This window comes from Eublepharis macularius, chromosome 12 (genome assembly GCF_028583425.1).
Source record: "Eublepharis macularius isolate TG4126 chromosome 12, MPM_Emac_v1.0, whole genome shotgun sequence".
Classification (NCBI taxonomy): domain Eukaryota; kingdom Metazoa; phylum Chordata; class Lepidosauria; order Squamata; family Eublepharidae; genus Eublepharis; species Eublepharis macularius.
The window spans coordinates 63,223,729-63,284,683 of record NC_072801.1 but is presented as its reverse complement, the minus strand read 5'-3'; the positions used below and the strand labels follow the sequence as shown (position 1 = coordinate 63,284,683).

At 44.4% G+C, this 60,955-nt stretch overlaps 4 protein-coding genes across 4 annotated transcripts in view; 1 reads left to right on the top strand and 3 right to left on the bottom strand.

The window, feature by feature from the left end:
- Positions 1-2,616: 2,616 nt before the first annotated feature.
- Positions 2,617-9,523, bottom strand: YPEL3 (yippee like 3). The gene is made up of 5 exons (XM_054993341.1): positions 9,348-9,523; positions 5,439-5,641; positions 4,326-4,369; positions 3,251-3,359; positions 2,617-3,143 (listed from the first exon to the last, which is right to left on the bottom strand). The coding sequence occupies exons 2-5, from the start codon at positions 5,553-5,555 to the stop codon at positions 3,054-3,056; spliced, it is 360 nt and encodes a 119-aa protein (XP_054849316.1). The 5' UTR covers positions 5,556-5,641; positions 9,348-9,523; the 3' UTR covers positions 2,617-3,053.
- Positions 9,524-17,892: 8,369 nt separating this feature from the next.
- Positions 17,893-25,938, bottom strand: GDPD3 (glycerophosphodiester phosphodiesterase domain containing 3). Its single transcript, XM_054995041.1, has 10 exons — positions 25,397-25,938; positions 25,007-25,049; positions 24,779-24,914; positions 24,536-24,581; positions 23,505-23,623; positions 22,403-22,492; positions 21,133-21,266; positions 20,523-20,582; positions 20,046-20,097; positions 17,893-18,162 (listed from the first exon to the last, which is right to left on the bottom strand). The coding sequence occupies exons 1-10, from the start codon at positions 25,539-25,541 to the stop codon at positions 18,028-18,030; spliced, it is 960 nt and encodes a 319-aa protein (XP_054851016.1). The 5' UTR covers positions 25,542-25,938; the 3' UTR covers positions 17,893-18,027.
- An 8,916-nt stretch (positions 25,939-34,854) lies between these two features.
- MAPK3 (mitogen-activated protein kinase 3) lies at positions 34,855-47,686 on the bottom strand. The gene is made up of 9 exons (XM_054992504.1): positions 47,381-47,686; positions 44,221-44,403; positions 43,242-43,431; positions 42,991-43,107; positions 42,262-42,376; positions 41,965-42,096; positions 37,537-37,646; positions 37,267-37,405; positions 34,855-36,512 (listed from the first exon to the last, which is right to left on the bottom strand). Exons 1-8 carry the CDS (start codon positions 47,542-47,544, stop codon positions 37,286-37,288), a joined length of 1,131 nt encoding a protein of 376 aa, XP_054848479.1. The 5' UTR covers positions 47,545-47,686; the 3' UTR covers positions 34,855-36,512; positions 37,267-37,285.
- Positions 47,687-53,696: 6,010 nt separating this feature from the next.
- Positions 53,697-60,955, top strand: part of CORO1A (coronin 1A) — a 12,354-nt gene continuing 5,095 nt past the window's right edge. The window contains exons 1-6 of the mRNA XM_054995042.1: positions 53,697-53,771; positions 54,907-55,109; positions 58,738-58,860; positions 59,495-59,624; positions 59,759-59,943; positions 60,520-60,639. Of these exons, the coding sequence (XP_054851017.1) occupies positions 54,912-55,109; positions 58,738-58,860; positions 59,495-59,624; positions 59,759-59,943; positions 60,520-60,639 (756 nt within the window). The 5' untranslated portion in view covers positions 53,697-53,771; positions 54,907-54,911. The remainder of the gene's footprint in view (positions 53,772-54,906; positions 55,110-58,737; positions 58,861-59,494; positions 59,625-59,758; positions 59,944-60,519; positions 60,640-60,955) is intronic.

Here is a 60,955-nt window from a genome sequence, read left to right as displayed (position 1 = left end):
TGCAAAACCTCCACCCAGTCCTCCCTCTCTTTGCTGCCTCCTGGCACAGATTCTCACCCCAAGAGTCATGGAGGGAGTGGTAAATGGCTCTTTCCCCTTAAATCTTGAGATGCAGAGTGTGGAAGGCATGTTTCTTTAGATCCAGAGGAGTTAGCCGTGTTAGTCTGTAGTTGCAAAATAGCAAAGAGTCCAGTAGCTCCTTTAAGACTAACCAACTTTATTGTAGCATAAGCTTTGGAGAACCACAGCTCTCTTTGTCAGATGCATGTGATGAAAGAGAGCTGTGGTTCTCAAAAGCTTATGCTACAATAAGGTTGGTTAGTCTTAAAGGTGCTACTGGATTCTTTACCACTTTTCTTTAGTTGTCTGTGTAGTGCAGGGTTGATCTTGTTACTGTCTGGTGTGGTAATGTCAGAAGCCCCCTTCCCCCTTTTCCCATAATGCTCCTCTTTTCCTTTTAGGCATATAGCCAGAGGACCTACCTGCATTTTTACCCACTGATGAAACATTACTTATGTTTGCCGTGGTACTTTTGGATTTCAAGATTACTGTGAAATCAAGTAGATAACACTTTCAAACCTCACTCTCCACTATGTCTCTTTTCCCCACATGTTCATCCTATATTAATCTAACATCTCCTGATGTTTGTCCTTGTAGACTGGATATCCGATACACCTCTTGCTCAGCAATGTCTGTTAGGATGACAAGCAGACCTCTGTGTGGGCACCCAATTTTTGCAAGAAGTGCAAACTGTTTCCAGCATCAAGCCATCAAAGGTACACTGACTCTGAATATGAAAATTCCTCTTTGTGGGAACCAAACAGTGCTTGGCACCTGATTGGCCTCTGTTGTTGAATAGAAGAGTGGACTGGGTGGGCTTAGGAACTGATCCAGCAAGAATAAGCAGTTCTTATTCTTAAGACTCTTAAATAATTGAATTGAGACAAAGAAACAGAACCTTTTGTTCACTGAATCTGAAAGTGTGTGGCTTCATAAATAATGTGGCAATTCTTTTTTTATTATGTGATTATGAAAATGCATTAAAGGTGGGGCTGATTATTCTAATCTACGTGCTAGTGATAGCTAGAAAGGAAGACAGCCTAGGCAACAGATGGGCTGATAATCCATAATTGTAACTCTCACAAGTAGACAGTAGGTGGAGCACTTGAGCAGTAGACTTTAACACAAAATAGCTGTAACAGCTGAAGAGGGAAGTCATGCCCCCTTGGAGGATGTGTGCGCTTGTATATCTGATGAGTCTGGTTTGGGGGCATTCTGGGGCTGGCACTGTCACCAGGACCTCTAATCAAGCACTTAAGAAGGAGGAAAGAGACCTTTGGCTGTATAAGCCAGCTGAGCCCTTGTCCTGACCCCTTACTATAATGCACTCTGCGCCTCTTTAATCCTCTGGGATTTGGAATTTCAGCATCCTTTGAGGGACTGGAGTAGTTTTGGGTGGCTTTTGTGGTGGGGACGAGCTCATTATGGCAAGAGAGGGAAATGTACATGTGCTGAAATCTCTGATAATAGGCTGTCTTGTAAGAAAATGGTTCAAAGAGATGCTTTGATAAGCGATAGGGACTGTAGACTATGCTACTGTGCACTGTTTCTTACTGCAAGTATGTTCCTACTAGTTTGCTTCAACATAGTTCAGTATGTTGTATCAAACTGCTTATGTTTGCTTCAACATTGTTTCAAATTTCTGCAATCTGTACCCTGTTGTGTTGTTTATGGAATGTCCTAGCTTTTGATTGTGTTGAATGATAATCTGCCTTGAGTCTCAGTGAGAAAAGCAGGTTATAAAAAATGTAATAAAATAAATAAACTGCACTGTGTGATCTGCTTTGCCCTGACCTGGGTTGCCCAAGCTTGATCTCATCAGATCTTGGAGACTAAGCAGGGTTGGCCTTGGTTAATAATTGGACAGGAGACCTCTGAGGAAGACCAGGGTTGCAGAGGCAGGTGATGGCACACCACCTCTATTAGTCTCTTGCCATGAAAACCCCACCAGGGGTCGCCATAAATCTGCTATGACTTGACAGCACTCTTCGCCACCACCCATCTGCCTTGAGTCACAGTGAGAAAAAATAAAGTAAATAAAAATAAAATAAATGAAAAGGTGAGCAGATAAATTCAATAAATTAGATTGGATAGAAGGTATTTTGCCTTGGGGGTTTAATTTTTCAATGGGGAAGAGACTCTTTGTGCTGGAACCTCTAAGAGGAACTGCCCCTGCCTAGTAGCCCTGGAACTTCTTGCTCTAGAGGCTGTTGAAAAGTTAGTTGGCTTAGTGTGAGGAAACCCAAATGCATCATCCGCTGTTCATGCTGTCTTCAACTGAGAATAGGATCTTAACAAATACGGAAATTTGCTGTCTGATTCAGGATTAGGGGGAAACGGTGTGAGGGGCTGGTTTTCAAACTCCCTTAGTCTCGGGATCATCTCTTACTGGTTCCTTGAGAAGAGATACAATAGACACCAAGATTTGGCCAGTGGAATAATCAGGAAGGAGACGTTGCTCTGGCTACGCAAGACTGGGATGGCCAGGAAATCCCTTATTGACAAATTCCTCTATTGGTGACAGCACCTCTTGCGGTAAGAAAAAATGCATCACTTCAGTGCTTTTATTTATATACATAATACACACGTTCACAAAATCACAAATACTGTACAACCCCTGCCTTCCCCATTCCACTATACAATCACTCTCATTGTTTTTGAATACACATTCTGTACAACAAACCCCCACACTCCTCCCCTCCCCCTCCCAAACCCTGCTTGCACACTGCCCCTGGCCTAGGTGTCTCCTTGTGCGCTGCCTCCTTTTGCCACACGAGGGCGTCATATCTGAGCCATGGGTGTGGCCTCCCAGCAGAAGCTCCGCCTCCTCCTTCACAGCTCAGATGCATCCGGGAGGTGATTTGGATGGCAGCCCATTGGTTGGGAAGGCAAAGGCAAGTTTTGTGGAAATTGTCGATTTTTAGGCTCCACCTTCTACATGTCATTAGCCAAAGGTGGCAAGACCCTGCTTTCTTTCCCCTGGCAATCTCTTTTCAATCCCAGCCGTTATCCTTGATCATGTGGTTGAGTTCAATGATGTATTTCCCCTCCTTATATTTCTGGCTGGTCTCAAAGGCTTGTTCCTGCAAAACACAAGAATGTAAATGGTGTTGAAGAACGTGTGAGCTTTCTTCAATGGGTACATTAGTCGTAGGGAGAGGCAGATGGGTGGCAGCAAGCGGAAACTCACATATTTCCATCCAAGCGTGGTTTTGCAGTTCTCACAGTAGATATCAGCCACAGCATGCAGACCTGTCAGCAGTACCCGTTCTTCTGCTGGGCCACATCCAACATTTACTCTGCACAGAGCCAAGAAAAGAAAGAGACAGCCAGTGAGCAGCGGTGAAAGTGTTGGATTAGGACTGTGGATATGGCTTCAAATCCCCGCTCAGCCACGACTGTCCCCTGGTCACAATGGACCTGTCATTCCTTCTCAGCCTAACCTATCTAATATGGTTGTTGCTGCTTTGCGCTCCTTGGAAGAAGGCGAAGAAAAAAGGATAGGAAAAGGAAAGGGGTTGAGAGGCACAGTGTCACAGTGCTGGCAATGTCTGTCACCCCTTACCCATAATCCCTTGTGTTTTCCTGATCTGAGTTTTTCCTTAAATCAGTGAAGGCCTCAGGCTTTGCCTGTGTGGCTTCACAGGTTCAACCTTGACATCTTTTTGCCACAGAATATGACAAACTGGGTTCAAGATGAGGTACCAGTCAGGGTTGATGACAGGGTCATTTAATTAAATGCTGAAGTTTTCCCGTCCTCATCATTGTACTCATTTCCTCTGCTGCTCCTAAGCCCTGTTGGCTTGCACATTTTGGGAGAATGGGGAGAACCTGGCACATCATAATCTCCCCTTTTAGGATTGGTTCTGCCTTATCACAGAGGTCATCAGAGTTGACAAATATGTCAGTGAAGGAAGCTGTAGTTCTCACTGTGCCTAGGCTGAAGGGGTTCTGGGCCTGCATGATTATTTATTTAGAGAAGTTTTTGTGCCGCCTCTCCAGGAAACCTGCCCAATAGAATGCTTCCTGTCAAAAACAGGAAGTCGGTTTCATGTAGAAAGTTAGAATGTAAAGGCAGAGGCTCGGTTTGGAATCCTCCTTGACATGCCACCCTTCTTGTAGAATGGACCATGCCCACCAGACTGAGAACTAGGCCATTGGTGCAACTTAAGCCTGCAACAAGGCTGGGATAGGGCGCCGATGCTTTCTCAGGCTGGTGTATAGCTGCCCTTTGACCAGAGTCTGTTTCTTCCTGTGATACTCACACAGAGTTGAATAAATAAGCCCGACCTTGGCTTCCTTGAAAAGACTGTAATGACAAGAAGACAGGGGGAACAGATGTAAACAAGTACCTTGGTTGACTCTTTGCTGCACTCCCCTTCTCTCACCACGGCCCTGAGCAGCAACATTCCCCTCAGAATCGATTTTCATCTGTCCCCGAGTCCATAACTCGGGGGCAGCTTCCCTCTCCCAGCTGCATTTCCTTGTTTTCTCTCTGGCTTGCTTTCAAGCACACCCCATCTCTGCACTCCAAATTCAGTTTAATCATTAATCAGCTAGCAGCTCAAAACCTGTTGACCTTGCAGTCTCTCAGCCACCAGGGTGTGTATGGCTGGGCAAGAATCGACAAGCCCCCGTGAGAGAACTCTCAGACCTGGAGAAAACAAATATCCCACCTCCTTGCTGCTTTCTAGACCCCTACCCCCACCCCATCACCTGCCTTTACAACTAACTCCCCTTCCTTTAATTATTAGGGAAATTTACAATAGTTTTTTTGGTTAAATTGTGGTTCCCTGGAAGTATGACCCAGCAATTGGGGATTGCGCCAGTCCTTCCCTTTTCTTGCTAAATTATTGCTCACCATCGCAGGAAGGGTGAAAGTTTCTAGGTCTATATTCTGGCCTGCCAGGGCGGTGGGCTTTGGGGATTTCCCAAGATCCTCTGGCCCATTCTACAGACCTGGGCAGTGTCGCATGGAGCTGTGGGTGAGCACTGAGGCACAGGAACGGTGCAGAGGATAAAATAATAATTCTGCAAGTTCAGACTACAAATTCTGCACAGACTCCCTAGAGTCCCACGTTCGTGATCTTCCTGCCTTTGTTCCTCTTCTGTGAACTATGACTAACTGTGACCTACCTAGCAGGATTGTGATGACAAGCAAGGATTGTTTAAAAAAATGTTTTGAAAATGTGAGAGAGGCTTAGGATGGGGGAAAACAGAATTCCTTGTAATGACAGCATTAAAAAAAAAACCCCTAACTTTACTGTATACTTTTTTTAAAAAACCAATTGTCAGACGAAACCACCACCTCTTCCCCGAGATGCTGTGAGCTTCTCCATAGTTGTCTGACTGGGATAGCCTGATTTTTTCCCCTTTACCTTGGAGATAAGGTCGTCGTGGTTGGCCAGGTGTGCCCGGCAATGCACACAGCTGTAGCGTCGGTGGCAGTTGTCCAGATAGGCTTGGAAAGTTTTGGGTTTGGACAGCCTCACCATTGTGGTGGGGTCACAAAATGGAGAGAGAAGCTGCAGGAGAGTTGTGATGAACCAAACAGTCCCCCGATGGGGAAGTCCAAAATGTCCTAAGAGAGAGGAGTGTTGAGATCAGAGATGGGATAGTTTGGTGGAGAGAAGGTTCTTGGGTTGAGGAATGGATTAGAGCCAGGAAGGTTAGGGGATGGGATGCCTGGATTCTGGCTCCTAGGCTCTTGCAGTTGGCTAAATACTGTCTAACCAGTCTGGTATCTAAAGCAAAACACTACCATGTGCTCTGCCTCCCAAGGCAGCTTCTAGGAGGCTCAGTCAGTAATAAGCCTTGAGATGTAGGTCAGCATAGATTATCTTGTGATGGAGAAGTATTGCCCAGAATAGAATACAAGCTCTCCCGTGCTGCCCCTTCTCTTTTCCAGTAAGGCTGGCACTGGGATGACCACTCGATCCTCTACCCCTCTTTCTTTGAGCAACCCAGGAATTTTTGCCTTCCAGATCTCCTCATGTCTCCCTCTCCTCATGAGATCCGTGAGTTCTGGCACTTTGACAAAAAAAGGAGTAAAACAAACTTTTCATTGTCTCAACATAGGACCAGCTTTCTTGTATGTATCTTTGACCCCTGTTTCAAGGTATCTGCCACCCACCTTGGTTAGTTGATGTCTCCCAAGAAGGCAGCTTTTAAAGAGTTCAAGAACTTTTGGGGGAGATATGGTTGTGGTGATGTTGAAATGCAATGCACATTTAGGGTGAGATGGTGGAAAGATAAATATAAGAAGAAGCAAACTAAAGAAGGAATGGCAAGGAGGAGGAGCGGATTTATTTTACTTCTTTTATTTACTTCATTTATATCTCACCTTTCTTCCAATAGGGACACAAAGCAGCTGACATCATTCTCCTCTCCTCCATTCATCCTCACAACAACCCTGTGAGGTAGGGTAGGCTGAGAGAATGTGAATGGCCTACGGTCACCTAAGCGAGCTTCCCTGACAGAGTGGAGATTCGAACCTGGGACTCCGGGACCCTAGTCTGATCACCTAACCACTACAGCAAACTGATAAAATAGTGCTTAAAAAGTGCAGCTGTGAAAAGATGGCAGGAGTGAAGGATGGCTGCAATATAAGCTATGCATGAGTTGAAGATGCAGGACTAGGGGGAGTAGCCAACAGGGAGGAAGACAATGCAATGACGTCACTGAAGAGATGGAAGACCTGCCTGCTGAAAAGAGGGAATAGTATAAGGGGAAAGGCAGATGGGTACAGAACGAAGGGCACAAAAACTGGAAATGCCAAATGAATGCAGAAGAGAGAGGCATACAGCAACCTGCAGAGGAGTCTAGGAGAGAGGAGGAAAAAATATAGCTAGTGCAGGGAAGAGGGAGCTGGTGAAAATGCAGCGGCTTAAATGAGTGCTGCACAGGAGGGAGGGGTGGGCGTGAGGGGAGACGGCAAACAAGGAGGCGAGAGGCTCTCTTTGCAAAGGGAGGCGGCTGGCTGGGGCGGAGGGGGAAGAGTCTGGAACACGACGAGGGGGAGGGAAAGAGAGGCGGCTCCTTGAAAGCGAAGCAAGACGAACCAACCCTGCGGGCAGGGGAATGCTGACTTGGGAAAATGGAGGCTGCCTCTGTGTCTTTGCAAACAAAAAGAGGATCCTGAGTTCTCTGGTTCTGGGGATCTTTGGGGAGGAAGAGATTGGGGGGGATCTCGGTGAGACAGTCTGCAGAAGACGCTGCATTCCCCAGATTCCCCACCTCCTTTCTAAAACGTTGTCTTCTGTCCTATTGCAGACAGTAGATCCGATCTCCCCTCCCCCAACAAACCTCTGTTTTTTAATGTTAGCGGTTGGGGGAGGGGTGCTCTCATTTCCTTTCATGTTTGTGTGGTTCCCCAATTTTTCCTAGCTGTAGGTAAGAATATATTAGCCTAGCAAAGGAAATAATGGGCGGGACAAAGGGAAACCCAGGTTTAAATGTGATGTAGAGAGCCGGCATTGTGTAGTGTTTAGGGCCCAGTAGACACAGGTTCAAGTTGCTGTTTGGCATACAACATACTGGGTGACCCTGGGCCAGCCTGGATCCTAATTACAGAATAATAGGACTGGCCATTTTCTTAGCAGATATAGAAGCTAGTTATAATTTATAAATATCCATTTAACCAATTAATAGAAACAGACATGACAACCATAGGGAAAAGTCTGTTCCAGCCTAACAATGATTGCCTAACAGGAATCAGTTTTAACTTACCTTCCAAAATAAGTTTTTTCATATATTAAGTTCATCAGACAATGAAGGTTTGTTTGAATAGTATGGTAAATACTGTCGCATGCCAACCTGGTACAGTGTGAGAAGGGATTTTCTTAAGATGGTTTAATATAGGAGATCTATAAATAGATATTCAATCTGTGAGAGAACAAGGCCCATTCTTGACTCTAGTTCCCTGGTTTCTAGGGGATTATGTCTGTTTATGATTAAATAATGACATTTTAGGTACCATAACATAACATGTAAACTTGGGTCTAAACTTTTATTGCTGATTTCTGCAGTAATCACCTTATCCAGTTGAAAGTTAGGGAAGTTTACAGGTGGGATATGATTTTGAGGCTACCCAGTACTTGAAAAAAATGGTGTCTGTTTATACTACAATAACCTCTATTCTAAGAAATATGGGTTAATAGACTAATGGGGAGGAGCCCATGAAAGAGAGTCCTATCAAGATTATAAGTGATAAGCCAAACTAGAGAACACACATTATTTATTATCAGAGTTATCGGTTATGTATTTAATAGTCTCTGATCCTAATAAGATTCCTATAATGCATATGCAGGAGGAGGGAATGGAGAAACAGAAGGCGACACATTTGTAAAAATGGGATCTGAATGACTATAAATTGAAATTTCTGTCTGGATGATCTGCTGCAAGGAAATGACTGAATTCTAACAAAGGCAGAGCAATATGCCAGATTTGTAATTTCCAGTTAATTTCTACATTGGACCTACTGAGGCAAAATGCTTTCCAGTGATTTACTCAGTTATAAAAATGCATCCATATAATTCGAATCCATATAATATGAAAAGAGTTGGGGTGAGATTTTTTTTTAAACCTAGCATTAAAAAAAATCAGAATTCTAGTTTGTTTGGTTTCAAGACTGTAAAATATTACTTCCCTATACATTAGCGATTGAAATTTAAGGATAGATCCCTCTGCAGTTGGTTTTAAGCTTGCAATCATGAGAACCTGCATTCTGGGAAATACGGTAGTGTATTTGCTGTTCCAGGCTATAAAGATATGGGTAAAGTCACCCACCCTTCATAAACAGTCCGGTAGCTATGACTCCATTTGATTTGGCTCATTGCCTCCAATCAATACGGAGCTGGCAATGTATTCTAGGGAACAATAACAATGCAGGCTGCTGAAGCCGAGGCGGGTGCCATATTACTTTGAATTACGGGATCTCTAGAAAGATACTCTGATAATGACATGTGAGCCATTGAAATACAGGAAAGGGCATATTTTCCTGGGAAGAACTGCCTTCTTGGATTCCGGTTTTAAAAATAATTTACGCAGCGGATCAAAGTACATGCCAGTTATTTTCAAAACAAGAGTGGGGAAAGCTGTCACCAGTGACGACTGTCTTCAGGATGGCTCAGTAAACTGCATTTTATCCTTTGTTGTTTACCAGATCTCTTCTTCTCCTAGGAGCAGATTAGATTATAGTTTCATACCACAGTGAGATGCCTGCGATCGGCCACTGCAGTCACCTGCCTGAATGGCTAACAAGGATAAGCCACCCACCATAACCTTACCTGGGAGGAAGGACCCCTTTCTTTTGATGAAGCCTCTTAGTTCTCCTGATGCACGCCTAGGTCGGGTTGAGAAGGCGCTGGGCCAGGTTTGTGAAAGGGGGAGGCACCCTGTGGAGAGACCTGCAGGCCCCCTAAAAAGCTCCAGCTGGAAGTCTAGACTTCCTCTTGTTTACAAACCAAAGCTGAGAAACAAAGGTGTCTCCTCCCCTTTTCCCCTCTCTCCCTCCTCCTTTCTGCGGGCTTCCCCCTTTGCTCCTTCCTCTTTCCAGCCAGCCAATGACAGGAGAGTATGCAAATAAACTGCAGAACTTGAAAAGGGGAGGGGAAGTGCATCAAGTGACACATAGGAGGGGTGGGTGGAGAAATCACATGCGAGGCTTTGTGTGCATCAACTTGCTGTGGGTATAAGCAAGGTTCAGCCTATTGAATGCTACTGAGCCTATGCAGAGTTCCTTTAACTGAAGCAAGAGGCAGAGCTTTCCTATCAGAAGGTGTTAACTTTCAGGCAGCTCTGAAGCCTGCCTGGTCCCTTTTCCTGATGTAGGACTAGAATATCAGTGAGGATTTCACTACCAAAACTCAAAAAGAGTCCAGTAGCACCTTTAAGACTAACCAATTTTATTGTAGCATAAGCTTTCGAGAATCAAGTTCTCTTCATCAGATGCATGGTACAGAAACTGTACCAGTTTCTGTACTATGCATCTACGAAGAGAACTTGATTCTCGAAAGCTTATGCTACAATAAAATTGGTTAGTCTTAAAGGTGCTACTGGACTCTTTTCTATTTTTGCTACCACAGACTATCACGGCTAACTCCTCTGCATCTAAAAAAATCTCAAGATCCCAAAACCAAAGAATTCAGACTTGGCTCCTACCACTGTACGTTTTGCAAATAGACACAAACTTCATATTGCCGCCAGGTAGCTGTTCCCAATATTCTCCAGCCAGTTTCATTCTCCAGAATGAAACTGCTGCATGAGAATCCATCAAGAAGTATGTCATTGTTGTGTGTGTCCCCCTTCTCTAAGTGGTGAGAAGTTCTGGGGACATGCACTTTTGAAGCACTAGAGAGACTTGCGGAAATTTTATTAGCAAATATTCAAGATTCGCCATCTCACATCAGATCCCCACAAAGAAATCCTGCACCTTCCAGGTGCTTCAGCCAACTTCAGCTTTGTGTCTATTTCTGCTGTCACTCTCAGCATCAAACTTCTGCTGAGCAGAAGTAAACCTTTTTTCCCCTTTGGGCTTGCCAGGTTTAGCAAAAACAGAGAAACACTTTTGTCAGCAATTTCTGTGATTATATATTTTCCTTCATTATATGTGAGTTATTCCCAATTGCATCTCACCCTTGTACTTCATGCATTGTATAGATTTTATAACTTCTTTTCCTTCGCTTATAAGTCTGCTTAGTGAGGAACCACTACATGCATCTGCTGATGTGGGCTCTTGTGTGCTACAATGAAAGCTTGTTACTCTTTCAGGCACCACATCAACTCCCCTGGAACAGAGTAAAAAAAAAACCTAGCAGTTTTATTGTGGCATAAGATTTCTTGGGCCAGAGAGTCCACTTCATCAGGTACATGCAGTGGTAACACTCAAATGTGTAGGCTTATGTGCCCTGAATACAAGGAGAAGAAGAAATGCATGTATGTTTTTTAAATAATGTGAGACCAATAGATCAGCAACACAAGACGTACCAGGTCTGTCCCAGTACCACGCCGAGCACGAATGCATATGGAATCCAGACAAATCAGTGCAAGACCCAGTAAGCATGTGTACGATCCTGTTCTTGCTGGTGATAAATGCGTTCAGCAAAATCAAAAGTGTAAATAAAAAGGGCTAGTTCCTTTCTGTGGTGTCTAGCTGTTCTTAAGACTTGCTGAGACTTACTCAGTTTTGTCCAATTTTCTAATGACTTCTTTGAGTTCAGCAGCTTTTCTTCCTATGGATGTCTTATTTTTGTTCATCTATTGCATTAAAAAGTGCAAGGACTCTTTAGCTAGCTCATTGTGGCATAAATCTTCATAGAAGAGGATGGTAGACATTATGTACATGAGCCTCACAGTACAGTGGTGGTTAGAGAGGAGTTAAGCTGGGTGTTAAATTAATGGGTTTGTTTTGCCTTCCCTTGCCTTATGTGACTTGGCTTACTTGCTAGAGCAATCTACCCTGCAGAGATAATTTCAGGAAGTGTGACTTCTGCTTTCTTAATTCCTTTTGATGTTTGGATTATGCTTGTTGTGGCACTAATCTTTTATAGATACTGTATTGGGGCACTGGGATTGAGTGATGACCACCTGGGTCTTCTCTAGCTCTGTGACTCTGGGCCAAGCTACAAGTGATGAATGACACTTGAACAGCAAGTGTATTTCTCCCTGTTCACTTGCCCTCCACTCAATCCACTTGCTGTTCAAGTGTCAATCGTCACTTGTAGCTTGGCCCTCTGTTATCCCAGGTCTTTCAGGCCACAGTTACAGTATCTCTTACTTCATGTGAAAGGGGCCTATCATTCTCTCCTCTTTCAGATTTCAATTTATTATATACTTTGGCAACATAGTATTGCTTCGCAGAGCAATAAATGTTCTTTAAAGACTTGAAGGTGAAGAGGAAGTTGCTCGAGAGCAAATATCACCCAGCGATTCAGAGCAGAGTTGTATAAGGTAACAAAATGGTTATCTACAGAGAAAGATGACTCCTGCCCTTATTTTTTTACTTATTTCATTTTATAGTATGCCTTTCTCACTGAGACTCAAGGCAGATTTTAAAAATTTAAGAACAATGCAATAAAAAGTATAGTGCCAACAATATACAGTGCAATCTGTTAGAATGTAATTCATTTGAATTGTGACTGAAGTAGAAAACCTTTATTTTAGTGTTGGGGTTCAAGACTGTAACAGGTAACTAAACATTGAGGATGCTTCTGAGCATGTGCAAAGTGTATTTGTTTTGCAACTGATTATTAACCGTAGCTGGGCTCTAGACATGTGAAACTCAGACTCAGCGCCTAATCACATGTTGTGTCCTTGAGTCCTTACCAATCCTGTTAACCAGACATGCTGTGAAAATTCTTGGTTTGGAACAATTCCCAGGTGTATACATTGGGAGGGGACTTCTCACACAGCAACCCCCGTGTATAAATTTCTCAATCTGAAACTGCCCTGTTGGGAAAACTTGTGTGTATGTTTCCACAGTAGATTGAATAGGAGGTCCTCTGGGACATTTTCAGGTCAGGTGAACTCTCAGGACATGTCATGTGGGTGCACCAGATGAGCAAGTTTTGAAGTTTTGCAGGATGGAGGCTTTGGTTTGGGGACTGCCTTCAGCACTGGAATTCCCATTTTAGAATCTGAACATTGAGGTGGTGGCCGAACTTTGAGTAGCGTCTTGACTTCCCTAAAAGAATTTGAGAATCCAATGGGGGGTGGGTGGGTGGGATATAAATGAAGTAAATAAATAATTAAAATAAGATAGTTATACGTTGTATTTGGGCAAAGATACTCAAAGTAGGACTGAGAATTTTCCCCTGTTCTTCCTATCCCTGGGTGTATAAACTGTTATTAAGATAAACCAAGAGAATTCATTTTGGTTGAGTGGTTTGGCATTATGAAATATTGTTAACATAGCAATTTAACTTGTCAATGGTTTGGATTTTTTTGGGCATGACTAATTTTATATTACACCAGTGATGAGTACTTTATTACCCATCTCTTTATGAAACTAAAGATGTCATCTCTTTATGAAACTAAAGAAGAGAGTGGGAAGTGAGAACACTGTGGGGTAATGTAATCACTGCAACACAACCTGTATTCCATTTTAAGATTCTGCAAGCTGCAGACCGGAGTATTTCCATCATATCCCAAAACATCTTTTTACTACCACCACCACCACCCCTTTCCCCCCTTTTTTGCTCTGAATACCCTGCCTGATGAAGAGGTCTGTGGGGTTTTGTGATATTTTGGTTCATAATACTGTCATTTTAAAAATGTTTCTATAGCCAAGAAGGCAACCTGCAGTCTTTGCCTCTTATCTCCCTATTAGTTATTGATCTCTTTAAAGTCACAGCCACCATTCTATCTTGTACAATTTCTGGTTGAAACAAATACATTTGAATAACTTTTGGCTTTTCATAGGGGCATTCGCCATGAAAGTTGGCACAGGGGGTATCAAACTCCTAAGTCTCTTGAGCCAAAATGAAGCTTTGTGATTGACATGATGGTAGGACACATTGTAGGAACAGTCTCCTGGTAGCTGGAGTCCATTGTGTTGGCCAAGGCTTAATTTCAGGGTGCAAAGTCCCTATTCTTTATTTGTAGGTGTGTCAACAGTGAGAATTGGGGGGCATTATGTTTAGAGTGCTTTGAAGGAAAATGAAGCTTTGGCCTCGACAGGGCCAGAAAATCATAGGGGAAGTCTTCGGGGGCAGGTATATATCAGTTGGGATGACTTATACCTTATGAGGAAAAGCAGAGAAATGCAAACATGAGGCTGATAAATACAAGTCAGGGAACTAGAAGTAAACTCAATCTTGTTTTATGTGTATCTAAGGAAGAGATCAGTGCAGAAAAACATAAATAGGAGATATATTTGGAAACCTGTCTTGTTACTTGCTATTCATGGATAATGCCAGGAATGTACCCAGGGAGGGTGGAGACCAGTGGCAACACACCCACCTGGGAAAACACGTTAGCCTTCTCACCTCCACTCAGCTGGCAACTGGTGTCATTTAAAGCACAGAGGAAAAGGCAAACTGGACCCAGGAAAGCAGGACCTAAGAGACAGAACCTCTTCTAAGGTTGCCAGACTCTGCTAGGCCTAGGCCGAATCCACACTCACTCACCATCCGCTTACCTGGCGCAGTCGTGGCAATCGGGTTCATTCCGCTACCATGCTGTGCATCATCACATTCACCCTTCCAGTGAGTCTTCATGGTGCAATCATTTCTCCACACGCCACTGAGTAAAGCGTTACAGTGGGCGGTTCCATCCTCTGCCGTCAAAATTGATGGCGCACATCACTTCCCCCCCCCCTTTTTTTTTAAAGGTCAATTTTCCGGCATACCAATATTCCAGCTTTTAAGAAATGGCAATGTACCCTCCCCCTCATCTTTGATTGGCTCACTTTTTGCTCGTCACAGACCACTTTCTAACAATTGGCTGTTTGGTATGGTGGGCAAATTTGAAATCAGATCGTCACATTAAAGGCATTGTCCGGAAATTCTGCTGCTCAGAGTGGTTTTCTGCTTTTAGTCGTTAACAACATGGATGCTCAGAGTGTGATCTTTGTAATGATGGCTCAGATTGTGGTTGGCATGCTTCGCAGCACAGCCACGCGACACCACGAGATGATGCATTCTGTCTTTCGCACATGGTAGAATCTCCCACCGACATCCTAAGCTTTCAGGAATATTTTTGTTTTCCGCACCTGCTGTTTACTGGAGACAATCATTGTGGGAAATACAGGATTGCTCAGCTTGGCTCCTCGCGCTCTTAAAAATGGCGGGACACAGTAGGGAAACGGTCCCTGTGTGACATGCACATGTTCCGGTGACCGTTTCTTTTCCCGTGCAAACCGCTGCTCACTACAGTTGGTTTACCGGTATACCGACCTTTCTGCACTGTGCCAAAAAAACAGCGGGGAGAAAACGGATTTCCGCCACTATCACGTGGTTTGGAAGGAACACGCAATTGTGATGCGGTGATGGCAGGGAACACGCGGAATGGGAAAGCGTGTGAGTATCTGCACGAACAGCGCACCGCTTGCGAAAAAGGCACGGAAACAAATAGGAAGTGTGGATTTGGCCCTAGGCTCTTGTTTCTTGCTTGGTCTCTCATTGCATTAAGAACAGGACAAAATCTCACTTTTCCTCCTCTCCCCCATGCCTCTTAAATTCTGCATGAGAACAAGATCACGTTCTTTTTGCGTGTTGAGGTTTTGCGTATGTGAGTGTGTTTCCTTGCTTTGTGTATTTTATTATTTTGATTTGTGCTGAAAGTCTTTGTCCCCATGCAGTTAAGGAATTTCTGTTCCAATCTGTGTTTTTATCATTGGATGAGCAATAAAGTAAGATAATAAAAGGTATGCTTGCATTTAATTTGATATTTGGGGAAATGCTCTACCTTTGTTACCCCTTTGGCAGAATGAAGATGCATAATTCCCCTGACTGGAGAGAACTTCTGCCAGATGACTTTTTTGGGTGATTTGTAGGAACTGTTGTTGGGCTGTAAACATGAGGACTAGCAACATGAAGTGCAAGCTAAGATTCTTTTTTTAAAAAAATTTTATTGGAATTAGAAATATTTTGTCATTTATAACAATCAAAATACTCTAATATTCCAGTTCTAACCCCCTCCCTTTCCCCCCCCCGTTAGTTGACTTCCAACAGTTTTCCAACCCTTTGTCTATTCTTCCCCTACTCATTTCAACTTATTTTGTCAATTAAACATATACTTTCACACTCTTCTAAGCTAATCTATTATAACACAGTGCTAAGTCAGTTTCCCTTCACTTATCAACTAACTAATATATTCCTGGCATATTATTCAATAGTAATAATACTGGTAATATTCTCAATATCCTGTACTCTAACTTATTCATTCTAATGTCATCAATATGGGACAAACAATTTATCCCTCCCTATACATAACTTGAGTACTCATAAGTGATGAATACATTTATAAGTCAACCAATTTAACTTATACTCTATATGTTACTCTTTACTTCCTCTTATATCTCTTATCTTTATAACATAAAGTCAATCAATTTGACTCATATTCTACACATTTCTAAATATAACTATAAACACAATATACATTCAACATAAGTCAATCAATTTGACCCCTGTTTTGCACATTTCTAAATATCGCTATAACCAAAAATACCTTCAGCATAAGTCAATCAATTTAACCTATATTCTATATGCTACTTCTCATTCCCTCCCTTCTTGTATTCATGAATTTTAATTCTGTTAATTCTCAATTACACCCCTATCTGCCAGCAACATAATTAATTAATTAATTAATTTCTATTCTTATATATCACATAATAACTATTACTCAATACTGTATAGAATAACCAAATAGAATAATTGCTTAGTAATTCTTCTTTAACTCTCCTCCCCCCGGTATAGTCACTTCTCTCTTCTTTTGTTTTTCTTCAATAATTTTCAAACTGCCACAGTTCTCCTCCCACCTCCCATTTTTTCACCAAATATTGTTTCAGCTTCTCCCAATCTGTGTTAAACTGTCCTGGATCAAGGTCTCTTAGTTTTCTTGTCAATTTATCCATCTCCGCCATGTACAGCAATTTGTAAATCCAGTCCTCGATAGTTGGCACTTCTTGTACTTTCCACTTTTGCGCATACAAAAGTCTAGCCGCTGCTGTCATGTAAAAAAGCAATGTCCTATGTTGTGCTGGAATATCTTCCATTCCCAAGTTCAGTAGCAGGAGTTCTGGGTTCTTATTAACTTGAAACTGTAAAATCTCACTTATTACTCTTATTATTTCCCCCCAGTACTGCCTGACTACCTCACAAGTCCACCACATATGATACAAAGATCCTTCATGCTTTTTACATTTCCAGCATTTATTAGACGTGTTCACATTCCCTAGCGCAATTTTCTTTGGTGTCAGGTACCAACGATAGATCATTTTATAGACATTCTCTTTAATGTTAGTGCATGTCGTAATCTTCAAAGTATTTTTCCACAAGTATTCCCACGCCTCCATTGTTATTTCTTTATTAAAATTTATAGCCCACTTCACCATTTGCACCTTAACTACCTCTTCTTCAGTATACCATTTTAACAACACTTTATAGACCTTTGAAATTTCCTTTTTGTCTTCTTGTAAAATTACTTCCTCTAAGTCCGAGTTCTCCATTCTTATCCCTCCCTTGGCACAATCCGATTTATAAAGGTCTCTGAGCTGTCTGTATTGAAACCAGTCATAGTTTGGAGACAACTCTTCTTGCGTCTTTATTCTTAATTTAGAAAATTCTATTTGTGTTATCTCCTTATACGTTAAACACTGTTGTTCATTATCAACAGTTCTCAGATCTATCACTTCATAAGGAACCACCCAGGAGGGAATTCCTTCTTGTAGGTAATCTCTGTACTTTTTCCATATTGTGAAGAGGCTTCTCCGAATGTAATGGTGTAAAAACATAGAGTCCGCTTTTACTTTATCATACCATAAATATGCATGCCATCCAAATATTTTTTTATATCCCTCTAAGGCCAGCAATTTGCGATTTTTAAGCATCATCCAGTCCTTCAGCCAAACCAAGCAGATTGCCTCATAGTAAAGTCTTAGGTTGGGCAGTTGCATTCCGCCTCTCTCTTTTGCATCCTGTAACACTTTCATTTTCACTCGAGGCTTTTTGCCTGCCCAAACAAAGTCCGATATCTTTCTCTGCCATTTCTCAAACTGCTTGGAATCCCGAATGTGCAAGCTAAGATTCTATTTTGTGTTTTACAGTATGACTTATCAAGCTGCTTCTAGACCCTCTGCTATTATGTTTCTCAGTCAATGAAAACGATATATGCTCTTAGTTACAATAAAGTTTATTTGTTTTCTGAGTTTTCCTTTTTTTCTGGGCCCAATACAAATTGTCTCTTCCCTACCCTATGCCACAGCCTGTATTAGTAAGGAACGTGTTTGATCTCCCCTCCCCCATGAAATTATTCATTGAGAAGGGGTGGGTGGCTGTCCAGATACTTCCGGAGATAGGAGGGATAATCGGTCATGACCCCAGAGATCCCATAGCTAAAGGCTTCATCAAAATCTTTCTCTTCATTCAGAACCCAAAGAAGAACCTGCATGAAAAACAGGATACATCTCAAAATGCAGTTCCCATGGTTCTTCCAAAGCTAGATTTCCCCCTTAGCATTCCAGCTTTTGTACAGTTGTCAATGAACCTTTCACCAGTGCTCAAACAGAAAGATACTGTTGCTGGGCAAAAGTCACAGTAATTGCTTTATGATCAGCATGTGCAAGATGCTTGCACTAATGCCTCAGGCACCTGAGAACTGAGAGCCGAGCTACAAGTGACGCCTTACACAGGTTGGACACTTGTCAGCCTACCTCAAGTTTTGATGGGAAATGTAGGCATCCTGGTTGCAGCTTGGCTCTCCATTACAGCTGCAAGACCAGGACGCCTACATTTCCCATCAAAACTTGAGGGAAGCTGATAAGTGTCCAACCTGTGTCAGGCATCACTTGTAGCTTGGCTCTCAAAGATTAGGATGAACACGCAAACGTATTTTGAGTGCTGCTGAGTCTACTGTGGATCCACACATGTCCCTTATTTGACAGATGTTGTAGGGTTGCCAGCCTCCAGGTGGTAGCTGGAGATCTAGAATTACAACTGATCTGCAGGCCACAGAGATCAGTTCCATTTAAGAAAATGGTTGCTTTGGAGGATTATGACATTATACCCAAAAGTGGTCCCTCCAATCCCGCCCTCTTCAGGCTCCACTCCCCAAATCTCCAGGAATTTCCCAACCTGGAGCTGGCACTTATCAGGGCTGCTTCCACATGGAGGTTTTACTCCAGTTGGGCATCCAAAATGGAGCATTTTTTGTAACGAATTTGTAGGGCATCGTCCCCTAATCACTCACCTTCCAGCTTTCCCCTGCTTTGCTCCCATCTTTCCCAAACCTAGTTGGATGTGATCTTTTGGGAAAGATCCCTGTCAAAGTGAGTGTACATGCTGTGTGGGTGAGAAGGAGTGCGTTTTTGCAGGCCCCGCCCACAACGGTGCCATTTTCTTCACCTACTCCTCTACAAGTGTCATTCTTCCTTCCTCTACTGAAGGGCTTTTAAAAAAAATTGTAATTGTTCCATTGTTAAAGAGTAATGCTGTAGTGATATAGGAATCAGCAATTCTTTTAAAATGTCTTCTGGTGGCATGGGAGAGAATAGTGTTCATAGAGGGCTGAATAAAGGGAAGTGTGGAGGGAAATGGGTGTTTGGATATATCACTGCTACTGCAATGAGGGTTCCACAGATGTGTGGAGGCAAACTAGATGGAGTCCAAGCACAAATTACCAGGAGAAACTGGCTGTGCTGATAGGCTGGCCTTTGTGGCAATCAGAAAGCTATTTCCTTCCTTCCTCCCTATCTGGCTGTGCCAAATGTCGACTGGCTGGCACTTGTGGCATTTGTTAATCCACTTTCCTCACCCTTGTCCAGAACAGTGCTTCAAGCTACAAAAACTAAACAAGGGAGTGGTTAAAAAAAATAAAATGCAGAATAAATTTGAGAGCTGAATAAATTTGACGGCTGCTGTAGCATAATCATTAAGTAGTTGGGCTGTGAAATCAGCACTCTGCTGGTTTGACTCCTGCTACTGCCCTGAACTCAGCAGGCGGCCTTGGGTAAGCCGCTCCTCTCAGCTCCAGCTCCCCAATTGTATTGTGGGGATAATGCTGGCTTTGTTCACTGCTCTGAGATGGGCATATAAGTGCAGTTGTTGTTAAATGTTAAAATTGGTAAACAGATCAAATGCTTGGAAGAAGGAAATATTTGTTTTTTTAAACAAAAATGGGCCTTGAGTCCCATTGAGGAAGGATGGGCATTAGACAACTATAACAAATATAACATTTCATTATAAAGCATTCTGCTCAGTCTTTGGCCAGCCCTGAAAGGTGGTTACCACAGAGCTCTGCAATCCTGACACCAACTTCTCCTGCCTTACCTGTATTCCTCGGTCTTCAAGATGCTTAAAAAGCTTTTTCCTCATGGTCACCCTGTGTGACAGGGAATAGAATGAATACAAAGAGATTAACAAGAGGAGAGGTCCAAACCCGACCCTACCTGTTTACCTTGGAGGCCAGCCAGTGAGTGAGCCAAAGGGCTGTAATGGTTAGTAGGGGACCAGGAATAGAGAGACCTGAATTCAAATCCCCCCTCAGCCAGGATGTTCTTTGGTTTAACCCACCTCATAAGGTTAAAAGGGAGGTGAGAAGGAGCCTGTCTGTTGCCTGGAGTTTCTTGGAGGAAGGGTGAGATAGAAATGTGATAAATAGATGGTTTAAAAAAGATTAAAATGTGGAGGAACAAGGAAGAACGGGGTAGCGCTCTGAAAATATAAAAATGGGAGGAAATGCATATCTGGAAAAGGGCAGATTTACTTATAAAGCTGAGCAGGTAAACATTGCATGCCATCACTCACTTGTGGGTAAACTTGGCTAGCAGTGCTCCACAGAAGCCCTTTTCCACCGGAAAAAAAGTCCTGCAGTTTGAAAAATAAAAAGGGAGGGTTAACAGATCATGCTGGTCCCCCCTCCCTTAAGCAACTGGATCCTTTACTCCTCTCAAAGAATCCTAGATTCATAATATATGCTTTTCCTCCTTTTCCTCTGCAATCACAGCCTTTTAATTAATTTTACTCTGGTTTTATTCCTTTTTTCTTTAAAGTCAAACTTTATAAAACTTTATACTTATCATCACAAGGGTGAAGAGAAGGGGTTGGAAGAATCATTTTGGAGAGGCAAGCCAAGGATGCTCTTTTAAAAAAAATGCCGGGCCTGTCCAGTTAATCTGGGCCTCCTCCTCAGGTAGCAAATTTTTCACCATACAAAAGAAATGCCCTTTACATAAAAAAACGAATGTGGTTGGAGAGAATCCTGAAGCGAACTGCTTGCCAATGCTATTAACACCCTCCACACCGCTTTCTTGCCTCAATGGGATCAGATTTTGTCTTTGAGCTTCCAGTTGCCCTAAGAAGTCTTTATTTCTGAGCTCTTCGATTACTCTTTCCCCCTTAGCCCAGCCACTATTACCTGTTCATGATGGAGGGCAGTACAAACTCGAGGAAAGATTCTTTCAGTGGTATAAAAGGCAGCAGCCCCACATAGTAGAGGAGGAGGATGGTAACGCCACTTCTGACAGAGAAGACGTAAGGCATGTCTTTGTTCTGGAGGATGGGAAAAGAGGAGAAAATAATTTATCTTGTATCAGGGTGTGTAGTCTCATAATTAGGAAGGAGTCAGTTATTGGATTTAGTCTCCCCTATCGGTCTCTGCAGCTCACAGGTTTTCAGAGACAGCCTAAACAGTTTATAGGTGTAGCTTCTTACTATATCCCATTTTAAGACATCCTTTTTCCTTGGGGCGTATTGGTAAAATGTAACATACGTCATACAGATTTTAAAATCTGTTACAATTATATCTTCCCTCAAAGAAATGTAGAAATTGTTGCGCTCTGTAGGTACTTACAGTACTCTGGCCCTTTCACAGAGCTACAATTTCCAGAGTTCTTGGTTAGAGGACATGACAGTTTTAAACAAGTTTTAAATATTCTAGGGCAGTGGGTCCCAACCTGGGCACCACTGGTGGGAGGCACGGAGTTGCTGCAAGAGATCCATGAATCTGTATGGGCAGAAAGCATTGTCGTTTGCTTCCTTTTGTCCTTATGAATTTTCTTGATCAACAGATACTAATAGTATAACTCAGGGCTTTTTTTCTGGGAAAAGAGGTGGTGGAACTCAGTGGGTTGCCCTCGGAGAAAATAGTCACATGGCTGGTGGCCCCGCCCCCTGATCTCCGGACGGGGGAGTTTAGATTGCCCTCCTCACCGCTCAGTGGCACGGAAGGCAATCTAAACTCCCCTCTATCTGGAGATCAGGGGGCGGGGCCACCAGCCATGTGACCATTTTCAAGAGGTTCTGGAACTCTGTTCCCCTGCGTTCCTGCTGAAAAAAAGCCCTGGTATAACTACTATCATGTGGGAGGTGAATGTAAATTTTGATGTTAAAAAGGGGTCCTCATACCTCGAAAAGCTGGAAACCATTGTTCTAGTATATAATATGGTCAGAGCAGCCAACCAAAAGAGCAGGAAACTGTCATTTGGGCACATTCTAATTGGTTTATTAGAATGAATATATTTTCATTTGCTGGATGGAGACTCGCGTATAAGTTTGAACGCTTGCATACTCTTCTCCAACGTGAAGCTTAGTCTAATAAAAAATATTCTCATGATTATCTCTCTCTGATATTTGCTGAGAGTCAGACACCACAGCAATGAAAGTGCTGAAGGACAATTATTACGTACAGCTGCACAGCATTTCTTCAGCACTTCACTTTCAAAGGCTGCCCAGATGCTGATGTGGGAGCGATCATATTGACGGACGAGATCTGCTACCTATATAGAAGGGCAGAAGGCATGAGAGGAAGGACACAGACAACTGTTTATCAGGAGGAGTGTAGACTTCCCAAAGTTTCTTAACTGGTGCAGACAAAGGGAACATCTTGTGTCTGAAGGATCCGAAAAGATAATGACCTCTGTAGTTACCACTGGGACAAATTAAATTTGTGTGGCTTGTCCCAGAGCAAACTGTCTCACACAGTGGAGCCCTTCAGACAACCAAGTTCTGCTTACCTGAGTCTTGTAAAGAGTTCAGTAGCACCTTTAAGACTAACCAACTTTATTGTAGCCTAAGCTTTTGAAAGCCATAGCTCTCTTCTGACAAAGAGAGCTGTGGCTCTCTGCTACAATACAATGCTACAATAGGTAGTATATGCTACAATAAAGTTGGTTAGTCTTAAAGGTGCTCCTGGACTCTTTACTATTTTGCTGCTACAGACTAACACAGCTATGTCCTCTGGATCTATTACCTGACTCTGATTGCAAAGATTAACATTTCGTGGGAGATCTGTTACTTGCCCCGACAGCTTACAAGCAGCGGATCACTGTTCCCTTTCAGCTCTTTGCTAGCTCTCCTCTCATAGAACCTGGGATGCACTAAGAAGTGGAGATGGCCGGAACCAGAATTTTCTGTTGAGTGTAGTGTTTTCCAAAGTGATGGGCCCAACTTTCCTATGGGAATGGGGTATGTTTGCAAAGCTTGGAGATGAAATGAAATCAATCTGGGTGGTGGTGGGGGGAATCTTCATCTGTCTAGGACTTCTGCAGTCTCCTCAAATGTCGCTGAATTGTAGAGGTGGGAGAGGCAGTGATAGTATAGAGATTAATGAAGCTGATCTTGACCAGGTGAATAGAATCCACTGTAAGATGTGATGCAGGTGGGTTTCTGACCTGTAGTTAAGAAGGGGAGGGGTGAGGAGGAGTCTGACAAAAAATTACGCTACGGGAGCTACCCTGTGACTAGGATGGAGATGCTAGAAGGGAGAAACTTGACCTCTGCTTGCCTTACCTTCTGTATGAGTTCATCATTATCCTGCTTAATTTCTATGTTGATAGGTAAGCCAGGGAATTTCTGAAAAACCTCCTCCAAGCGAGGAATGTGGTGATCTGAGCCATGGGAATAGCAGCCTAATGGGGAGGGAAGATGGGGGTGGTTTTAGGAACATTGGAGCTTTCTCTGCTGGTCCGTAATCCCACCAGAAACTAATACCCATTGTTACTGCCTTTCCTGAACAGTGAGAAGTTCTAGGGGCAAGTCGGCCAGATGCATTTCTTCGGATAAAAGAGGGTGTTGGAGATTTAGCGTCTTTATAATGGCTTCGTTCACAAATATACAAGCAGAGTATAAGTTGGAGGCGAAGAGGCCACCCCCTTACAAGGCAGAAGGCCTGCAAAGGGCCATCTTGGCAACTGTATGAAGATGGCCAAGCACCTCAAATTCAGCTACCTCTAAATAGAAACCTTTAAGTTCTCTTTCTCATTTGGCAAAGTGGGGTCCAGGGCTTTTTTTCAGCAGGAATGCGGTGGAACGGAGTTCCAGAACCTCTTGAAAATAGTCACATGGCTGGTGGCCCCGCCCCTGATCTCCAGACAGAGGCGAGTTGAGATTGCCCTCCGCGCCGCTCAGCAATCTCAACTCCCCTCTGTCTGGAGATCAGGGGGCGGGGCCACCAGCCATGTGACCATTTTCTGCGAGGGCAACCCACTGAGTTCCACCACCTCTTTTCCCAGAAAAAAAAGCCCTGGTGGGGGTCAAACCCAGGAAAGCCTTTGCTGCGGTATATGTGTTAGCATTTAACATACCATTAGCGTCTTTTCCCCCCCTGTCTGCCTGTTACAGTGTCTTTCAATTTGCCAGATGCTCTGGAGATCAATTTCCAGCTCTTAGGAGACCATCTTTTATTCTGACAGCAACGTAACTCTCCTGGATTATTAATCAGTAAATCCTTCTAACAAAGTAGTGCTTGGCCAGTAGAATCCAAAGGCCACGCTTTCCCCCACTATGCCCCGCACACCATATCATCTCTCAGCCCGGCTCACCTGGCGAGAAGACCACCTCCAGACGATCCTTATAGGGAGGCAGATCCTAGGGAAATACAATTCAGGTAAAGATGATGGATGCAGGAGGACACGGGTTCTCTTGGATTGGAAGGGTTGCATGGGTTAGAATTGGCGTATATGTGCAGATAGATGGGAGCAAGGATACTTGAGTTCTTTGACTGAATGGAGGAAGGGGTGCTAGAGACAAGGGATAACAGGGAACCAGAACTCCTGCGTGCTTACCTTATAGTCCGTCTCGCTGATCTTAACGCAGTGTCCTGTCTGACGTTCCAGATCGTCGTCATGAGACACAACCACAACCCCATCCCTTGTCATGTGGCAGTCAAGTTCCAGTAGATTTGTTCCCTGGCTCTGAGCACTGGGAAGGTGGAGAAGAGGGTCAGGAAAAGGGCGGAAAAGCCACAGAAATGCAAGACATGCTGGGGGTAAGTGGGGGAGGGGATCACTCACTGGCTAAAGGCTTCCAGAGTGTTCTCAATCCGCTCTCCACTGCCTGGGAAGGAAACCAGGATGTTGAGAATGCAGGCATTGTATCTCTCAGCTCAGTTTAAATTCACCTGCTTTCCCTCCTTAGCTCTACCAGGCGCTCCAGCGTTCTATTCTAGGAATGTGGCAATACAAGTCTAGAGCATTGGAGCAGAAAAAGATATGAAAACATGCCTATCAGTAACAAAGAATTGGGGTGGGGTGGCTACGGGAATCTAGGACTGATTTCTTCTCCTGTGGTTGATCCAGTGATGGTCTTTAATCTCTGATTTGGAGAACCCCACACCTCCCTCCCAGTCTCTGCAGATGCCCACCAACCCCAGCTAAATACATTCTCGTCCCAGCTGAACTCACCTCCACGGTGGGATACATGCCGGCATCGAACGGGAAACTTGCGCAGACGGTGCAGCAGGTGCGGTCTCTTTCGCAGACAGTGAGAGGTCAGGGCATAGATCCCCAGGGCAGGCAGACCAAAGAGGAGCCAAGGGGAACCCATCATGGAAGGCAGCGAGGGCTCCTGGGGTCAGAGTGGGGGTTAGAGCAGGTTAGAGAAGGCAGGAACCAGGACACCTGGGTTCTCTAGGGTTGTGCTCATTGATTATGGCAGGAAAAGAAACAAAAAGGAGGTGGAAGAAGTAAGGTCTTCTGGGCTGGGTTGAATTCGGTGACTTGGAATTCCTGCACTCCTGGGTTCTTAGATGCAACGGGAGATGAGATGGGAAAGCTGACGAGCCATCCTGTCCCAGTGTGGCTGGATAAGCAAGTTCATGTGAATTTGAGGCACAGGAGCAGGAAGAGAAATGGGGTGTGGAAGGGAGCAGGACAGACACTTGCCCCACCTCCTTGCCTGGCAGGACCGTCCCAATCTTCTCCTTGCACCTGTTCATTCACCTGAATGTGACTATATATACACACACACACCCTTAGACATGCTCCCTTCCCTTCCCCCTGCTAATCTGCACACTTCACAGTGTTGACTGTATCAGAGGGTAAAGAGCAAATTTCTTGGCACCAGCAAACCAAGAGTAGCTGCTCTTGGCTGTTCTTGCCCTAAACCACTAGCTCTCATTCCTTCTCCAGAAAGGCCAAACAGCCTAGTCTCCTTTAAGTGAAAGGCTTTAACTCCAGCACCTTCCCCTCCAAGCCAGCATATCTTATTCCTAAAATGTAAAAAAGAGATGAGACAAATATCTTTTTCCAGTTTGTAAATAATGTTAGCTGACTATGATTAGTGATTAAGATAAGATCATTTTCATTAGCAGCTGCTTGATTGGGAAAGGGAGATGGTTGGTTCACGATACGGAGCATTAATGGGCTGGGATTTCTACAGCCTCTGGAAGATTGTATCAGAAGAGCTTGGCTGGAACAAACTATTAAGTCCAACATCCTGTTTTGCACAATGGCCAACCTGCTGTAATTATGTATTCCTGCACTGAGTAAAAGGTTGGACTAGATGATCTCTGTGGTACCTTCCAATTTTATCTGTTTCTATGAGGGTAACATCCCCCCCCCTTGTGTTCTCTTCCTGGTATGCTTGTTACTGTATCCGTTTGTTTAAATTTTTTTGGCAGGATTCTGCATTCAAATCTGTGAACTGGAGATTCGTGGAGTGTGTGTGAGAGTGATTTTGTTAAAAGGATCTTTCCACTGAAACTAGCTATCCTCTGGTTGATCTTCTCTTTCCCTCCCACAAATGACAGTCCAGCTTCATGCTGCGTTATTTTCACTGTTGGCACTGCATACCTGGCATCATCACTTAGAAGCAACCACACCTTCTGCAGCTCGTGTTCCAAGCTCTGCATATTTAAGAAAGAGCATTTCCTTTTTCAGGGCTATCCCTTTCTATAGAGCACCCCGAGCAGTTCTTCAGCAGATCTTTCCTATCCCTCCATCCACTGATGTGCTAATGCTGCACTCTGTACCCTACCTTCCTTGGCTTACATGTGTGCCTCCGTTCCCCTCTCGCTGCTGCCAGTACCACTTGCTCATATTCTTTCTGCCTCCTTGCCTTTCTTCGGTGATGCTTCTCTGCAGCTTGGCTTGGCTGTATTGCAGAGCCAGAGGGAGGGAGGATGAGAGGATAGTTGGCAAGGAAACCCAGAGGATGCGATCTTCAGTTGCAGTTGCCTAGCAACCATGGGGCACATGCTTGTCCTTGGCTCCCCAACCTGGCAAAATGGTTTGCCAGGCCTAGAGTAGCAGCAGTGCCTCTGGGGGAAATAAATGCAATGGGGGCAACCAGAAATGGTCCATCGGATGATTGTCAAGCTGGCTTTGTTCCCATCGGACTTTGCATACATACAGGACGGGATTGGTGTGTGCATGTGAGAGAGAGAGAGTTGATTTTGTTTTGCTTGCTTTGTCAAAGGACCTATAATAAGTATTTGCAAATGAAGTGTGTGAAGTGTGAAGGATAACACTTGATCCTGTGATGTTTGCATCAGTTGCTTGGCTACAACTCCTTCATCTAGGAGTGCCAGTATAGAGAACATTGGTGACATATTTTAAAGACTCCATCAGCCATTTCAGATTTGAGAAATCGCAAAGTAAGATGTTGGGAGGTCACAAGAATTGTTTTGTTGGTCTGTGCAGATCACTGGGGTGGTCCAGGAATCTGTCCCCCCACAATGGTCAGCCTGCAGCTCTTAGGAAGCGTATAAGCAGAGCTTGTCAGAGACTACAACTTCCTGTTGTTGGGCTTCAACAGCAAATAATCAAAGGCAGGCTTCTCCTGAACACGGAAGGTTCTATTCTTAGCTTTTTGTAGTCAGTCATTTCTTTGTGAATTTGTCTAGTTTCACATCATTCTGAGTCTATGGCCACAATACCATCTTGTAATAATAACAATAATACTTAGCATTTATAAGATCCAGGTCCAATAGCACCTTAAAGACCAACTAGATTTCCAAGCTACGAGCTTTAAGGGAGCATTGACTCTCGAAAGATCATACCTTGGAAATCTAGTTGGTCTTTAAGGTACTATTGGACCCGGATTATACTCTTTGACTGCAGACCAACACGGCTACCCACCTGGAACTTAAGCATTTAAGTGACGATTTAGACTTTTCAAAGTGTTTCAGTTACATTATGCTGTATGTTTCTTACTAAAGAACCCTGTACAAGAGGTCAGAATCACCTTCTCGGTAAAGCAAAGTCTACTTTGTTCCCAGCAGCAACTTGCTTTCCTTCCATTTTTCCTGTTGGCGGGGGAGACTCCCCCCCCCATTATTAGCTAGAAGACCAAGGGCCCCTGCATATCTGCATCATCTCCAATATATTCCGCAGGGAGAGCAGAATTTAAATGGAATAAAAATAAAATACAACAAAAACGCATGCAAGAAAAATCAGCCTGGCCTCAACTTATTTGCTTGTTAACAAGTCTCCTTTGCTTGGGCATCGCCTATCAGGTCTCCCTCCTCTGCCTCTTGCTCCTGCATTTTAGCCTGAGAGCTGGGCTCCTATTATCTATACACCCCAATTATGCCCTTGGGATTTCATTCCCATCTCAGGAAAGATCTTGGAACTTTAAAATATAATAAATACTGCAGAAAGAAGGCATGAGACTGGGCAATTAAGAGACTTGTCTAATGCCACTTGAGTGATTTCATGGCAGTAGGCAAGCTGTGAACTGAGGACTTCCTCATTCACGGTTCAGTCTCTGTTGCTATGCTAGCTTTCTGTTTTGGCAGTGAATTCTGAAAAGAACAGGGGATACAAAGACACATGGCGGCAGCTGCCAGGATGCTCGGACAAGGGCTGGTCTGAGTTCACAGTTGCGCATTTGATTTGCAAGCATGGAGTACAAAGAGCGGAATGGCCCATCACCGTCTCCTGCTCCTTGAGAGCTTCCTTGTGATGTCTGGCTAGATGCTGTTGGAGGCTGAGAGCTGGGCTTGGTGGATCTTTTATTAGAGTCCTGTATGCTGGATAGCTCTTCGCTGGTGTTTTTTGTTGTGGTTTCTAAAGCATAACAACAACAACATTCAATTTATATACCACCCTTCAGGACAACTTAATGCCCACTCAGAGCGGTTTACAAAGTATGTCGTTATTATCCCCACAACAAAACACCCTGTGAGGTGGGTGGGGCTGAGAGAGCTCCAGAGAACTGTGACCTGCCCAAGGTCACCCAGCTGGTTTCAAGGGGAGGAGTGGGGGATCAAACCTGGTTCTCCCAATTAAGAGTCCCGCACTCTTAACCACTACACCAAACTGGCTCTCAAGATTACTGAGCCCAAGCGTAGATAAAACTGACACAACCATCCTTTTTATACTCTTGGGGGGGGGCGTAAGGAGTGACAAAAAGTTAGCCTCCTCCCCCTTAATGCTATCCTGAAGGTGGCAACTGTAATGCGCTTTGGGGATTGGGGTTAAATTTGGGAATGCTCACTCTTGACTATTCTCCTCGTACACATCCAAATCGCAAGATCGTGAAAAGGCATCCTTTGTACCTACTGAAGTCAGGAAATCTCCATTCTCCCACAGATTTTCAGATCTGACAATATAATAAATGGTAATTTACATAGTTCTTTGGAGTCTTCAAAGTGCTTTAGCTTTATTCACTAAACTGGTTTAACCTAAGAACTTCAGGGAGTCCCCAATGTGAAATATCTGGATTGGAATTCACCAGGAAGCTTGATACTACCCAATTAGACCTCAGTTGCAGTAATGGTTTCGTGTCGAACTACATATACTAAATTTGCTTAGAAGATCTAATGTATTGTCATTTATTACTGATGTTGTGAATGGACAACGTATCTTGTATACATCTTGTCTTGTATACATTTCATAGACAAGTTGCAGTCTGTATGTCTGGCATTTAATTGCCTTTTGAGTCCAAACAGTTCTTTTCTTTATGCACGTGTATATATCTGCCAACTGAGGATATACTTAATGCATTCAATTAAGTGGGATGTAGTGCACGAAAGTATGTTAGGCTTTAACATACTACAAAGGTGTCTTTTTCTTTTGCTATAATGTGGTAAAATGGCTACCACTCGGCAATACATTACCTTGTTGACTGTCTTGTGGAGGTATTGTAAGATTTTCTGGGCTATCTAGCACAGACTAGACCAGTACAGAGTTAATGTGGCACACACAATATTGTGTTGATTTTATTTGGTTTTACTTTTATGTGTATGGTTATTTTCCCAAAACCTTTCACTTAAGCTAGCTAAAATTTTAAAGAACAGACAAAATAACCAATAACATTGGTTATTAACTTTCTTTGCTATACTTCCTCTTGTTCTGGTCCCCCATATGGTTTGGAGTATGTGGGCAAAGAATAAATTCCATTCATTAGAGACAGACTATACATTTTGGCTGAGGTAAAATGCATTTGTGATGAGACTCTGAATGACTCAGCCTGTAGCTCCTCTCTCTTAAAAGCCATCTTGAATGTCTAGAGAGATGCAGAACTCTTACATTGTTTATAACATCATGATCGATTTGCTCTGGGGATTACTGGAATCCATATTTTGTTGTTTCATCTTGTTCACTGCTATGCGGGTAGCAGTGTGACAATCATACTTGCAAGAACCCTGTAGGGTAGGACTTTTAAAATTACTCTGAGGCTGTAAATATAGGAGGCTAAGAGAACAACTGTTTGCCCAAGACTACTTAGTAGGTGAGATTTGAACCCGTGACATCCCTCTGCTCACCATTTACCATGATATCACCTCTTGGCTTTTCACGGGAGAAAAAACAACGGAGGTCTCTGAATGTTTCTCAAAAACGAAGCAAGCAGAGACGCTCTGAACAGGCCTAATCCCTCATTGGAAAGGACAATGTGTGGTTTTTTTCATATTTATTTATTTATTTATAGTCCCCCTTTCCTACGGAGACTCAAGGCAGATTACAGAGTGTGGTCAATGCCATCAGTGCTCCGGGGCACCCAAGAAACAACAACGCAATAGGGTTTGGGCAGCAGAAACTGGGAAACGAGCAGAAATCTGAACAGAGAGCTGAGACAACACTGAAACGAGGCTTAAGCAATTGTGCTTCTAAATAGGTTTATATATGTAATTATTCCAAAAAAGCAGCTGTTAACACATTGCAGCAAAAACAGGCATGATGTTGTGGCACTTTAAATACTTGACACACTTTTAATCCAGTATTTGCTTTCACGGACCAGATTTCACTTCCTCAGGTACATACAGGTCCTCTCTCTCTCTTGCCCTTTGATGCTAGCTTTTAAGAGTTTTTTAATTTCTTCATAAACTCATGTAAATAAATAAGTAAATAAATAAATATGTATATGTCTGCCAAAGACTGGATCTGAAAAAGTGAGATCACAAGCTTTGCTGGAATAAAAGCGCACACACAAACATGCACCGAGTCATTCGCTGAAATGAGTCGTGCCACTTCCAGCTGCCATTTCAGGTGCTTTACGAGCATCATCTGTCCTCTCCTCAAACTGTCCTTGCCAAAGCTTACATAATAGGATGCCTATTGGCGTTCCTAGTCAGTTTCACCCTGTAGGATCGTGGTGGGTGTGAATACAAAGATGTATTCTTAAGAGAGGTAATTGGATGGAACCTTAAAACTCCAGCAATTAACCTCAGCGGCAGGACACCCAATCCATAAACACCTGGAGCTGCCTTGCACCGAATTAGACCATTGGTCCATCAAGGTCAGTACAGTCTATTTAGACTAGTGATGGTCTTCTGGAGACTCCAATTCAACACAGAAAGGTTTTAAAAAGTTATTTGGGCCCTGAGGCATTTCCAGATGGTAGCCTAGCCTAAAGAGGATCCATGAGATAAGTCTTCTGCTCTGCAACACGCTGATACAGAACCAGCCCCAGGGCTGTGGTCTGCAAGCATGTGATGCAGCGATCCGGCTGCCGCTGAGCAGGCCTGGATCCAGGTGGGTGACCCCCTGGCAAGGTGAGGGAAATAAATGCAATCAAACTTATCAAGTCCGTAGGGGGCGGGTGGCTGATTCAGTATCACCAATGCAAGTATTCTCCCCCCCCCCCCCAGAGTAGTACCAAAAATGGCACTGGCTCAAGCAATTTGAAATCTATAGCAGAACTCAACTTGTCTTTTAATCTGCATTGACAGCTTGTTTATTTAACCAAGAGAGAGAGAGAGAGTAAATACACTTGAAGGAGCAGTCCCTGGCAGTGAGGAATTCTAGAATATTTCAGCCACACTTCCTGGCTTGATTCTTCAGGATTACAAACTCCACCCAGTTGCACAATAGCAGCTTGCTCTCCCCCAAATGAAACAGGCTGAAAATGAGAACACAAAGACGGAAGGCGGGGGGGGCACACTTTAAAGGGGAAGGGCTGCCTGGGGGCTACAGGTCAACCGTCCCTGGTGTTGACACCATTTCTGGTAATGCTTGTGCTAATTCTCCAGTGATCTACGTACAGATATTGCTACTTTGTTGTTGCAGATTATGTGGCCTTCTCCGCAGGATACCGACAAGCCTGTGGTTTCCTGTAGGTGACAGTTCTCCTCCGACTGATACGTAGAGAGAAAGCAGTGCAGAAGCGATGTGTAACGTTCACCCTCTTGCTGTGTGAGGGCCTGGAGTTGGCTAGAATCTTCCCAGGGAGATTAATCTTTCCCCTTCTGTTGTCATTTTCCGCCAATGGGTGAAGACTTTTTAAGATTTCATTTGGCATTCCCTCCGTGATCCCACTTTCATGTCCAATGGTTTTTTTTAAAAAAAACTGTGGTTTAATGATGTGTTGCTGTTGTTTTGGTTGGTTTTAAAATGTAACTTTATTATATATATTTTAACTGGTTAACTGCCTTGATGGGCCCTTATGAGGGGAGGAAGGTGGGATATAAACCTTGTTAAATAAAGTAAGAGCCACTATTGTTTTCTTAGTTCTCCTCACATTTGTGTCCCATCTATTCTCTGATTAGATACATAGTTCTAGTTTCCCTGTTATATCCTCACAGCAACCCTGTGAAATAGATAAGAACAATCTGAAGTATCTAAAGATAGACCAATCTCATCTGAAGTATATCCACTGAACTTCAAGCCAGACAGAGGATTGGAAATCTGGAGCTCCCAGAGCCGAAGCCTAGTTAATGCAAGGAAAATCTCTAGATGTTTGTAACAAAGATGGGAGGTGGATGGGAGGGAGCGCTGACTCTTTCCCTCACTAAGAGAAACCCCCAAGGCTAGAGGAAAGGATTACCGATTTCTCTCAGGCATGTTGTAATACACACACTGGATGTTTCTGCTAGAAAACTGCAGGCCAGTAGACAGAGGGGAGAGGGGCTGTGAACTGGCCAAGAGGCACCAATGGTGAGTTTGCAGGCACGGCCCTGCAGTCATTCCAGAACAAGAGCCACTCTCCTCTTCTGTTAAATAAATAAACGTTTCAGTTGTTGGCGCAATTGATGCTTCAGTGGCAAAGGAGGAAGCCTGACAAACGTGGAACGATCTGGAAGTTCTGTACTTTTCTGTGAAAACCAAGCTGCACAATCTTGTCTGCAAGAAAACGTCTGCTACCTCTTCATGAAGTAAGACTGGGGGGGCCTTTGAACTGATTTATTTAGTTGTACCTTGAGAGGCTCAGCTGTGCCCGTTATAACTCATAACACTTTTTCCCCTGTAGCATTAATCTAAGCCGTACCTAACTTGTCTTTACATGTCACTTGGGAGGCTTCCTGCATACAAAGATACCTCGACCACAGCAGAAACCGCATTTCCAATAGTTGTTCAGGTTTGCTTCTACATTTCATTTTAAATCTGTACCCCTTAACAAAGGCAGCTGTTAAACAAGGTCATTTTAGTGTGGAAATAAACCTGACAGCAAAACTGGTTCTCAGTCATTGCAATGAAGACAGCGTGCAGGGCTTTCTGAATGTGTGAAGAATGGTGTCACAATCAGTTACCTGGATCTGTCTCATGTCATATTTCACATGGAGACTGACTCAAAGGCAAAGGATGGCAAGGAGAAACGGGGGATCTTGTGAAGTCAGAATCACCTTTTTGTTAGCAGGATAAGGGAGAGATCTCCCAGTAAATCAGGCCCATTACTTACCTAGACTTCTTTTGCTCCTGCTGCTAAAAACCAGGACAGAGACTATGGCGCCACTACTTAGGGGCTTCAGTTTGGTGCCAAAGTTCTGCCACCAAGTCAGTGCCATAGCACAGGCAGGGAAGTGGGCAGCTCTGTGTTACTCATATTTCCTTATGACTTGGAACTGTACCACATTCTAAACAGGATTTGCCAAAAAGCTGACTGCTGCATGTAACAGCTTTGAATCCCAGAGTAATGTTTGGAGCAAAGGATATGCTCTCAAAGTTTGCTTTATTTGTAACCATAACAGAGATTCTGATTGTGAAATACAGAATGTTGTTGATGGAGGGGGTCTGTAGGCCTGGAAGTTTTTTGTATGCAGGTTTTCTAGCCCCGCAAGATCAGAAGCTGTAAGGATGAGGCTGTCATCCACTCACACTTGCCAAGTCACATGATCATTTGCTGGCACCCTTTTGTGCCCTTTCATCATGTTCCCCTTCCTCCCTGATGACAAACAATCTCTTACATTTCATAAACTTTAAATCAGAACCGAACCCTTCTTGACAAAGCAGTTGCAGCAATCAGTATGCAAATATTCCCAATTCATCTCAGTTGTACATTTGTTGGTTTCATATTTACCCTGACAAACCAGTTTTAAAGCCAAGACCAACAACTGTCTTCATATGGAGCTAAATTTCGGTCTGGAATTTTAATAGAGGCAGATGTCTGAAGGTATTAAAACCAATACTTGTCCCCGTCAGGCAACATATTGTCCCCATCATCTTTCCACTCCTGCCCAAAACACAGAAATCAGACATGGAAGGAATAAAGGAATGATTTATTTCAGGGTCTTTATACAATTTGAAGAAGGGGATGGGGAGGTATTAATTCCCTTCAAATCCAAGTTTCCTCAAAATATTTTGTCCACCCCTAGGCAGGAAGCCCATTGCATGTTATCATGGTTAGATTTTAGACAAACAAGCAATGTTACCTCAGAGAAGCTTCCTCCTCCCTTAACCAGATTAAAAAAACCAGAACATCCCACATTCCAGTTTTTCTACTTCAAGAACTTCCTTCGTTGAGAACCCAGAGATCCCGCCAGTCTCACTCATCCAAATCAGCACCCAAAAAAATGGGGCACATGGAAATGGAAGGACATCATCAAAAAGTTAGTCCACTGGAGTGGGGGGAGGGAATCACTTGCAGCTCAGGTGGTTTCCTTCTCACTGCCGACTAGTCTAGTTCACCAGCTCTTCTGAGCGCTCACAGATCTGAAACACCCCCTCCACCCACACAGTTGGGTTGTTACGGGGCAAATGGGCTGTCCCCTCAGGACGCACAGATATGACCGCCCGTCATCTTCCCAGCCTTTCCCTCCCTTAAAGTCACGTTTGTGGATCCGTGCCTTTCGGACTCTCTGTCACGCAGCCAAGACTAGGATTAAGAATGTGCACACTATTTTTAAAAAATACAAATCAAGAAGGGAAAAAATTAAAAGGGCAGCCGTGTTAGGATTGTAGCAGCAAGATGACAAAAGTGCTGTGCTGTTGTTGAGGCTAGTCGGTTTCTCGGGAGTCTGCATATGCAACAGTCCATATCAGATGATGCAAAGTAGGGGGTGAAAAAAGAGAGACAACCAACCACAAGCTGGGCTGTTTCCAGTGAGAGGAAGCAGACAAAGTTGAAAGCCTTTCTTTTTCATCTGCACAGCGTCTCAAACAATACAGTAAGCCGAAGAGGGGAGGGGGAGAATTTGTGCCTCTTCAACGCAGGGCACACTTTTCCGCTTGGTTAAAATCTTACCTACGCAGCTTATCAGATGCTATCCATAGTGACAGCTAAGATCAGCTGTGCATTACAAGTGTTCCAAATTGGCACTGATCAGCAGACCAAAAAACAGCACAGACATGCCCTCCCTCCGAGCAGGGAGGAACCAGGACTCCTGGGTTCATGAGGAGTGTTTCAGGTAAGTTGGGCAACATAACTCCTGGATTCTGCTCCCAGTTTTGGAAAAGTAGTGGGAGTCAGTGGATTATGGGACAGAGCATCCAGGAGCCGCAATTTCATGTTCAACTCCCTTTGCTAATAATGCCCAAGGGATCAGAAAATGGCCCTGCTAAAAATCAGCATTAGTTTATTAACTCATTAACAAAGACAATAAAATGCCAAAATAGGAGATGACACTACCCCCCTCTGTTTCATTAAAGGGGGAGGGGAGAAAACATTTCCTTTCCCTCCTGTAGGGGAGGGGAGAAGCCCCTCCCTGCCCCCAACCTGGGCACCAGGGTCTCACCCCAATACATCACATTAAGGGGTCCAGAGATGGGTTACTGGGGTTCACAGCCACGTAGCAAAGCGCAGTTGTACAGCAAGTCAACAGGGGCACCCCCAAATCAGTACCCCCTGAATCCTGTGCTCCCCTCCAAAATCCAGTAGGGGAGCTGGGTACAGTCCCAAATCATCTCCTGCTGAAGTAGAGACCTGCAAGGAAAAGGACCCCATGAGGATCGCTGCAAAGGGCACAGGAATTGTGCCACTGTAGATCTGTTCACATGTAAGGCAGCAACTTTAATCTTGTATCCACATCTTATGAATTCCCAGGAATTGAAAGTCTAGCCACTACATGGAAAACAAAACAAAAGCCAGTCCCCTTGTATGGGCACATGTGTACACACCCACACCCACCCCGTTACTGCAAATTTAGTATCAACAAGTCAAGAAATGGTAAAATGTGTGTCCTTGTTGCCCATCTATCCATCCCCAGCAAAAAGCATAACAAAAGTTGGATGTATAGTTGCAATGAGCATTTGCATATAATGATACTTCTCTGTGGCAATATTCATATGAACCATCCCGATCAAACCTCACTCTCAAAGTTTCTTAAGGTGCTGTCCATACTCAGGCAGTGTAGAAAGGGTTTCACGTGTGTTACGGAACTTACAAAAGCAGCTCACCAGACAGACTGGCTCCACTGTGTAGGAAGTCTCCAGGCCAGTGACCAGCCGTCAATGGGGGGAGCACTGGGAGGTGAGGTGACTTGGAAGGAAAGTCACAAGTTTATCACAAGCTGTGCGAACTAAGCCCTCGCTGACCAAAAGCTGCTACAAAACAACTGACCACTCAACCTTAGATTGCGTGAACTTTAAGTCAATGTACTATGCAGTGCAGCTGCCTAATAGGAGAGGTAAATCCCGATCTAGACCAGCGCCACCTACAGAGCATCTGCTATACTCACCAACGGTCCATGTAGCCACTCAAGGCCCTTGGTAGCCAGGTTGGAATCGTGCTGTCTCCTCAAAAATCAGTTCTTTCAGCCTCTCTTTGGGCAGATCATCCAGCTCCATATCAAAGGTGAAGGGCTCCTCAGCAACTGGCTAGGATGGGGCACAAAGGAGGAACGATATTCAAAAGCTCTGGTTCCCCAACTTCACTCTCCCAATTCTAACCCATGTGTCAGTCTGCCTCTCCCATCCCTTCAAATCTTCATTCCCAAAGCATCCCTCACCTCATCTGAGGGGTCATAGTACTGCTCTAGGTAAGAATGAGCCAGTGACTCCTCCACCGTGATGCGCCTGTTTGGGTTAAACGTCAACATTTTGTCCAGAAGGTCCAGTGCTAGAGAGAGTGAGAAACAGGACACAGTATCAGTGACTGGTCAGCAGATGGCAACAAGAAAAACCCTATCATAAATGAACCGAAGTGGGTGAAGGCTTGGTGCGTGGCCACAGATGCTAGCAAAGCAACTCAGCACGATTAGCTTAAAACAACCAGTCCCATCTGAAGGGACCCACAAGTAACCTGTGCACTGACCTAACATGGACTGACTCAGTGACATGATCTCATAATCATGAAGGCCCCTGTTCAGTAAGGCCAAGGATCCATTTAGTCCTTGTCTTGTTTCCAGCAGAGGGCAGACAGATGCTTCCAGGGAAGTCCACAAGGCCATGAATGCAACAGCTCTCCCCTCTATACATCCCAGTGTGCAAGATTTTGAGGTAGGCTGCCTTCATACCATGGAAATGTCATTTTGTTTATCATGTCTAATAACCACTGGTATTTCTTCCACACACGTGTCTAACCCCTTTAAAAGTCATCTGGGCTAGACAACTCAATATTAACTATGTTTTAACAAAGAGTTGCAGATTTCTTTTTTAAAGTTCCATAATGTCCCACATTTGAACTCTTTTAAGATCTCTCAAGTGAATGCTATCTGGCCTCAGTGACGTTAGCCTGCAGTTTGTTATCTCTAAACCTTTTATCGTTTTGCCTTCTGTATTTGTCATGACTCCTCAGATGGTGCCCCATTGTTTACAGATGTTATAAACAGTGGCTGAGATGTAAACTGTTCTTGAAACATCTTCTACAATGAAGACTGAAGCCAAGAATTCATTTGCCTTCCCTGTGACTCTTCCAGTCCTTCACATCAACCTTTGCCACCTAAAAATTCTACTGCTCTTCTGGCTGGTTTCTTTCTTGTATAGCTTAAATGCCAATACATTTTTAGTCATTTGCTCCTCAAATTCTGTGCCTGAATACTGTCATCAATTGAATTGGTTTTCTCAGATTTTGTATTGTTTGGGGAGGAAAAACCTTCCACTAACAGAAGCCTTTTTGCGGCTCTCTGGACACAACTGGTGTCCTCTTGAACTTGTTTGTGCTCCTTTCTAATCCATGGTATACATTTCGTATCAGCCTCTATTAAGATGGTTTAAACCAACTGCCAAGCTTCCAGATGAGATCTAACCCTCCAGATTCTCCCATCTGATCTCCTTGTACCTTTCTTGTTTGACAAATCCCCTCTTCAGAAACTGAAGTATGATTGTGTTGGAATTTCCAGAAAATTTCCCAGTTGCTTATGTACTGAATTAGGAAGAAACCTGGAAGCTTTCCCCAAAAGATAAGCCTTGTCAAATCCTGAACTCCACTTGGTAATGAATCAGAGATTTTCTTTCTGGTGTTTGGCTCTATTAGTAACTTTTATAAGGCACAGCAACTTATCGTATCTAGACATTTTCTGCTAATCTGAACGACTGGACTAAATTCATCCAGTTAATATGAACAACTGAATCGATCCAATTTCTTTCTATATTTCAAGATCACCATCACAACTGAAGCAGACAAGAAGATGGGGGAAAGAGAGAGATATACAAAATATATCTTCAGAACATTATTACCTTTCTGGCCTGGTATTTCTATTCTCAATGATTCTGTGAATGAGTTTTTCCCTGAAGTTTTCAATTTCTTTTACTCTATGTCTTCCAAAAAAAGCAAAAAGGACTAACACTGTATTTTCTGAAAATGTTAGATCCAGGGATAATTACAGGCTAATAAAAGTAACTATTCTAATCCATATAGTTGTTACATTTCTGTTCAGATTTTTTCTTCTTAATGGACTCATACAACTGCGTACATTTTTTTTGCCCTTGATTATCACTGTCCCACCTGGTATTTTAAATTCTCACTATGTTTGTGTTTAAATTGTAACTCTGTACATACTTACCAGGGAGTAAGCCCCACTGAACGTAGCAGAACTTGTTCCCAAGGATCAAACTGCACCTTGCGTATCATAGCATTGAGCCTATAAACGTTTATATAATTTATCCTCCTAAATGTCCCTTTTGTATGCTGACTGAGTGTTCGATTGACTGCCTATTGTCTCTGGAAATACACTATCAACTTTTATTCTCGCTCTGAAGGCACAGAGTGCTAAGAAATTAGTTATCCCACACCAGAGTCTTCTCAGCTCGTGTTATTTCCCCCTACAAATCAGCATACAAGCAGCTCTTTGAATGTCTGGATTTTAAGTGTCAACAGTCTGGTAAAATTATGGTTCAGAGGGGAGTCGGACCCTTTTGTACAGTTTTGACTTCTCCCAAAGAATCCTTATGAAGTCTCCCATTGCTGTTGGGCTTTTTTTACGGTGTGAATTGGGGACCTGCAAATGCTAAAAGGCAGCATGTGGATAAAATTATTTTAAGAAAAAAGGAAGGAGTCAGAAAAGAAGACCACATGAATAAAGGCTCCTGCATCTATTTATTTACTCCATTTAAACTGAACCTTTATCCCCAACGGGGACCCAAACAGTCTTCCTTTGTTCTCTTCTTCTCCGTTTTATCTTCAAACCAATCCTGTGAAGTATGTTAGGCTGCAAGATTCTGTGGCAGAGTGGTGAGTCAAATTTAGGTCTCCCAAATTCTAGTCCAACATTAACCACTCCGACACACTGGCTCTGCAATCTTAATTTTGCTAAGTGCATGAGAAATTGTCCCTACCAAAATGTAGAGGGTTGCAGTCCCTTTTTCACACAAACTATTAGAGACAAGCCTTTACATCTTCATCACTCCAGCAAAAGAACGCTAAATTGTTTTATGGGGCAGAAGCATCCGTCCATATCTGCACCACACAAAGTGGCATTTCAAGCTGCCGATCCCCAAATTTCTATTCATTTCATGCACAACAACTTTCTTTATTCATCAGCAAACCAGGGCAAGAGTTTTAAAAGGAAAATCAATTGTTCTTTTAAAATATCAGAAAAGCATACAAGTTAATGTCCATCAATGAAGGAATATCACAGAAAACAAACTAACTGGTAAGGACCTCAGCAACACCATGCAATTAATACGAATGATACGATATATATTGTCAGGGCTTTTTTTCTTGGAAAAGAGGTAGTGGAACTCAGTGGTGGAACTCAAGACTGCACAATGATGTCACTTGGGTCAGCTGGAACAAGGGGGGAGTTTTTTAAAGTTTAAATTGCCCTTGGTGAAAATGGTTACATAACCGGTGGCCCCGCCCCTGGGGCCACACAGAGGGGAGTTTAGATTGCCCTCTGCACTGCCGAATTGCACGCAAGGCAATCTAAACTCCCCTCTGTCTGGAGAGGACAGACAGAGGCCATGTGACCATTTTTAAGAGGTGCCGGAACTCCGTTCCACCGCGTTCCCGCTGAAAAAAAGCCCTGTATATTGTTAATCAGATGAAGAAGTTGGTAATAACCAGACAGAATGGGGCAGACCCAGGAGCTCACACTGTTCACTGTAAATTGTATTTTTGATATATACTGTTTGAACATTCTTATTCTTCTCTTCATATTGTGGCGCGCGCGCGCGCACACACACACACACACACAAAACTTTTTTCTGTGAATGACTACTTACTCTTCTCACCATGTGATAACAATATACAGATAATGTATACATGTAATTCCTTATGCTAAGATTTATGTACTAGTTATGCTCATATACCTGTAATTCATCATGTCTTTTGTAGAATTTTATGAAATGAGTTCATTCTTTTCTTCATCTTATTAGCAATATATATTATACCATTCATATCAATTGCATGGTGTTGGTGAGATCTTTACCAGTTTGTTTGTTTTTCAGGGTATTGTTAATACCTTTTCCCTTTTTCTTTTGTCGCCAAAGGAAGCAAAACAGTGTGCAAAAAGCAGGGTTTGCAAAGTGCATGGAAGTGTTTTGCAAATATAGGCCCCCAGGCAACAGCAAGGAGAAAGCTGCAAGACACACACACATTGATTGTATTGACCTACACTGTGCTTATTAGACGTCTCTTCTTATGAACTGTTATCGACTTAATGCTGTGTAATCTGCTTTGAGTCTCAGTGAGAAAGGCAGTCTATAAATACAGTAAATACATAAATACATCCCCTTCACCATGTAGTGGTGTGTGCAGACTAAGAACCAAGAGAAGACATGCAGTTAAACAGACAGATACAATTTAGTTTCATACTGCAATTTGGGATTAAGGGAGGACTCCCAATTAGAAACAGTTTGGATTTCTGGCATAGATTGCATGAATAAGTATGAACCAAACAGAGACAGATAACCTGGAATATGGAAGAGAGGTTGTCAATAATAAGCTATTCCTGTTGGGACACAGCTATTTTCTGTATCTTCTCTCTTGGTCTTACCTTTGGGATCAGCCTTGGGGAAGAGTTTGGACCAGGGAACCTTGGGCTTTTGGGGCAATGACTGGAGATAGTTTCGAGCCTTCATGTTGATGATGCAGTTCAGATCGTCTTGAGATGGAGAACCCAGAATACCTGTAGAAGTAAGAGGTTAGAGTGCCACTGGGTGTCAAGCAAGGGGAGAGCCCTATTGTAGAAATAGGTTGTAGACTACAAAGAGGGTGGTATCAGGCATAAAAAAGTGTAGCAAGACCAAGAGAGGGGAAACGGGGAGTTTAGAAAACCCTCCTTCCCCCTTACCCAGGATGTGGTTCAGCTGGTCCAGGTAGTGCTTGCCAGGAAAGATGGGTCGGTTCGACAGCATCTCGGCCAGGATGCAGCCCACAGACCATATATCAATGGACTTGGTGTAGCCCTGGGAAGGGGGAAGAGATGGAAAGAAAACCCAGGATTTGGGGTTCTTTGCTTCTTCCCTGTTCTCACCTGCTATTTTCTGTCCCTCAAAGAAACTGGAAATGGCAGCGCCAGCAAAAGAATGGTACACAGCAAGTCTGCTTTCCTCCTAGTCTAGACTACAAGGGCACCGTGTGTATGTAAAAGAATGATACATTCTGTCATGGCCTTTGGAAGAGTGAAGAGGTTGCAAAAAGGTTGATGAGTAAGAGGGAGGATAAAGGTATGAGGTCCTAAGGCCTTGAAGAGAAACTGATAGCCAGAGGTCAGCCATAATGAACCAGGAAAACAGAACTTGGGCAACTGAGGGGCTGCAACAAGAAAGGACTGTACATCATGGTGGGGCATAGCGGAGAGGATACAGATTCACCTGGATTTTGGCTGAGCGCTCATTTTGTAGGTTAACTGAGAACTATCCTTACGCCTGTCCTCCACTGTAAATCTCTTTTCTTTCCAGAGAAGTCAGAAATCCCGAGTCCCGATTAATCCAATGGACTTAGCCTCCTCCTCCTCCTCCTCCTCTTTCCTGATTCAAGAGTTCAGTCTCCCAGATCCTTGCAACCCTGATCGTCTTACCTTTGAATTAAGCATGATTTCAGGAGCGCGATACCAGCGAGTGGCAACATACTCTGTTAAGAAACCTGTGTGGTCATGGTCTGGATCAGCAATCCGGGCCAGGCCAAAATCACAGATCTGCAGAGAGAGAGAGAGAGAGAGAGAGAGAGAGAGAGAGAGAGAGAAGGCGGTCAGGCAAAAAGTTACAGCAGGACAACAACTAGGGTTGAGGTGGTTTGTACAGAAGTTAGGAGAGGGCTGCTGAATGGCACCTTCAGGTCACATGTGGTGTTGATGAGAAGATTGCTGGGCTTCAGGTCCCGGTGAAGCACGTTGGCGGAGTGAATGTATTTCAGCCCTCGGAGAATCTGATAGAGGAAGTAGCAGATATGATCATTGCTGAGTTGCTGGGTTTTCAGCAGCTTATAGAGATCTGTCTCCATCAAATCCTGAACTATGTATCTGCAAATGGAAACCATGATCCCTCAAGCAGAGGGAAGGCAAGGCGACGAGTCAAGGAAAGTAGTTTTGTGTATGCGTGTATACAAACTCATCTGAACCATGGTGGCACTGCCCCCCATAATGGCTGAATCCTGGCCACTAGAAGCCAGCCCCTGCAGACAGCTTCCAACAGTTGAATCTCCAGTAGCTTTACTGTCACAAGGCAGCTAAGTCCAGCTGTATAGACTTAGTCAGTGACAGGATGAGAACAGCATACTTGGTCAGTATAAGGGGACTCAACAGAAGAAAGCTTCTTAAACCCAAGCAACTGACAGCTAGTGCCTTGAACTGTACCCTGAAAACAAGAGGAAGCCAGCACAGTGCCAGCTTGGCGTAGCAGTTCAAGTGTTGGACCCAACACTGGGAGACCAGGTTCAAACCCCTGCTCTGCCATGAAGCTTGATGGGTGATCATTAGGCCAGACATACCTTCTAAGCCTAGCTACTTCACACATTTGTTGTGAGGGTAAAATGGAGAATGAGAAACTGATGTTTCTCCTTAGAGGAAGGACAGAATAAAAATGTAAGTAAAGAAAATAAATGCTGGGCATCGGTACAATCTGTTCTCAATAACCCCACTGCTCATCACTATGTTTTGTGCCAACTGACGTTTCAGAGCAGCACATTTGGTTCAAAGGCAGATGGAGGCTCTAAATACAGGACACAATATGGTCTATCCACATATGAGTCCATCCGTTCTCACAGATATCCCTTCAACCCTAGAAAGGACAACAGCTTGTTTGAAAGATACACATCACGCATCTGATCAATGGTAGGTGCACGCAGAATGTCATTGATGCCAATGACATTCTCATGCTTGAAGCGCAAGAGGATCTTGATCTCACGCAGTGTGCGCTGGCAGTACGTCTGGTGCTCAAAGGGGCTGATCTTTTTGATGGCAGCCCGGATCTTGTTGACATGATCATAGGCAGAACTGCAAAGAAAGGATGACAAAGATCAGATACAGATTGGAATGGTGAGATCCACGCACACACTTTGACTTTCTCCTTAATATTCCCAGCATTTTTAAATCAGATTTTTGATGCAATTCCCCCTCTACCCGCATTTGTAGAAAACAGCTTGGTAGTTCATAATAGCAAATTATAGGAAGAACCACTTAGAAGGAAACCAAACTGAAAGCTCTGAGAGAACGCTCAAATTTCAGAATTCAGTCGATAAGCTGAATAGGAAGACAGTGACTTAAGGAAAGGTGGGGCAAATGGCAGGCACAATGAATGAACAATATAGTACAGTCACAGTTACGTACAAGGCTCAGCTACCTGACACAGCATATCATGAGTTGGGTAAGTGCTTTGCCTGGTGTCAAAGCTACAGAATGACATGGCCAAGACCCCTTGAGACATGCAGTATAAGGAGGAAAACCTAGACAGAGCCTGTCCTAAATAAAGTGGGCATGAATATTTTGAAATGAGAGGTCTGGCTGTGTGAATGTCACATGTACTGAAGCTGAATGGCTCCATCTTTTTAAATGGCTCCATTTTTTAAAATTAGGCACAGTTCAAAGGACTTATTCTTACTCGTATGGCCCTAAACGGCCCAGAGACAGGATATGAGAAAGAAAAACTATCTCCCCCCTTTCTTGTACCACCTGCCAATTAAGAACCTCTTTCCAAGGCCTTTTCTCCATTCTCTGCCTGCAAAGGTAAGGCCGACTGAAAACATAAACAATATGTTTTCAGTAGCGGCATCTTTTCTTTTGGAATATCCTCCCCCTTCAGGCTTATCTGGTGACTACCCTACTCTCCTTCAAGTGCCAGGCTAAAACATTTCTCTTTATCCAGGCTTTTAACAGAAGATTTCCACTTTTTAAATGCCTGCTTCTAGCTTGAAAGATGTTTACCATTTTTGGCCACTGAATGTCATTTTATGTCTCTGTCAGGCCTTGCCTTGTTTTTATATTGGTCTTTTACGGTGGTGCTTCTTATAATTTTACTACTACTACTACTACTACTACTGCTACTTTTACTGTGAGAGGTAGCATACACATTTCCAAAACAAATGAAGATGGTGCTTTATATGCTTGGCTCTAGCTGTTGACTCATACTACGGTGGCTAGGTTTGGTATATTGGGATAAAGCGCCACTGTAGACAAAAATGTATGGTGGCCCAGACGGATCTATGAACAATACAGTCTAGCATTAATCTATAGTTTGAGTACAAATCCTACATCGGTTATGAACAATAAAAATCCTACATCGGTTATGAACAATAAAGATCCGTGAGCATAAATAGGGCACTGAGCTTACAGGTATTAGCAGAGAGGAGTTTAAAACAGTCAAGTTTCAGGCGGGTAGATGTGTTGGACTGCAGTAGAAGAACAAGATATTGGCTCCAGTAGCACCCTAAAGACCAATTAGATTTCTAGGGCATGAGCTTTCAAGAGTCAAAGCTCCCATCTTCAGATACTTTCTTTGGATAAAGCTGTCAAGGCACTGAATGAGGTTCATTGCTGGAGAGCATTTAGGGGCTGCACAGGAGATAAAGGACTAGCCAGTACCTGATGCAGCCTCTTGAGGGACTTAAACCGACGTTTAAGTTTATTATACAAAAAGAATATATAATCACATATAAATTGGATTGTTGTTGGTCTATTCAACTTGCCTTACCATCTTTGACAAAGAATGGAAACGAGATAGAAAAGAACCGCTCCACCTGTCAGATGGTCAGTCATGATCGGGATACATCCCTATGCCTTCTACAGAACCCTTGAACTGTACACTAAACTGGACTTCATATGGACTTGGTGCATGATTAGTGAATGGTGGTAACTGGCATTATTTATTATTGTTAAAGAATTCATATTTTCTATTCTTTAGTTGGGCTATTAATACATTGTATACTAGCACTTTAAAATTTTAGCTCATAGGATCCTCCAAATTGTTTACTGTATCTATGCATTAGTACTTTAGTACAGTCTTGGGTGTTGCCTTTTGTGTGTCTGAATCTGAGAGGCAGCTGTTGCATATAAGTATATATGCCTTTAAATAATTTTCTAAGTAAGTAAAAATATGAGTATATGATTGGTTATTTTCCTCAGTTTTCACAATTATTCTCCGCATTTCTACTCTTGTGATACTCTCTGTTCGGCTAACAGCTTTGTGGCAAGAAGTTCATCAAGCGTCAAAGCTGCAGTCACCAAAAGCTCCAGCCATTAAGCTTCCTGACACTGAAAATAATGAGGGCACAGAAGTACCTTTCAAGGCCAGCAGCAGGCAACTTTAGGCTAACACAATACCCGCCAGATGCTGGGCAGCAAGGACACTGGCAAGGAGGGTAAACACTGGCACGGAGCAACAGTGACCTGCAGGAGCCTTTCACTGGGAGGGGCTGGCAACACCACAGTGACTGGGCAGGGCCGGGGCGTGTTTCTAGATTACAATGGCATCATCTGTAGCAAAGGGAATCGGCGGGTGCAATGGCTGGGAAGGGAATCTTGCTTGCAGGAGCAATTATAGCAGCTAAGAACCAATGGGGAGAGAATCTAAGTGGTGGATAAAGTATGGGTGGAAAACAAGCACAAGGGAGGGGTACGGTTGCCGACGCTGGGTTGGGAAATTCCTGACGATCGGGGGGGGGGTGGAACCTAGGGAGGGTGGGCTCAGGTGAAGGGAGGGACCTCAGCGAGGCATAATGCTACAGAGTGCACCCTCCAAAGCAGCCATTTTCTCCAAGGGAATTGATCGGTGTCACCTAGAAATCACACAATTCCGGGAGATCTCCCGGTCCCGCCTGGAGGTTGGCAGCTCAGGGGTGGGAAGCCGGTAACTAAGAAACAACATGGCGGAAGCCTGGTAAAGGGGGTAAGGCGAGCGCGAGCGCCCAATTCCGTGGGATGCGTCGGCCAGCAGCAGCTTTCTTGGGACAATTTCGGGCAGTTCGCGCTCACTCACCAAACCATGCCGTAAGCCCCCTCGCCGATGTACTGCAGATCCGTATAGCGCGGCCCCACATCGAACACCTGCCCTTTCACCGTCTCCACTCCCAGCCTCGGAGCTCCCGGTACGGGCACGGGCCCCGCCCCGCCTGGGGCCGCTGTCGCCGTCGCTGCCGCCATGGCCGATCCGATCGAGAACGTCCCGCAGCCGCTCCTATCACTGCTTTACCCGGAACCGACACCGCCCGAGAACACTGCGCGTGCGCTGAATGTGGAGCAAGCGAGCGACTACTACTACCTATGCGCTTGGCGAGGGCTGCAGCTTAGTAGCCGGCTACGGCGCATGCGCTCGGTTGGCCCGCTAGCGTTTGGCAGGCCGCAGCGCGCCTGGATTGGATTGGGACGTCACGAACTCAACCCGGAAGCGCCGCGCCCAAAACATTCCACTCGAGCGGCGCTCCGCCCTCGACCTGCACTCTCTCGCGCGCGCTTCAGTCTCGCAGGGCCACGCCCCTTGGCTCAGTGCGCCTCCAACCAACTCCTCGGAGCTGCTCGCTTCATTTTAAGGCCCGCCCCTAACCAATCCCTTGCATCTTAAGTCGCGTGTTCGAATCCCAGGAGGGGAGAGTGTTTGTCAAATCGGGATGGGCTGGGACTGGAGCGGAGGGAGGACTGGCCATTTGCCACTGCTTCCCATGCGGGTTCGTGCTTGACCAGGCTGGGCGAGGCTGGCCTTGTTTCCTGCAGGCCAGATCCAGGTGGGGCGGCCTTGCTTGTGGCAAGGAGCCCGTTGCAGACTCCCAGACACTCATTCCACCGTGGGCGGCTGCCACTCTTCTCCCAGGGCCCTACAGTATCAGAAGTCTCACTAGATTCCCGTGCACCACGGAGGGTTATCAGCCTGGGGGGAAGGGCTGTCATTCCACACCTAAAAAGCAAACCTTTTTAGGAAGTAAGTTTCATTTTATTTAGTCAGGCTTACTCCCAGGAAAGTAGTTTTAGAAACATGGCATTATTCTTCTTGCAGAAGCTGGGTTGTTCTTGTTCTGGATTCCTTCCTCATTTTATTTGCACCCTTGCCATACACCTTTTGCAGGACTTCAGTATAGTTCAAAGGAGTCCAGTTGAATTGATTAAGCATCAATCAAAAAGAGTCCAGTAGCACCTTTAAGACTAACCAACTTTATTGTAGCATAAGCTTTCGAGAATCACAGTTCTCTTCGTCAGATGCATCTGACGAAGAGAACTGTGATTCTCGAAAGCTTATGCTACAATAAAGTTGGTTAGTCTTAAAGGCGCTACTGGACTCTTTGATTTTGTTACTAAAGACTAACACGGCTAACTCCTCTGGATCTATTAAGCATCAATGGTTCCCATTATATCCAATGACCTTCAGGAAGCTCCTATTCTTTCAAATGGGCATTCATATCATTTTTTAGTACATTCCATCTCACATATACAAGAGGGAGAGTGTAGAGCATTTTATGAATTTAGACGTCTAACCTCCTCCATTCGCTGTGGAAATTAGCAAAGCTGCATCTGTTGGATTTCTGCCTGTTGCACAGTTGTGACAGTCATCAAGAACTTTTCTCTGCCAGCTGCTGTGCACTCTGTGCATAAAAGGAATCATTGAAAGCGTTGCAGCTACTGTGAGAGATGTGGAGGGGAAGAGAAAGAATCATGGCTCTCAGGGCTGGTTTTGTATGTGTATTCCCTTTATCACCCACCCTGCTGTGAAGCATAATGGGCAGGGAGCATTCCAGACTCATAAAACTGGGGTCAAAGAAGAAAGAATATTGTTGTGACTTCTAGTCCACTCCCATGATTTTGAGAGGCTGGCTTGAGATGTAGACTCTTCTAGGCCCTTTGGGGAAATTAATAATACTTGAGCTTTCAGACCAACTACTTGGTGAGAAAGGGGAAGATTAGTGTGATATTTTGGAGCACTCTTGAGAACTCTGCTCTGAAAATGAAACACTGATGCAAAACTCACGGGGTGTGCTTGCAGGTGAAAGAAACTGATGCTTGAATTTCATGTATCTCCCTTACGACAGCCCAGGGCCCCACGTTATAGGCAGTACAGCATTGTCTTTCCACTCCTAAAATGTCTCTGTGTTATCTGCCATCAAGTTACTTCAGACTTATGGTGACCCTATAATTTATGACTCCCAAAACATCCTATCATAAACAGCTTTGCTCAGGTTTTTCAAACTGGAGGGTATGGTTTCTTTTATTGAGTTAATCCATCTCATGTTGGGTCTTCCTCTTTTCCTACTACCTTCACGTTTTCCTAGCTTTATTGTCTTTTCCAGTGAGTCGTGTCTTTTCATGATATCGTCGAGTATAATCACCTCAATTTAGTCATTTTAGCTTCTAGGGGGAATTAAGGTTTGGTTTAATCTAGAACCCACTTATATGTCTTATTGGCAATCCATAGTTATCCATAAAACTCCAACACTACATTTCAAATTAATCAACTTTCTTCCTGTCAGCTTTCTTCATTGTTCAACTTTCACATCTCTGCGTAGTAATGGGAAATACTATAGTGTGAATTATCTTGATCTTGGTTTCCAGGGGTGCTTCCTTATACTAAAGAATCTTTTCCAGTTCCAGTACTGCAAGTCTCAATCTCCTCGTTTCTTGGTTGCAGTATCCGTTTTGGTTGATGATTGAGCCAAGAAATAAAAAATCTTTTAACAATTTCAATTTTTTCATTGTCAAAATTAAAATTGTGTAATTGCTCAGTAGTCGTTACTTTTGTCTTCTTAATATTCAGCAGTGGTCCTTCTTTGGCACTTTCTCCTTTAATCTTCTTCAGTAGTCATTTCAAGCCTTCCGTATTTTCTGCCAGTAATGTGTCATCTACATACCTCAAGTTGTTAATGTTCTTTCCATCAGTTTTCACTCTCCAGTAATCTGGCTTTCCTTATAATACTTTCTTCATATAGAGCTAAGCTTCAAGAGGAGGAGCATGAGAAGGGTTTCACAATGTTAGCCAGGAAGCCGAGTTTTAAAAGAGATCGATCAATTTCCCCTCTCTACAGAGCCAGGGAGATGCTGCTCAGAGGGTTTATTTCCTCTTTGCCTCTTAGAAGGGGAGGTGACTGACAAAGCCTTCTGGAGGCAAAGAGGAAATTAACAAACCCTCTGAGCAGCAATCTCCCTGGCTCTGTCGAGAGGAGAAAAAGACAAAGCCTTCTGATCTCTTTTAAAACTCAGCTTCCCAGCTAACATTGCGACTCCCTTCACCTGCTTCTCCTCGTGTAATTCGTCTCTTGTAGCTTGGTTCATAGATTGAACAGATAATATACATCCTTGTCTGACACCTTTGCCAAATGGAAACCATTCTGTTCTCCCATATTGTGTCCTAACAATAGTTCCATGTTCAGATGTCCATGCCAGATATTGTGGCACATTCATTTCTTTTAAAAACATCCATAGCTTTTCATGATCCACACAGTGGGAAGTGTTGCTGTAATCTATAAAACGCAAAATGATTTTCTTCCAAAATTTTCTGGTATGCTCCACTGTGCTAGAGAGTGCTGTCAAGTCATGGCTGACTTACGGTGAAAAACTGGTGGGGTTTTCATGGCAAGAGACTAACAGGTGGTTTGCCATTGCTTGCCTCTGCAACCCTGGTCTCCCATCCAATTACTAACTACGCTCCAGTAACTATTGTAAATGTGAAATATGATCTCTAGTGCCTCTTCCTTTTCTGAATCCAGCTTGAACATCTTGCATTTCTTGTAACATATACGATAGGAGTCTATATTTACAATATGAGTACCAGTTTTATTGTGTGGAAAATGAATGTAATGGTCCGATAGCTGCTGCAATCTTTGACATCTCCTTTTTCTGAAATTGGAATGTAGGTTGAGCATTTCCAATCTGTAGGCCATTGTTTGGTTTTCCATAATAGTTGGCATATTTTTAAGATTTTGATAGTTTTTGTACCAAGTTCTATAATATCAAGTTAGAGAAAAAATGAAAACAAAAACTGTATCCAAACATAGTTGGATATTGCACTATTATTGTGCTATAGCGACCTTTTGCAACTGCATGGTCCTATCCACACAGAAAAATCTAGTTGCAAATGATTGCTATAGTGCAATGATAGCGCAGTATCCAACAATGTGTGGTTACAGCCCCCAAAGGGTGGCACGTGAAACAGTAAAGGTTGGGTCTAAAAGTTGTTTTTCTAATGGTGGAATACCTTCTCTTCCACAGGGCCAAGGCTTCTTGCGTCTGAGGAAGGCTCCATGGTGAGTGGAACACTGCACCCAACCCAGTCAGATTGATTGTGGCATAAGCTTTTGTGGATTAAAGTCCACTGTATCAGAGGCATGAAATGTTATCCACATTTGGCAGATATATGGATACATTGGTAAAGAGCAAGAAATGTGGACAGTGAGGTAAAAGTTTGTGATGTTCAAGAAGTTCAGTTAGTGACACTTCTACATATATGCACCATTCACAGCTGCAGTCATTGGTGCTTCCAGAAGTTTCAAAACTCATTTAATACTGTGGTGGGTGAGGAAACCTTGACCTCAACTGAGCCCTAAACAAGAGAATTTTTTCCCCTTTTTATGGCATCGCTTGCTAGCTAAGCAGAGACCTTCATTTGCTTTTAAAGGATTATTTACTTTTTTTTCTTCCTACACTCGTACAGCCTTCCCGTCATTCATCATCATTCATATTTTCACCTTGCAAGCAAACAAAAGAGTCATGTGATATCTTAAAGACAGTTTTTGAGCTTTTAGGCCTGCACCTGGTGAAGAGGACCTTTGCCTACAAAAAAGCTCACGCCACAATAAATCTTACTTTTAAAAAATCTGACTCACGGTGCAGTCTTAAGAGCGGCAGCCTTTCAAGCCCAATGACTTCAGCAGATTTACTGTTATTCTTTAAGGTACCACTGGAGTCTGTTGGTTTTGCGGCAGCAGACTAGCATAGCCACACTTCTATGCAATTTTATAAGCTGTTGCTTTTATGATTTTATTGTGTTTGTTTTCATTTTGTGAGCTGCCTTGAATGGGTCTCTGGCGGCATATACATTTTCCGGATAAATAAAGGGAAAGCTGTACTCCCTTAGATTTTGCATAATTTATACTGCAGTCTTCATTCATTTGTGTCTCATAATGGGCTCCTTAAGGGAAGAGGCTGGATCATAAATTGCTGTCCACAACCCCTGGAAATATTATCCAGCAATCCTTCTGGCTTCCAAGTTCTGAGACTATACTAGGTTCTGCTGCTAACCCCACACTTTCGGCCAGATTAATAGTAGCAGTAGTACCACCCATGTGTCTGTGTTTGACACAGCATCCACCAGAAGAAGTGTCTTTTGTTCTGAGGAATTCCCAGTCTAAGACAAAATTCACATGTGCCACTTCAACCGCTTTTCAGCCGCGTTCTGGCTATTGGTGTGCGTGCCAAAACACAGGTTTTGCTTCCTATGAGGCAGAAGTTCCCCCAGACAGCCACTCTGGCAGCCCCTCAAGGGCAATTCATGCCTGCCGCCCCACTCCATCTGCCTCCAGTTAGAAACTTGTCTTTCTCTCTGCCCATTCCAGTTGCAGCCCCTAGCCTTGCTGATGCATTGCTCATGGGCATTAATTTCCCACAGCCATTAAAATAACCTTAACATTTCCTTTGTCCAATCTCAAATGTGCATCAGTTCTTCCTGCTTGAGGGCAAAACCATGTGATACACCCATTCACAGATATCAGACAGCAATGACTGTGGGATGAAAGCAGGGGTTCCATGGGACGATAAGCACTGTGCCTTTTCTGGGCTTTTGTGGCAAACAAGCCTCTCAGAGGTGAGTGGATGAGGTGAGGAGAGAAAGGTTTACAGAGGATTGCACACAGCTAGACCTTTAGAAACATAAAACTATCTGAAGGGCTTCAGATTAGCTCTTTTCTTGGAACCAGAGCTACTGGCAGGGTAGAAATGTTATGCGGAATTCTTCCAGCAAAAGAGATCTTTGCAACTTGGAAACCTGCAACCCTGCAGACCTTTTTGGTTCAGTAAGATATCTGTTTCAAACCATTTCTTGCTCTTGTTAGCCAGGCAGAACGCCTCTTCTTCAGGCAGGAGCAAAGAAATTTGTGCAACTTGGAATCTTGCTTTTCTGCCAAATGCAGGTGACTTAGAGAAGGAAACTCTCCATAACTATATTGTGGGAAATACTTATGGGAGAAATTGAGAGAAAGGGGTGGTGGTGGAAGATGGAATAGAAACATGGAAGAGAATCAGATGACAAGCAGAGATGCTGCTTGCTGTGCGCTGGCCCTTTAAGAGTCCCACCCTCCCAGCTCTGACAGGTCCAGGGCGATGGCTCTGTTAAAAAGCTCTGAGCGGCTTCATCTCCAATTCATTGTGTGGCACATCCGTTACAGAGGCTGCAGGTGAGAGCTTGGGGTGGAGGGAGGAAGGACTTTGGGTTGGGATCGGAGGGGAAGAAGTGGAAAGTGTGTGTATGTGGGGGGACACTTGCTCACAGAGCAGGAGGGGGTTCTTCCATGGATTATTCGTTCATGCCTGTAGCACTTTCCAGCGTGCAAAGCAGTGCATGGTCTTGATCTCCTTCATCTTGCACAGAACCCTGTGAGGTGGGTCCCACTCTTAATTCCCATTGTAAAGACCGGGAAACTGACGGACGAAGCAGGCTTTTCCCTCTTGCCAAGGCTCTTTTGATATAATTTGGTTGATGCTTCAGATTTTGCTGATTTGCTATACTTAGAATCAAATTTTCCTCCCTGATCAAAATGGCTAGCAACTCTAGGAAGATGAAGGTTTTTTTTAAATGCCTGTGTAGTGTACTGGCTAAAGTACTGGAACACTGGTCCAATTCCAGTTATGAAACTCATAGACTAGCCTGCAGCAAATGGCTTTACTCCAACTTAATCTACCTCACAGGGTTGTTGTAAGAATGGGACAATCCCTTGTGCACCTCTGCCCGCTACACCGTGGAAGGAAATGAAAGATAAGAATATGTTGAATACTTAAACTTTGCTTGCCCTGTGCAACATGTGGCATGGCTCTTTTGTTTGAGCTATCCAAATAATGACAGCCTGCAATCCTACACACATTTACTAGACAGTAAAGTCTTGGGATTTATTTCTGAGTAAACATGCTTAGGAGTGCACTGCATATTGTTAATTAAAACATGTAGGCACCTATGAGTAAGGTTGCCTGTTCTCTGCTTGTGGAACTCACTGCCACTTTGCAAAACATGCACAGCGGTGGATTAACCAGCCAGTTAGGGGGGGCTGCAGGGGTACAAATATGGATTAATTCACAGAGAAATCCCCCAAGACAAGCTTGCAAGAGCCTCAGTTCTTTTGCAGCTGCCTGAAGTTGAGGTAATGTCACAGGGAAAGGCAACCAACAGTCGAGGGGGGAAACCAGACTTCACGTATTGTCATGGGCTCAAACGTCTGAGACACATTAGTGGGGCAGGCGGCCATTAGCAAAGCATTGGGCCTTTAATTTGGGACTGGCACTCCTACTAATAGCTCTTCTTTGTCAACTCCGTGGCAGGAACCATGAGCCGGAAAGTCGTGAGGTCTAGTAAATTCCGCCATGTCTACGGACAGCCTGTCAAGGCCGACCAGTGCTACGATGACATCCGTGTTTCCCAGATGACATGGGATGGGAATTTTTGTTCTGTCAACCCCAAATTCCTGGCCATCGTCGTAGAATCCAGTGGGGGAGGTGCCTTCTTGGTCCTGCCATTGTCCAAGGTAATTAAAAAAACCCACCCCACCCCACAAACGTCCTCCTTGAAACGTCCTGAGCGCCTTCAGTCTCGGTTCCCACTGCTGCCGTATGCCTTTTATCCCCCCTCCCAATAACCTATAGCATAATGTGTAAATCTAACTTCTTTGTGGTGTCTCCCCCCTCCTTTGTGTTTCCGGGGAGCCTCGCAATGGTGGCAAGGGGTGGGAGGGACTGGGGAGTTGTGAAACTGCCGAAACAACAGATCTGTGACACTTTTTTTTGCCTTAAATGGCCTGAAGTTTGAACCTGCTGCGGAAACAGGGCCCAGAGAAGGGGAAGTGGGTTTGGGGCAGGCAGAGGGGGAAGGAAATGGGGAGAACAGTTGTTAAGCTTTCCAGCTCTTGCCCTGCTTTGTCTCTGCCTGTCCCAAGTTCTCTTCTCACCCCTCTGCTGAGAACCCAGGAGTCCTGGTGTGTGCTCTCTCTCTCTCTCTCTCTCTCTCTCTCTCTCTCTCTCTCACACACACACACACACACACACACACACACACACACACACACACACACACACACACACACACACACACACACACACAGAGCCTTTCTAAATACATACAAATGAGGGCCAGAACATTGTGTTTTCACATAGGCCTTGCCCCCTTTCTGGTTTCCCCCCAGTTAAACCTGCTAGGTTCCTTTCCTGTCACAGAGGAGCCATAAGATGGCCTCCCGGGCCCCTGCTTTCATAGCATCTCATAAAAAGACCTCCTTACACTCCTAATCTTAGCCCTTTCTTCGGAGGCCCTAGTTTCTGAACAGGGTCGTCATCCTCCTCAAAGATTCAACTGTGTGAGTTGGGGGTTGGCTGAGAGAAGCAGCTAAGTTTAGGCTTGGGATGAGCCACAGCCTCTTTCTCTAGCAAGGACCTGGCCTTGCCCCCAGGATATTGGCATCTCATGACTTCAGCGTGATAGATCTAGGAGCGAGCAGCGGATTCTCACTCCTCAGAGCAAGCGAAAGGGGTTGCGGGGAGGAGAGACAGCAGCCAAGTGAGCCTTGCCCCATCCAGGGACAGCATCACAGTCGTCTGAAGTTCCCCCACCCAGCTGGCCAAGTAGCCTTCCACAGTGACCAGCTTCCAGGTCACCCAGGGTCCCATTCCAGGAGATGGTCCTCAAGTACCAAGCAGACCATCTTGGTTGTCACAGAAGGGGGAGGAAGACACATTGCACCTCTGTCGCTAGCAGTGTGAAATGTGTGCATGGGGGGGCCATGGGACACCTATCAGGGATGGATGGAAAATGTACTTCGCCATCCTGGGGAGGGGGCTGAAGCTCAGTGGCAGAGCATTTGTTTGGTACGCAGAAGGTCCCAGGTTTGATCCCCAGTGTTGCCAGGTAAAGGATCTTGGGTAGGAGGGGATGCGAAAGGCCCCTGTCTGAGACTGGAAAAGCCCTGCTAGTTAGAGTAGATAATATTGACCTTGATGAATCAAGGGCCAGACTCAGTATGAGGCAGCTTCATGTTTTCATATGCATGCCTTGGGGCCAGGCTAGACATCATTTTTAAAAAAACTCTACCCTTCTGTTCAAAGAACCCACGCTCCCATTCTTCCATTTTATCTTCAAAACAACCCTGTGAGGTAGTTTATGCTGAGTGTGTGTGTGGCTGTCCCCAGAGAGCTTCACAGATGACTGCAGATTTGAACCCAGATCTCCACAATCATAGTCTGATTCCATCACACTGTACCACACTGCCTCCTAAGATGATGCCCAAACTACATGTCTAGGATTCCAGTCCCTGCACTCGAGGGTCATGAGCATGTAGGCGCTTCTTTGCACATTACAGAATACAGAGGTAGGGTCTCCACCCTGGGCCTTTTGTAACAGTTAGATGAGAGTTGCTGGTTCTTCTCAGTTCCTGCATGTGCGTGGTGCCCAATTCAGATCTGATTTGTAGCACGCATGAAGAAGGGGCTTCAGTCCCACTCTGTGCACAGACGCCATTGTCCTGATCTGAAATGGTCCTGGAAGGCATGATTTGGCCATCTGCGAAACCCCCGCTCAGAAACAGCCAAGGCTCGGCATCTCTCAAAAAGTTGCTGGGATGGCAACAATGGCAGCAGCAGGTTGTAAGGCAGTGACAGGCGCCGCCCCGGATGCACAGGGCTGCCAAGTCCCTGGCAAAACCATCACCCCGGACCGCTCTTGCGTCTGTAACTACAATTTGGTGGGCAGAAATCAGCCAGGGAAGCCAGCAGCTGAACAGGAATGCCTCTGCACGTGATTCCGCTCAGTAAGAAATGATCTATAAAGTGAACAGCTAAAAATAAATATTCAAAGTGACAATATCAAGCGTTCGAGTGGCTGCTAAAAGCACAGAAGCAGGGGTGGCTGAAAAACTGGCAACCCTACAATTAACTCAAGATTGTGTAAGAAGCATGGTGTGGTTGGGAGGGGGGTTGTGAGGAAGCCCGGAGGGGGAGGCCATGTGCATTCACACAAAGGATCTAACTGCTCAGCTGGGAAGGAAGGAAAGCAGAAAAATCAGGTGTTTTGCTAGTAAATCTGTTAGGAAGAGCATAAAAATCTATAACGTTAGCCACAGGCACCTAAAATTGGTACTGTGGACTGGCACCCAGCTTGTCACAAAAGGTTCTTCTCCTTTGGTTCCTTGAAAATGTTGTTGCTTCTATGCATTATAAAAAAAAAAATCACTCCCACCAATGAAGTTTCAAGTTGTGTGTCTGTGTGCGAACGCAATCTGTTTGGAAAGGAGTGGAGATCCCAGCTCTAAAAAAGGAAACACCGATCTAGAAGACAACGGAGGGCCCAACCAAGACGGCTTGCAGCAGTGTTGGGTCCTTTGCTAGAGAGTGTCATACTTAAATCTAGCCTTGCGCATTGCTTGCCAAGAGTGGAAACCACAAGACACAATTCCTGTTTATTGTGTGGCTGATGGAGGCACCGGAGGCTTTTTAGGGAATGGTGGGTACTTTGCCTGTAAGGCACCCCAGTTCTCATAGGAGATCTGAGATCCAGAACTCTTCCTTCCAGCTGCTCATGTATGCAAATTAGAGGGCAAGGTGGGAGAGAAGAGAATGTTTCTGTACCTTTCAAGATGGGGTCATCCCTTTACATCGCTTGTGCTTCTACCATGTGACCAGAAGGGGTCACCACCCGCCCCCCTGCCCGGCCCCAGCTGACTTTAATGAGGCAACTGCTCAGGGCTCACAGTTGAAAGTAGGGGCAGTTCTTTCAGAGGATAAAAAACCTGCTTCTGAAAAGAAAGAAAAAACCCTGCCTTTACTTGCAACTGTGAGCTGATCTGCACCCTGATCTGGAGAGCCCAGGTAAGCCTAATCTCGTCGAATCTTGAAAGCTAAGATGGTTTGGCCTCGGTTAGTAATTGGGTGGGAGACCTCCAACAAAGACCAGAGTTGCAGAGACAGGCAATGGCAAATCACCTCTGTTAGTCTCTTGCCATGAAGATCCCATCAGTGTTGCCATAAGAGAGCTATGACTTGATGGTACTTTCCACCACCACCACCAAGTAATCTGCACCTTCCAGCTGAGGAAGAGTGCTGTGTCATTCAAAAGCTTGCATACTTCTTGGAAGATATGATTGTCTCTCCATCTTCCTACTCTTGCAGACTGGCCGCCTGGAAAAGTCCTACCCTGTGGTGTCAGGGCACACGGCCCCTGTGTTAGATGTAGAGTGGTGTCCCCACAATGACCATGTCATTGCCAGCGGAGCCGAGGATTGCAACGTTATGGTGAGTGGGAACTTAGTGGATTAGTAAATGGGGACCAGACTAGTTAAGTGGCATAGGCTGCGGAGAGAGAACACGTAGTGGGTGTAGCTTACATAAATAGCTGGGCTTAGATAAGCAGGTAGAGTTTGGAGACAGAGAAGATCAACAGGGTGGGGGCACAAGACAGTAGGGCAGAGATGGGGAGAGGAGGGGGCCATCAGATGAGGAAGGGATGGGGGCTTCCAGGGAGAACAGGTATCAAACTGGGTTTTACTGGAAATGAAATGGGAATGGTTATGCAGTGAGAGTTCTTATGCATTCTGAAAAGGGCTGCTCTTGGGTAGTTTTCTGTCCCAAGCCCCTGAGTCTAAGAGGCATGCTTTACAATCTCTTGCAACCTTGCGGAAGATGGTGTGTGTGTGGGGGGGGGCAATCCAAATGCTGCCTCCTGGAATCCTCTGGAGCATGTCAAGGGACCCTCTCTAAGCATCTCCCAAGAGATGTCCTCAACCAACCACAAGGTCTGCATGTGGAGCTGGGCCAGCCTGAGAAATAAGAGTGTTGGCTATATAGCAGGAATCAAGGCATTACTAGGTGGGACTGTCACGGCTGCCCTGCCACTTCTGCCCTCTGTATCTCTTTCTTGTTTTTTCAGGTCTGGGCGGTGCCTGAAGCTGGCCTCATCCGGTCCTTGAATGAGCCCCTGGTGACCCTCGAAGGCCACTCCAAGCGGGTGGGGATTGTCTCATGGCACCCAACAGCGCAGAATCTCCTGCTCAGCGCAGGTAATGAGCAACAGGCGTGGCTGGCTGCACCGGGTCACAGCCTGACCCAGCACAACGTTCCTCCTCTCAGATCTATTAGTTTTCAAGCTGCCTTCATCTTTGTGGTCTTGCTTTTTTAAAACCTTTCTCTACAGGATGCGATAACCTAGTGACTGTTTGGGATGTGGGAGTGGGGCAGGCATCGATCTCGCTGGATGACTTGCACCCAGATGCCATCTACAGCACGGTCTGGAACCAGGATGGTTCTTTGCTCTGCACGGCCTGCCGGGATAAACGCGTCCGGCTGTTTGACCCGCGGGCAGGAGGCAAAGTTGCCAATGTAAGTCTGACTCGCAAGCTTGATCTGGCAGTGCCAGAGGATGCCAATTTGGACCAGTGGGGAGACTGAAAGGAAATATACCCACAAATGCCTTGTTGGAGCAGCACAAAGATCTAGCTAGTCCACCATTTGAACTCCAGCAGTGGCCCTAAGGAGGCACCAGAGAGCCTAGCAATCCCTTCTTCTCTGGCACAAGCATATGGTTAATCAGACTGCCTCTAAACTCGAAGGTTTCACGCACAGTTCAAAGCCATTTGTATGCATCTCTTCCATGAAATTGTTGCATTATTCTAAAAAATAAACACCGGGTTGTGACAACATCTTCTGATGTTTGTCGAAGTTCTGCCTTTTGCTTTTCCCGTACTTTTTGGTACGGCTAGATAACTTCCAAGTTCTTAATGCTTTGGAGAAAGAGGGCAAGATGGAATCCTCAGAATGATTGGGGATGGGGAAGAGAATTGGGCTGAGCCCCCCACCCCCCACCCCAATGCACAGGAGTTTCAGAGCAGCAGGCCCAGCTGGAGTGGGTGTGATTCATATTCACACCACTTCTGTGTTTCTACATCTCATCAACAGGAGCTGCCACGTCCCCATGAGGGATCACGTCCTGTCCGGGCCGTTGTGGTGAATGACGGGAAACTGCTGACCACCGGCTTCAGCCGTATGAGCGAGCGACAGGTGGCTCTATGGGACCCGGTGAGAGAAAAAAAAGAGAGGCATGCTGCTTAAGCTATGTACAGATAAGTTTGGGGGGGTGTTATGGGAGTGACTTCTGTCCCATTGGCTGGAGCCAGAGAACACGTACCCTTTCGGAAAGAAGGGATTTTGAGAGAGGAAGGGACTTGGATATGGGCAGCAATTGCTGGGGAGAGGAAGGCAGCATGAGCACTCATGGGCTATGGGATGTTACATAAAAGGAAAAAAATACAAAAAGATACTGGGATTATGGGGCAGACGACAATCTAACATCCAAAGTCATGTCACAAACAGGATCTTTGATAAAAATGTAGTA

Excerpts from the sequence above, each read along its gene's own strand:
- MAPK3 (XM_054992504.1), bottom strand. The coding sequence starts at position 47,544 with ATGGCGGCAGCGACGGCGACAGCGGCCCCAGGCGGGGCGGGGCCCGTG. Across the intron at positions 43,108-43,241 it reads ACACCACATGTGACCTGAAG|ATCTGTGATTTTGGCCTGGC; the intron begins GTGCCATTCAGC and ends CTCTCTCTGCAG. Across the intron at positions 42,097-42,261 it reads CCAGCTGAACCACATCCTGG|GTATTCTGGGTTCTCCATCT; the intron begins GTAAGGGGGAAG and ends TTACTTCTACAG.
- YPEL3 (XM_054993341.1), bottom strand. The coding sequence starts at position 5,555 with ATGGTGAGGCTGTCCAAACCCAAAACTTTCCAAGCCTATCTGGACAAC. Across the intron at positions 4,370-5,438 it reads ACGACGACCTTATCTCCAAG|TCTTTTCAAGGAAGCCAAGG; the intron begins GTAAAGGGGAAA and ends TTGTCATTACAG. Across the intron at positions 3,144-3,250 it reads CCACGCTTGGATGGAAATAT|GAACAAGCCTTTGAGACCAG; the intron begins GTGAGTTTCCGC and ends TGTGTTTTGCAG.
- GDPD3 (XM_054995041.1), bottom strand. The coding sequence starts at position 25,541 with ATGATGGGTTCCCCTTGGCTCCTCTTTGGTCTGCCTGCCCTGGGGATC. Across the intron at positions 24,915-25,006 it reads ACTCTGGAAGCCTTTAGCCA|TGCTCAGAGCCAGGGAACAA; the intron begins GTGAGTGATCCC and ends CCACCTTCCCAG. Across the intron at positions 18,163-20,045 it reads TTGAAGACCGAGGAATACAG|GTTCTTCTTTGGGTTCTGAA; the intron begins GTAAGGCAGGAG and ends TTTTTCATGCAG.